Consider the following 68,165-nt stretch of genomic DNA (forward strand, 5'->3'; position numbering starts at 1 on the left):
GCATGTGGCCATGGAGATAAGCCTGGCCCATCTGAATGGAATTATCACCTTTGCTGCTAAGACACAGGGGGACAACATCAAGAGGGAACAGCTGGCACATTGGATGAGTGTCCTATTTCGTCTCTAACTAGCAGGTCTGGGAATGGGCTTCAGGAGACAGTGCCTGTGAAAAGCCTGCAGCTCCTTCCAGCTCCTGAGCCTGGGGCATCACCAGTGATCTGAGTCTTCAATCTCTCTGGTTCCTACACACAAGGAAGAGTTCTGTGACTCCAGTCGGGTCTTCCTGGGGAGACAACAGGACAGCAAACCCAAGCTCCTTCATGTAAGTGTCACAGACTGAGGCTGGATAGCATCTCCAGGTGAGGACAGAGGCACAGGGAAGGTGACAGCGAGCAGAGTCTACCTAAGGCCACATGTGTACATCTGCACACTTGAAAACGCATACATACACACATATACACATGCACAAACACAGCCCATAGAGCCTCTTCCTCTTCATTTCTGCCTTCTTTTCTACATCTCTCTTTGACATACGTTTTCTGGATCTTCTGATCCCCATACAAGGCAGCTCGTCCGGGATTTATCACATCCCTGAAGGTGCAAACCAAAGGCCTTGTGGAGAATGGGTCTCAGACCACCCTTCTATGAGCCCCATCAGTGACTAGGACTTAGCACCTGTGCAATCACAGAGCATAATTCACTCTCAGTCCACTGGAAAAAGCATACTTCCCAGAAATACTCTCAACCACCACACCATGTCAACACCACTAATTTACTCCTCTACTTCCATTTAAAGTTTGTCAAACTCATTCACATCCTTTATTTTTCTTCAGAGTTGATCCAGCAAGGAGTTTCCATTGTGGCTGAGCAGAAACGAATCTGACAAGCATCCATGAGGACTCAGGTTCGATCCCTGCCTTGCTAAGTAGGTCAAGGATTTGGTGTTGCCATGAGCTGTGGTGTAGGTGGCAGGCTCGGCTCAGACCCGGCATTGCTGTGACTGTGGCGTAGGCTGCCAGGTACAGGTCATATGCAACTTCTAGCCTGGGAACCTCCATACGCCACGGGAGCGGCCCTAAAAAGACAAAAAAAAAATTGATCCAGCAAATACCTACCTAAGATAGATAGACTTATGCCTATGAAACATTTAATAATTCAGGGGCTCTTATGATTATATGACCCAGTAAATCCGACTTGGTTTCCAGATGCCAACATAAATGCACTGCCACTGACGGTTCTGATAAGAATCAAAACCTTGACACTGCGATGCTGCTGTGTTGATGATGAGGATGAGGATGAGGATGATGGCTTTGTACACCAACAACTCACAATCTACAAGCCCAGGACGCAGGTGGTACCCAGGACCAAAAAAAACAAATCTTCTTTTAAAAAAAAAAAAAAAAAAGCAATAGGGAGTTCCCGTCATGGCGCAGTGGTTAACGAATCCGACTAGGAACCATGAGGTTGCGGGTTCGGTCCCTGCCCTTGCTCAGTGGGTTAACGATCCGGCGTTGCCGTGAGCTGTGGTGTAGGTTGCAGATGTGGCTCGGATCCAGCGTTGCTGTGGCTCTGGTATAGGCCGGTGGCTGCAGCTCCGATTGGACCCCTAGCCTGGGAACCTCCATATGCCGCGGGAGCGGCCCAAAGAAATAGCAAAAAGACAAAAAAAAAAGCAATAGTAATAACAGATCATATTTAATGAGTGCTATTTATCAATCTAAATATAACTCACCATTATCAAATTTAATCCTCATAACCACTTAATACAGTAAACATCATAATCGTATTTAAGCCAATAAAAAATGAAACTGACAAAGTTTATGACTTTCTCAATATCTGATCAAGAGTAAAAAGTGGGGAAATTCTGTCAGACTCCAGTGGCATCTTATATTTTCACTCACAACCCCAAACATACATGGCTACCACTGACTGATGACATTATCCCCCCACACCATCACACAGGTCATTTGAATTCCACATCTTAACTGCACATCATAATTCATGAAGAAACTGACGCAAGTTCCAGTCTTTGGTCTCTTCAACGATCCTATCAGCTAGGGGTATTATCTACATCTTATAGAGGAGAATGGCAAAGCTCAAAGAGACTAAAAATTCCCCTAATTGAAAAGGCACATGAGGAACAGAGCAGTAAAGCACATCACCCAGAGCCTTGTCACCACATCCTGTGTCCCACGTTCACATTTCATCACCTGCGACTAACAATGACAGTAACATCACTGCCCTTGCTAGAAAATAGACCAAATTCTTTGGACTCTGTCATATTGACAGTCTATCTTTTTTTTTCAGTCTATCTTTATTTAAGGAAGATTCTACTCTAATTTCTCTAATTTAGAAGGATATTAGAAACCGAACCAGCATCCCTGACTTCCTGCTCCTGGGCTTCTCTCCACACCCAGACCAGCAGCCTCTCCTGTTTGGGCTCTTCCTGGCCATGTACCTGGTCACTGTGCTGGGGAACATGTGCATCATCCTGGCCATTGGCTCTGACCCTCACCTCCACACCCCCATGTACTTCTTTCTGGCCATCCTGTCCTTCATTGACACCTGCTCCTCCTGCACCATTGTCCCCAAGGTGCTGGTCAACATCCAGACACAGCACCACACCATCTCCTACACTGGATGCCTCGTGCAGATGTACTTCTTCATGGCATTAACCCTGCTGGATGACTTCCTGCTGGCTCTGATGGCATATGACCCCTATGTGGCCATCTGCCTCCCTCTCCAGTACACCATGATCATGTGTCCCCAGTGGTGCCTACTGCTGGTCACCACATCCTGGCTCTGCACCCACCTCCTGGCCTTCTCACCCACTCTCCTCATGTCTCAGTTCTTCTTCTGTGCCTCCCATTCCATCCCACACTTCTTCTGTGATCTTCTCCCACTCCTCAAACTTGCCTGCTCAGACACCCACATCTTTCAGGTCATGATGTTTGCAGCAGGTGCACTCTCGGGTGGGTCCCTCTCACCTGTGTCCTGGTCTCTTATGTCTACATCATCCACATCGTCCTCAGGCTCCCCTCTCCTGGGGGAAAGCACAAAGTCTTCTCTACCTGTGGTGCTCACCTGACAGTCATCACTCTCTTCTACGGGACCCTCTTTCTGGTGTACTTCCAGCCCTCCTCCTCCTACTCTGCAGATACTGGAATGGTGGCCTCTGTGATATATACAGTGGTCACCCCCATGCTGAACCCCTTTATCTACAGCCTGAGGAACATGGACATGAAGGAGGCCTTGAGCAGATTCTTCAACTGGGGGAAAGGGGGCTTTCCCAGATTAGAAGCTCAGGGTCCAAGTAATGCCTTCTTCCTGGTTGTCTTCATTGTAACTTTGAAAACCTCGAATTCAAAGCAAGATGGTTCTCAGCATCCCAAGCAGGTTTTTAAAAGGGAGAATGCCTGACTTGGCAGGGCTGGGTTAAGATCAACTGACCAAGGAAAAATATACAGCCTGGACGAGGAGTAGCCGGCAACCTCTGAAGGATGACTTGATTACTGGGTACCAGTCACCAAGAAGATTCAAACCAGAGAGTGGGAATCCTCACAAGATGACATCAGACAGAATGTAGGTTCTTGGAGGAAGCCCAATAACAACTCAGTCTATAGTTAACCTGTCCATTCACTACAAGGAATGTTAACATATGCCCATTTGAGGGTCAAATGTCCAAGTTTCAGGGACCACCTCCAAGCCCAGCTTTAGAAACAACTCACTTACAGGGATTAAGCTACACAGAGGAATGGTGAACCAATAAGAAGCGCTATTTGCTGGGAATAAGTGAGAAAGAATAATTCTAGGAGAGGAAACTAGGCACAGATATAATGGGGGCTGATCCAAAATCACACAACTGTGATAGAACTAAGACTGTGGGGAGTAGTAGCAAAATGGGTGAAGGATCTTGCATTGCTGCAGCTGTGGCACAGGTCCCAACTATGGCATGGCTTCAATCCCTAGCCAGGGAACTTCCATGTACCACAGTGTAGCCCAAACAACAACGACTGTGACAGTGAGTGATTACAATGTATTGGGACAGATTTGTGGGGTCTGCTTTTGTTTTTTGGGGTTTTTTTAGTTTTTAAGTTTTGGCTTATTTCAAGTTTTTGTACATCAGAAAAATATACACTTCTTACAGTAAATTTGTAAAACACAAATAGGAAAAAGAAGAAAATGAAATACCATCTCTTCATTTAAAGACGACCACTGACAATATTATGCATCATTTCCCTCCTTTTTCTCATTGCTCTTTGTCCTTTACTTTGTTGAGAAAATACCGGATGTGCAATTATATAAGTATTTTGTTTAATCTTATTACAAGAATTTTCTCCGAGTTATTAAATGGGATTACACCAGAAAAAAGATCCATGACTTATACAATGTTTCACTATTATTGGTTAATTAGGACATGTTTAAGCTTTCACTATTACAAATAACAAGGCAATGAAAGACTCTGAAATGATTATTATATTCATAGTCTGTAAGTTTTAATATTTTCAAAAGTAGAAATTCTAAGTAGAACTTCCTAGAGGCCCCTTATCCACAGTGCCGGAATGTGCAAATGACTCTGCCCTTTTGTCTACGTCCTGTCTGAATTCTGATGTTCACATTTCCCTTTAAATGTAACTAATATGATAGCCAAAATGGTATCTCCTTGCTTCTGTTTTAATTGTTTTGATTATTGGTAAGGAGACTAGTTCCCTGGGTCTGATAAGAAATTTTTTTAAATTCTCTTATTGTTTATTCATGTCATCTACCCATTACCTTCTGGAAGTTTTATTGACATGTATGGGCCTGTTTATATTAAAGACATCATAGCCTTGTCTTCTTTGCCTTGGTAATGTTCCTAGTCAATTCTTTATTACTAAACTTTGTGATTTTTTTAATGTAAGGAAGTTTTTATTTCATTTTCAATTCAGGACATCGTTTTTGCAACCCCTTTTGCTAGAGCTGTAATAAAAAATCCTCCCCTTGCAGAATTCATACAGTCAAATTTTTAATTAACTTACTTAAAAATTACTGTAATTATTCCATTTTCTTATTAATTTTCTTACAAAAATTATTATTCTTATTTTATTTTCTTATTGTATTATTTTTAGTATAATCATGTATTAGTTTAGAATGAAATCAAATCATTAAAGTGGTTCTAACACAGAACAGCATTACCTCTGATATTAAAATAAAGAGGATACTATGAATAAATTTTAAATTTAGATTAAATAAGACAAATTTCTAAAAAAATATATAACCCATCAAAAAAATGAGTAAGAAATTAGACCTATAACTTTTGAGGAAATTGAATCAGTAGAGAAAAACCTATCCTCAAAGACAATTTCAGGCCTCAATGGCTGCAACAATGAATTTAGTTTTATAATCAGGCAAGAAAGAAATCATTTCTGGCTTGCAAAACTCCTTCAGGAAATAGAAATTAAAGGAGAACTCGCCAATCCCCATTTAGAGATAAGCACAACCTAGATACATAAAGTTATGTGAACACTGCAAAAGAGTACAGGAACAGACTGATCTCATTCATGAATTAAATGCACTGATTCAAAATAAAATATTAGTAAGACAATTAAAAACAACTCAGAAGAAAAGATGATGTTATTGCTACCAAGCTGAGTTTTCCCAGGAATGCAAAGTTGATTTCACTTTCAAAAATCAATCAAAGTGACAAAACAAAGGACAAAAATTATATGATGCAAGAATAATGTCTCAACAGATGCAAGAAAAAAAACATTTGATATAACTCAACATATGCTCATTAAAAAGGTCTGTTAGCAAATGGACATAGAAGAAAATTTTTTTCATCTGCAAAAAGGAGTCTTTTTTCAAACATACAGCATAGATAATATGTATGGTTTTATATTTAATTCTTTCTAATTCCATGAGGAACAAGATAAAGCACCACCTCTTACCACAACTATCCCACATTGTACTTGAGGCCACAGTAGGATAAGAAAAATAGATAAAAGAAATTCTCTAGGAAAAGAAACTGCATTTTATTCACAGCTGACAGTTTCATACTATTGCAATTCAAAGGAGTCTATACATGAACCATTCAAATTATTGTGTCTTGATGCAAACAAAAATAAGGGAAAAAAAAAAAAAAAGAAAGTCATCCCCACCATCACTTCACAACATACACAAAAGTCAATTCCAGGTAGACTAAAGAGCTAATTTTGAGAAGCCACCAGGGAACTCCAGCATGTTATTTTTTTTTTACTGAAACAATACATGACTTTTAGAATGATATTACATATTTAAGAGGCTCTGCCCCTTACACATCTCACTTTCTTCCAGCATTTCCTGGAACTTCCCTGATGGTGCAGTGGGTTAAGGATCCAGCTTTGCTGCAGCTGTGGTATAGGTTACAATAACAGCAGAGGTTCAATCCTGGCTGTGGCAAAAAAAAAAAAAAAGAGTTTCCTCCCCATTTCAGGTCTCGTAAGTATTCAAAGCAAGGATGCTGACTACAATAGGGCTCTCATTCTCTCATATATAGCATGTACATTTTCCCTCAGGGCCTTCCCACTATTATTTCCTCCTCTGTGGCACTTTACGGTAAGCCCACCTAGTTTAAGTGCCTTGTCATCTTCAAAAAGTACCCTCTCACACTAGCCCACTCTAGTCATCATACAGGATCTCTTTTTCTTGTGAGCTTCACTATCCCTTTAGCTCAGCTTCCTAGTCCTGCCCTTCTAAGATCAAGAATAACAATAACTCTTGCCACTTCCATTTAATATTGCACTAGAGGTTCCAACCAGCACATCTAAGTAAGAAAAGGAAATAGAAGGCATCTAGATTGTAAAGAACGAAAATTATCTCTACTTGCAAATGGAAGATGCTGTATATTTTTAAACTCTTAAGAAATCAACCCCCCAAAAAACCTAGTAGAAATAATAAATGGTCTGAATTCAATACAATCCCCATTAAAAATCTCAGCTATATTTGTTGCAGAAAATGACAAGCTGATCCTACAATTCACATGGAAATGCAATAGAACCAGAATAATCAATACATTCTTGAAAAAGACTAAAGTTGGTCAACTGACACTTCCCAATTTCAAAACTTACTGCAAACTAAGGAATTAAGTACTAATTCATGTGTAGACTTCACATGAAAAGATGCTCAACATTGCCAATTATCAGAGAAATACAAATCAGACTGTGATGAGATATCACCTCCCACCTGTCAGAATGGCCATCATCAAAAAGAATGTAAATAACAAATGTTGGCAAGGACGTGGAGAAAAGGAACCCTGGTACACCGTTAGTGGCACTGTAAATTGGTGCCGCCCCCAGTATGGAAAACAGTGTAGTAGTTTCTCCAAAAACTAAAATAGAACTAAAACTATGACCCAACAATTCCACTCTTGGGTGAATAACCCCCCCAAAAAAAGCAAAACACTAATTCAAAAAGATATATGCACCCCAATACTCATAGCAGCATTATTTACAATTGCCAAGATATGGAAGCAACCTAAGTGTCCATCAACAGATAAATGTGTATGTGTATAAATATATATACACACACACATATAAATACACATATTACACAATGGACTACTACTCAGCCATAAAGAAAATGAAATTGTGCCATTTGCAGCACTATGGATGGTATTGGAGAGATTATGCTAAGTGAAAAAGGTCAGAAAAAGACAACTAATATATGACATCACTTATATATGGAATCTTAAAAGTACAACAACCTAGTGAACATAACAAAAAAGAAGCAGACTCACAGATATAGAGAACAAATCAGTGGTCACCAGTGAGCAGAGGGAAGAGGGGAGGGGCAAGAAAACTTCAGAAGATTAAGAGGGACACACTATTAGGTATGAAATAAGACACATGGATATATTGTACAGCAGGGGGAATATGGCCAATATTTTATAATAACTATAAAGGGAGTATAACATTTAAAAATTATGAATCACTGGAGAGAGAGGATTAAGATGGCAGAATAGAAGGACGGGAGCTCAACTTCTCTCCTAAAAACAACAAAATTCACAACTAAAGGCTGAGGAATCCCCACCCGAATGGACCAGAAACCTTAAAAAAGATACCCTACTCCAGAAGAAAAAGAGGAGGCCACATCAAGATGTAGGAGTGCCGAGGTCCAGCCCCAGCAGCCAGGGAGTGCCGAAGGAGAGGATGGGCTACAAACGGCGCGGAAAGAATTGGATCCAACTCCTCAGCTGCATGCTGCAGATGACCCAATTTATTAAATGAAAAGCATCAGTTTTTATACCCTATCACAATCAGGTTTCGTGTAAGATTTGACATTAACATTTGATTTAAAGCCCTTTTTGTTCCCTCCACCTGAGATACAAAAAAAAAAGGTTAGTTAAAACATGTTCCTTTCAACTTTAGATTTTCCTTCAAGATTACAAACTTAAAGTTTCACACCGTATTTTTCTTAAAAGGTCAACAACAGTAGCTATTCTATTCTATATTAAGAACAAAGCTTTAATAAGTAATAAACTATGATACCTAACATTCTTTAACTAAAGGTGTATGTAGTTAACAAAACGCATGAAAGCCTTGGGCTCATGACATTCTTAAAACTATGATTTATTTGGCGCCAGCAAGCTAAGCATTTAACCTATTGTGCTGATTTACGTAAGTTCCAAACCACCAATTTCAATAGAAAGGAGTATTATACCCAAAAATTAGCAAATGCCCCCATAAGGGATAAAAGTTACAGGTGACACTGTTATTTGATAAAAAATATATCTATTATAGAAAATAGCAATTTATAGGCCAAACAACATTTTTTCCAGCCCCAAACTTCTTTTTAAGTAAAGGGACTGAAATCACAAGTTTCCCCTGTATACTCTTACAAAATAGGTGCCATAAATTGTTACTCCAAAACAAAGGCTTTTTCCATTACATTGTTTAAATAACTTCACTCTGTTTTGGTTCAAGTGTTTTACGTACCCAGGGCAAATATTTAGCAGTAAGAAAGCTGTGAATAGGAGATAGAAAAGGAAGGATAAACACAGAAAAATAGATTAACATATTTTTTAGGGGATATCATTTTTATTTTCCTGGAGCCGATGTCTTTCAAGGGATTGCTCTGCAATCCTTCTTTCTTCAGCTTGTCTGTAGCTCTGCTAACCAGACAAGCCTCACACATCCGCAATCCTTCTTCTTTCTTCAGCTTGTCTGTAGCTCTGCTAACCAGACAAGCCTCATGCAGGTGCTGACTGTGGCTTTGCTTTCTTTACTGGAGCAGCCTTATGGCTCTCAACATAGGAGGGGCGATTTCGTGATATACACAACCCCATACCTCCTGGATGGGAAGCTCCACAGACTGAAAACTAACTGGCTCACAGAGAGAGACTCACCTACAGGAGTGAGAGTTCTGAGCCCCACATCAAACCCTGACGTGCTGAGCTCCGGCCCTGGGAGAAAGAGCCCCTGGAGCATCTGGCATTGAAGGCCAATGGGGCTTGTGCGCAGGAGCTCCACAGGACTGGGGGGAAACGGAGACCCCATTCTTAAAAGGTGCACACAGACTTTCACGTGCACTAGATCCCAGGGCAGACCGAGGTCTCCATAGGAATCTGGGTCAAACCTGACTGCAGTTCTTGGAGGACATCCTGGGAAAGCAGGGGTGAATGTGGCTTGTTGTGAGGGAGAGACATTGAAGGCAAAGTTCTCCTGAATATTCAGCAACATGCCTTTCTCTAGAGGTGGCCATTTTGGGAAAATCTGGCCCCACCCATCAGTCAGCACTGAGAAGCCCCAGGGCAAACAACAACCCAACTGGGATCACAGCACCCCCCCTCAGTAAACAGGCTAATCAGCTGCCTCTAATCCCACCCAGAGACTAAGCCCCACCCACAAGAGGGATTAGAATCAGCTCCACATACCAGTGGGCAGGCATCAGCCGCTCCCATCAGGAAGCCTACAGCAAGCCCCCATACAGACTTCAGCCACAAGGGGGGCAGACATCAGAAATAAGAGAGGCTACAACCCCATTATCTGTAAAAAAGTCACCACACTAAAAACCTATAAAAATGAAGAGACAGAGAACTATAACTCAGAAGAGGGAATAAGGAGAAACCCCAGGAAATCAGCTAAGCAATGAGATTCTTAGCCTCCAGGAAAAAGACTTTAGATTGTTGTTGCTGAAGATGATGCAAGACATTGGAAATAAACTGGAGGCAAAGATGGATAACTTACAGGAAACACTGAGCAAAGAAATACAAGATATAAAACTTAAACAAGAAGAGATGCAAAACGCAATAACTGAAATAAAAAATTCACTAGAAGCAGCTAACAGCAGAATATAGGAGGCAGAAGAATGAATAAGTGAGGTGAAGGACAAATTAGTGGAAATTACAGATGCGGAACAGAAATGAGAAAAAGATTGAAAACAAATGAAGAGAGTCTCAGAGAACTCTGGGACAACATTAAACACACCAACATCCGTATTATAGGGGTGCCAGAAGGAGAAGAGAGAGAGAAGGGGACAGAAAAAATATTCCAAGAGATAATAGCCGAAAACTTCCCTCACATGGGGAAGGAACCACTCACTCAAATCCAGGAAGCACAACATAAAATAAACCCAAGGAGGAATACATGGAGATACATATTAATCAAACTGACCAAAATTAAAGACAAAGAGAAAATCTTGAAAGCAGCTAGGGAAAAGAAACAAGTAACATACAAGGGAACCCCAATAAGGTTATTGGCAGATTTCTCAGCAGAAACTCTGCAGGCCAGAAGGGACTGGCATGTTATACTTAACGTGAGGAAAGGAAAAACCTCCAACCAAGATTACTCTACCCAGCAAGGCTCTCAGTCAGATTAGAAGGAGAAATCAAAACCTTCACAGATAAGCAAAAGTTGAGAGAATTCAGCAACACTAAACCAGCCTTACAACAAATAACTAAAGGAACTAGGCAGAAAAGAAAAGAATACTAAAGGAACTAGGCAGAAAAGAAAAGGCAGCAACAGGAAACAAAAATTCCACAAATGACAAGGCTCACCAGTAAAGTTATACATACAGTAAAGATACGAAATCATCCATGCACAATTATACCACCAAAATCAGAAATCGTAAGAGGTGGGTACAAATGCAGGACACCGGAGATGAAGTTGAAATTAAGAGAACAACAACTTAAAACAATCTCATATACATATAGATTCTTATATCAAAACCTCAGAATAACTGCAAACCAAAAGTCTATAATTGATACACAAACAAGGAATCTCTGAAGAAGAAATATATCTCATAGTAAATAAGTGCATAATCCACCATGAAGGGGGTCATTTGACATCATTCTTGGAATGCTGAAGTCTTCTTAGAACTGATTCTGATTTCCTCTCCATCAAAGAATTTATGATAATTATAATTAAATAATGCAACTGTACAATTAAATAATATAGTTCTACAATTGTGTTATTAATAAACATTTCTCTCCATGGTACAATGTAAAGTCTATAATATCTTGTTTATCACATCATCTAGAATGGTGTAATGCCTTTATTGAAGAATCAATAAGATGTAACAAATTGTGAGGACATATTTATATAGTTACACTGTTTTTTAACCAATTTATGCATTTTATATTTTACTTATTTTCAGAGGGTGTATTATTTTTGTTATTCTTACCAGTTAAGTTATTTTTTATTATGCTATATAAAATACTTAATGGTATATAAGGCTTTCTTCTCTATAAATTTTAGTTGCATAGTATACACAATTTTAATATAATGCTAATTTTAAAGAAAAATTGAAATGTAATAGATAATACTAAATAGTAAAGGCAAAAGCCATACAAAATGGGATAAAGTATAGAATAAATTCCCTATTTATCTCAGCATATTTTTCATTCCACTTCTCCAGAGGGAGTCACTTAATCTGTTTCTTAAGATCCAATGATATAATAATCTGTATGAATGTAATTGTGTTTAAATATATGTATTTTATTTTGTAAAAAAAAATTGAGCACTATGTCAGGTAAATAAAATTAACTGGAAATCCAATTATACACAGATACGTTCAAGTGGAAAATAAAGAGGAAATGGCTCACAAAAAATAATCAAAAAAATAAAAATTAAAAAATTAAAAATTAAAATTATGAATCACTATATTGTACACCTGTAAGTTATATAATTGTCGTACAGAAACTATATTTCAATTAAAAGGGACAATGCCATATAGCATAATGCTAGACAAAGGAACACAACTGAGAGCCCACACATAAACCTTCACATTTATGGGCAATTTATTTTCAAGAAGACTTCCAGGGAAATTCAAGGGGGAAAGAATAGTGCTTTCAACAAACTGTGATGAGACAACTGAATAGCCAGACACAAAAGAATGAAGCTGGACCTTCACATCACACTACATTAAAAAATTAGCTCAGGAGTTCCCGTCGTGGCGCAGTGGAAAAGAATCTGACTAGGAACCATGAGGTTGTAGGTTCGATCCCTGGCCTCACTCAGTGGGTTAAGGATCTGGCATTGCCACGAGCTGTGGTGTAGGTCGCAGATGCAGCTTGGATCTGGCGTGGCTGTGGCGTAGGCTGGCAGTTATAGCTCCAATTAGACCCCTGGTCTGGGAACCTCCATATGCCACAGATGTGGACCTAAAATGACAAAACACACACACACACACACACAAAATAACTCAAAAGGATGATAGAGCTCAATGTAAGAGCTTAAACTACAAGACACTTAGAGAAAAGCATGGGAGTGAGTCTCTTGTGACCTTAGATTAGGCAATGGTTTCTTAGGTATGACACCAAACTGCTTGTCTGCACAAGAGGTAATAGAAAAACTGGGTCAACAGGAATTCAACAAAATAACCAATTTGGTACTTCAAAAGATACCATCAGGAGAATGAATAGACAACGCACTGAAAGGTAAAAAATATATGCAAACCACATAGTTGATAAGATATTTGTATAATAACAGATGAAGAATTCTTACACTTCAACAAAAAGACTATTAACCCAATTTTAAAATGTGCAAAGGATTTAAATAGACATTTTTCAATGACCCTTTCCACAGAAAAGAAAATCATGGACTTGGAAAATAGACTTGTGGTTGCCAAAGGGGAGGAGGAGGGAGTGGAATGGATTGGGAGCTTGGGGTTAATAGATACAAACTATTGCTTTTGGAATGGATTAGCAATGAGATCCTGCTGTGTAGCACTGGGAACTATGTCTAGTCACTTATGATGGAGCATGATGATGGGAGAAAAAAGAATGTATACATGTATGTGTAACTGGGTCACCATGCTGTACAGTAGGAAAAAAAAATTGTATTGGGGAAATAACAGGAAAAAATAGTTGAAAATAAAAAATAAAATTAAACTGGCCAATTAGCATGTAAACAATACTCAACATCATTAATTATTAGAGAATACAAATAAAAATCACAATGAGATACCACTTCATTTCCACTAGGATGGTTAATTTTTTTTAATTTTAATGGTCAATATCCAAATGTTAGCAAGGAATTAGAGTCAGGTGAACTCTTCTATACTGGTAATGAGAACTTAAAATAATGTAGCCAATTTGGAAAACATGGGCAGCTTATCAAAAAGTTCAAACATAGAGTTACCATAGCACCCAGCAATTCCATTCCTAGGCATATAACTAAGAAAACCTACGTCCACGTAAAAGCCTGTACATGAATGTTTATAGCAGCACTATTCATAATAACCACAGAGCAGAAACCACCTGAAAAAGCACACAATTGCTGAAAATTTTCTGTTAACTGTACTATCAGTTCAGGTCCACAATAAACAAATGCCAAAAACTAATTAGGGGAAAAATATTTTAGGGAAGATGCTTTTGAAAGGTAAAGAGGATAGGAAAGACACCCACACACAAGCCCCTCCATTCACAGAAAGTGTAATTCAGTTGCCGTGGAGGAGCGGGGGCAGAAAACCCATGTGTCTGTTCGCAAACTGGCCTCTGAAAAAAAAGCCAGCCACCATCCCCCTGCCCCGGAATGGTAGGAGGCAGTTTTCATAAGCAAGGGAACTTACCTACAAGGCTTGTCTTGGTAGCCGAAAGCTACTCTCCACCCCCGCTGGCCAGGATCTTGAAAGCTTTTACAGAGGCCCTCAGTGGGTTCAGATACACATGTTGTCCAGAGAGTCTCAGCAACACACTGTTCCTTCAAGGCTGCCTCCTCAAAAATGGCTCCCAGCCTGGGAACCAAGGGCAGAGGGTACATTTCAAGGAAACAGGCAGGATCAAGGCGCCTCCAATCAGCCAAGTCCAACTTGCAGGTCAATCAGCAGTCACTTCTTCTCTGTCCTCTCTGTGTCCTCTCCAGATGTACCTGAACAGGACCCTAGGGGGTCTTCCTGGGAAACTCGCCCCCCCCTCCACTGCTCCACCCTGAGTCCTCAGCCTGCTGCTGGTTTGTAGACAAACGTTAGCCTTCTAGGGCTTCCCCGAGTTCCAAAGAATACATTTAATCAGAGCCGTGAGAAAAATACAGAAAGAAAGGGAAACGATCAAGCCAGACAAAAAAAGAATAACTTAGCCACGAAACAAAATCAAGGACTTTTAGTTCTTCCTCAAGGGCTAAAGGTAATATTCTGAGCCGTATCCTTTGAGTTGTTTGGCAGACACTGAAAGCCCTACCAGGTGGGAAAAATTAACTGCTTGCTAACCACAAGCACATGGACTGATTGGAACCCCAAGTTTAATGATGTTGACTCCTGACTACCTCACTACCAACCAATCAGAGGAATGTCTGCCAGCTGGTCCTGCACCTGCAACCCTCGACCTCACTTTGTCTTTAAAAACCTTTCCCTGAAAGCCATTGAGATTTTTGACCATTAGCCATCTTGAAGCCTTGCAACAAATGCTGCCCTTTCCTTCACTGCAACCCAGAGTAAGGAGAGGCTTTACTGCCCACAGGTGAACAGACCGAAATTTGGCTTGGTGACACCAACACTCTGGTGACCAGCTGCTATGATCTCACATGTCTCCCTCTTCTTCAATGTGCCCTGAATGGCCAGCAAGGGTGTGGCTGACTTGGAGGTGGCTCATTTGGTGGTTATCTGGCTGCATCTGGAGGCAGGTATTGCAGCAACAGTGTAGGCTCCTGCAAGAAAAAAACACAGTTTAGGATAATGATTTCCAAAATAAGTAACAAATTTTTCCACCACAAGCCCATGATCTGAATCACTTATTAAGTCCCCTAAGCTGGGGACTCAGGATAGTCACTTGTGCCCTCATGTGATTTAATAAAATGATACATTCATAGACTCATCAGGTATGAACACACAACACTCTGGATAATGGCACAAGCGCCTCCTTGCAAGGCAGTGATAATGCTGTCCAGGCCATCCTTTTTGGGGGGAGCCACAGGCCAGGAATATGCCACAGCAGTGACAAAGCCAGTTGCTTAACCTAATGAACCACCAAGGAACTTCCCCTGTCAGCAGTTTGGTGGGTTGTCTGTATACTGTGATTTACATAAAAAGAATACGCATGCCCAATGTTATTGTGTGTGCCCCAGGCCAGGTTTTTGGATCAGTACTGGTTATAGCAAATGAATCAACAGTGGTCTTAAAGAGAAAGACAGATACCATATGATATCACTTATATGTGGAACCTGAAGTATGACATAAATGAACTTGTCTACAAAACAGAAAAACAGACTGACAGACATAGAGAACAGACTTTTGGCTGCCAAGGGGGAAGTGGGTGGAGGATAGATTCATTGGGAGTTTGGGATTAGCAGATGCAAACAATTATACATAAAATAGATAAATAACAATGTCCTACTGTATAGCACAGGGAACTATGTTCAATATCCTCTGATAAACTAATGGAAAAGAATATGAAATAGAATGTGTATAACTGAATCACTTTGCTGTACAGTAGGAATGAACACAACATCGGAGTTCCCACTGTAGCTCAGCAGGTAATGAAACCGACTAGTATCCATAAGGATTCAGGTTTGATCCCTGGCCTTGCTCAATGGGTTAAGGATCCGGCATTGCTGTGGCTGTGGTATAGGCTGGCAGTTATAGCTCAGATAAGAGCCCTGGCCTGGGAACTTCCATATGCCACATATGCCATGGGCGCAGTCCTAAAATGACAAAAAAAAGGGGAAAAAAAAAAGAAAGAGACTGGGCGTTCCAGGCAAGAGGGAAATGTGAAGTGTTAGGAGACCCACAGGAAGAATATGTGTTGTGAAAAAGGTCATAAAGCATAAGAAAAATATGGAGTCCCAAGAATGGATTGCAGTCTGGGGTGGGGGCAGGGAGAATGGGTGGGGAAAAGGAGCCCAGGGGACCCCTCTAAACAAGCAACATGACTGTCCTCCCCACACGGAGCTTGGGGACCCACTCAGCCACACTTTTTCAACCTCCCCAAGCTACAAAGCATGTGTCATCCTGGGCATTCCCCTGCCACCAGCTGTCATGGAGTCCCCAAAGGCTGTGGAGAAGGAGTCTCCATGGAGTTCAGGATAGCGGGGGTGGATGGGAGAGGAGTCAGCAGGCAAATAGAGACCCTTCCCCCAGGGGCCAAGGAGAACACAAATCCCCCGGTTCCTATGTCTGGGGTGGGGCATATCTCTGCCACCTCCCCCTGCCATCACCCCACAGCTGGACTGAAGCTGCTCTGTGGGAAGAATGCCTCACCCACCTCCACCTTCTAGGTATGTCCTACCAACCAACAAACCCTGCACCATCACAGTGACAGCAGCCTGAGACATATCAAATGTCTGTGTGCTGAGGAGGAATGAGCTAAGAACAGGGGCTCCTTAGGAAATGGGGAGGCTACATCCTGATAAATACCAGGAGTTCAGCCTCGCTACACTGAAAAGCATGCATGAGTACAGTGGGGCCTGGGAAGAGAAGAGGAGTCAAAGCAAAGTCATCAGCAGAGAGAAAGGAGCTAGCAGATAGGAGCTGAGAACCCTCCAGCAAGCTAGAATCTTAAGATGTCAGAGCCAGGAGAGTTCCCATTGTGGCTTGGTAGGTTAAGAACCCACCATAGGGTTCATGAGGATGTGGGTTTGATCCCTGGCCTCACTCAGTGGTTAAGGATCCAGCTTGCCATGAGCTGCAGTGTAGATCACAGATGCAGCTCAGATCTGGTGTTACTGTGGCTGTGGTGCAGGCCAGCAGCTACAGCTCTGATTCAACCCCTAGCCTGGGAACTTCCATATGCCACAGGTGCAAACTTAAAAAGAAAGAGGAAAAAAATACATCAGAACCTGAAATGCTGTCCAATATAACCTAGGCTCTCGATTCACCAAGCGTGGTACCCAAACCAGCAGCATCAGCATCTCCTGAGAGTTTGTTAGAAATGCAGAATTTCAGGCCCAGCCCTGTCCTTCTGAGGCAGAATGTGCATTTATCAAGTTGCCTAGGTACATTAAAGATGGAGAAGCTCTGACACTCAGGGGTCCCAAATCAAGCTACATATCAGAATCACCTGGAATATTTTCTCACAAGTACAAATTTCTGAGCCCTGCTCTAGATGAAGTGAATCAGAATTTCTGACCACTGTGCAGAGCCATACAGTTTTTCACAAAGATCCACCAGTAATTCCAGTGACAGAGGTCCACAGAGTAGACCAGAAACCCCTGATCTGGCCCAATCTGCTTCATCTGAAGATGAGAGGACTGAGGCAAGACAGTGGCAACACTAATTTGGAAATCTTTTAAGAGATCTAATTAGGGTCTCTGCCTAGAGACAAAGAAAATTGGATTTGGAGCCAGATCTGCGTTCAAGCCCCAACTCCATACCTTCAGAGCTGTGTATCTTATCTCCTTCCTTCTATGGAATTCCATCTTCTTTCCTTCAAGGAATGAAATGAATGTCCCTGAATATCAGGATTACTCCCCATGGGCAGTAAGGCAACAGAGAGAAATTAATAGAGAATTCACTCTGTGTTTTCTGAACATACACACACTCCATAGTAACTGCTTAACTAAAGTTTTGGGATCCTTGGACCCCAAAATTTCAAAGCAATTTCAAAGCCTTGAAGTCTCATGGTCCCCATTTTACAGATGAAGAAGTGGAGCTGTGCTCAAAGCTACCCTGCTCCTCACTTTGTGATGGTAAGTAGGGTTTGCTTCCATGGGCTTTGCTACCAGCTGGATTCTGGATGCAGAACTTCAGCCGGCAAGTTGATTTCATTCATGGAGAAGTGTGGTTTGGTGGAGCTGGAGGTCACAGCTTTCAACCCCCAGACACTGTCTGACCTCTAGCAGTGATCCCCACTAAGGAGCAGGGGAAGACCCCTAAAATTCTTTTTTTCTAAAATTCTGGGAGCTCCTGTTGTGGCTCAGTGGTTAACAAATCCCACTAGGAACCATGAGGTTGCAGGTTCGATCCCTGCCCTTGCTCAGTGGGGTAAGGATCTGGCATTAATGTGAGCTGTGGTGTGGGTTGCAGACGCGGCTCAGATCCCGAGTTGCTGTGGCTCTGGTGTAGGCCAGTGGCTACAGCTCTGATTTGACCCTTAGCCTGGGAACCTCCATATGCCGTGGGAGCAGCCCAAGAAATGGCAAAAATAAATAAATAAATAAATAAAATAAAATTCTATATCATGAAGAGTAGGGGAAAGAATTAGGCATGGTCCCAAATGTCCAGTTAGTTGAGGGGAACATCACTTAGGTAATTATAAAATGATGCAGTAAGGTTATAATAGAGAGAGCCCAGTGAGTGGGGTTCCAGAATGAGAGGTTGGGTGGTTGGATGTACAGATAAAGTCTCCTGGGGAAAGATGATGACCCCTGAGCTGAGTCTTAAAAGATAAGAAGGGAGTTCTTTGGTAGCCTAGCAGTTAAGGATTCTGTGTTGTCAGTGCTGTGGCTCAAGGTACTACTGTGGCATGGTTCTCCTGGACAGGGAACTTCTGCATTCCACAGATGGGCCAAAAAAAAAAGGAAAAACAGAGAAGAAGGATCCACTATGAAAATGGAGATGAGGCAAAGCTGATAAAATCCTTTGAGATGTCCCGAGGCCCTTTAAACTGGGACCCCATCTCTGGTTGGAGCAACCAGCAGTACATCTGATGTACAAAGAAAACCATATATTATTTTATGCTTTCTCTTCAATCTATATATTTTTCCACAAATTTAGGTTTTTATCTAAATATGTTTATGAGATTTCTCCACATTGATACACAGACAACAGATCCACATTTAACTCCCATGAGGCTACAGACAAACATTAAGGTTTGGCTAGTGTTTTGCCATTACAGACAGTCCAAGACTGCAGGCACCGTTGTGCATGTCTCCAGTTGTGTACATGAGGGAGAGTTTTCAAAACACCAAGAAGTGGAGTTACTAGATATTATGGACTGAATATGTCCCCACCCCCCAAAATTCATATGTTGAAGCCCTAACCCCCAGTGTAATTGTACCTGGAAAAGGGGCCATTGGGAGGTAATTAGGGTTAGATACAGTCAGAAGGGTGGGGTCCTCATGGCGGAATTAGTGGGGTCTTTAGAAGAAGAGTCTAGACAACCTGCTCTCTGTCTCTCTCCACCACATGAGATAAAGCAAGAAGGCAGCCATGAGCAAGTCTGAAACTGGGCCCTTGCCAGAATCCAACCATGCCGACACCCTGATCTGGGATTCCCCAGCCTCCAGAACTGCAAGAAATAAATGTTGCTTAAGCCTCCCAGTCTACGGTACTTTCTGAAAGCAGCCCAAGCAGTCTAAGACATAGGGTATGCATGGTTGTGGATAGTTCATTGCCAAATTGTCCTCCAAATTGCTTAGTTTATATTTTACCAGCACGACCTTATGAACATGTGATATAATCAATTTTTGGTCTATTTTTAGAGCTGCACCCACAGCGTATGGAAGTTCCCAGGCTAGGGGTCGAATCACAGCTACAGCGGACAACCTACACCACAGCCACAGCAATGCCGGGTCCAAGCTATGCCTGTGACTTACACCACAGCTCAAGGCAAGACCAGATCCTTAACACACTGAGCAACACCAAGGATCAAACCTAAGTCCTCATGGATACGTCGGGTTTGTTACCCCTGAACCACGATGGGAACTCGATATAATCAAATTTTTTATCCAAATTGTGCTCTGAAGGAAGCTCTTCATCATCCTCTCCAGCCACAGGTAAGGTCCCAAACATTTAAACTAGTCTGTTTGTTTGTTTGTTTGTCCACAATCACGCCATGTGGAAGTTCCCAGGCCTGGAATCCAACCTGTGCCACAATGGTGACCTGGGCCACAGCAGTGACAACACCAGGTTCTTAACCCGCTGAGCCACCAAGAAATTCCTAAGCTCCTCTTAAAGGAAGCAGAAAGAGCATTTACTCAATTCCAGGTGCTGCACATTGCTTGCCTCCAACAGAAATATTACACCTCCTACTTGACAATGAGAGAAAACAGTCTGCAGAAGGTAAAGTGACCTGCCCTAAGTTACACAACAGAAAGTGGTGGAACCCAGACTTAAAGCCAAGTCTGCATGCTATTAATGTTCACATTCTTTTCAGTTTCATATATTCAACTAATATTCATTGAGTAGTGATTACATACCAGACCCTGGAGGGACAAAAATGAATCACAAAGTCATACTTAGCACATACAAGGACTCAATAAACGTTTGTTGAATGAATATTGAACCAAAGCGCTCAAAGCCCACAGGCAAGACAGTCACATAAGCAATATCTGCAATAGAATGAGGAAACACTGTGATAGACATAAGCTCCAGTGCAGCCAGCACACAGAAGGGAGAAGTTTACTTTCCTCTGAGTCATTTGAAGGAAGGCTTTACTTCCGAGATAGTTTTTGTCAAACACAAAAAGAGGAAATGGGTTCTAGGCAAAAGAAACAAGCAAAAAGGCACAGGAGTGTGAAGAAACGTTATATTTTCTGGAAAGTACAGTACCTCTGGTTGCCATAAAGGTGCTTTCTTCCAGAATCAAGGCAAGACATCTAGCTCAATTCATTCAATTAACTGATCCTTCATTAAAAGCCTGCTGTGTGTCAGGCTTTGTGGGAGATGCTTTACATGCATTATCTCATCACATCCTTGCAGGTTTTTTCTCATTATACACATAAGAAAACTGAGGATGGAGAGAAGAAGAGTCCAGTCCTGGAATACTTTCAAATCTATTCTTTCCCCTCCTGGCCACCTCCCCCAGATGCCAGCCACTGCTGCACTATCCCTTCCCAGCTGTCACTCCAATGGAAAGATGTCCTCCCAGCCAAATTCAAGACCCGTAGCTAATTATTTTTCCTATCAGGAGACTCTGCCCATTTCATTGCCTCTTTTCCTCCTTGGGAAACTGGAGAGGAGAAGGCACATAGAATCATGAGCTTTGGGAGTTCCCCTTGTGGCTCAGCAGTTTAAGGACCCAACATAGTCTCCGTGAGAATGCAGGTTTGATTCCTGGCCTCGCTCTTTGCATTAAGGATCCAGCATTGCCACAGCTGAGGCGTAGGTCACAGTTGCAGTTTGGATCTGGTGTTGCCATGGCTGTGGCATAGGCCTCAGCTGCAGCTCATAGTCACCTCTAGCTAGGGAACTTCCATATGCCACAGGTGGGCTGCAAAAAGTTAAGAAAAGAAAAAAAAGGGAGTTCCTGTCGTGGTGCGGTGGTTAACGAATCTGACTAGGAACCATGAGGTTGCGGGTTCCATCCCTGCCCTTGCTCAGTGGGTAAACGATCCGGCATTGCCGTGAGCTGTGGTGTAGGTTGCAGATGTGGCTCGGATCCCGCGTTGCTGTGGCTCTGGCGTAGGCCGGCAGCTACAGCTCCAATTAGACCCCTAGCCTGGGAACCTCCATATGCCACAGGAGCGGCCCAAGAAATGGCAAAAAAACAAAAAGAAGAAAAAAAAGAATCATGAGGTTTTCAATCCTTGGCTAGACACTAACTACTACCCTAGTCATCATTCATTCATTTAGCAAATTCAAGCAGATGTGAGTTTAGTTCCAGACAAAGCAGTATAGCAATAAAGTGACTCACACAAATGTTTCGGCTTCCCAGTGCATATAAAAGTTACCTTTATACTATACTGCAGTCTATTAAGTATGCAAGAGTTACATGCCTAAAAAAAGCAATGTATGTGCCTTAACTTTAAAATATTTCATTGCTGGAGCTCCCATCATGGCACAGCAGAAAAGAATCCGACTAGGAACCATGAGGTTTCAGGTTCAATCCCTGGCCTCTATCAGTGGGTTAAGGATCTGGTGTTGCGGTGAGCTGTGATGTAGGTCACAGACACACGGCCCAGATCTGATGTGGCTGTGGCATAGGCCGGCAGCTGTAGCTCCAGTTCAACCCCTAGCCTGGGAACCTCCCTATGTCGAGGATGTGGCCCTAAAAAGCAAAAAAATAAAATAAATAAATAAAATATTTCATTGCTAAAAAAAAAAAACACTAACCATCATCTAAGCCGTCAGGGGACCAAAGAAGGTGGTTCATCAGAGATCACCAATCACAAATCACCAATAACAAAGATAATAATAAAGAAAAAGTGTGAAATAGTGTGAGAATTACTGAAATGTTACACGGAGACTCAAAGTAAGCAAATGTTGTTGGAACAATGGTGCCACACCAGTGGGGACCCATATAGCACAGGGAACTCTACCCAATATTCTGTGATAATCTATATGGGAAAAGAATCTGAAAAGGAATGGGTTTGTGTATATGTGTAACTGAATCATTTTGTTGTGTAGCAGAAATCAAATATACTTCAATAAAACTTTTTTAATTAATTAACTAGAAGAAAAGAAAAATGGTGCCGCAAATTTAATTTGTAAAAAAAAAAAAGCATCTGTAAAGCATGATAAAGCAAAATTCAATAAAGCAAAGTGCAATAAAACAATTGAGCACTTACTATGTCCCAGGCTGTGTTCTCAGGACTGTGACATGAAATTGACTGAGACAGGCAAGATTTCCTCCCTCATGAAGGTTAAATGGCAGTGACTTCTCAGCATTAGAAACAAAAGTTCTGAGAGGTGATATGGCTTGTCCAAGGTCACACAGCAATTTTGTTACCAGGTAGGACTAACACCCAAGTCCTGACACCAGTACAAAGGCTTTCTCCTCCATGAAGGTCATGACATTTCCCTTACCTCCCTCTGTTTTGTCTTTCCTCATTTTCTGTTCAGCAGGATGAGGCCAGAGAACTTCACCTGGACCAGGGGCGCCCCTGCTGAATTCATCCTTCTGGGCGTCACAGATCGCTGGGACCTGCGCGTCACCCTCTTCCTGGTCTTCCTGCCCATCTACCTGGTGAGCCTGCTGGGAAACGTGGGCATGATGCTGCTGATCTGCATGGATGCCCAGCTCCACACACCCATGTACTTCTTCCTGGCCAACCTCTCCCTGCTGGACGCCTGCTATTCCTCAGCCATCGCCCCCAAGATGCTGGTGGACCTGCTGCTGCCCCTCGCCACCATCCCCTATGCAGCCTGTGCCCTCCAGATGTTTGTGTTTGCAGGGCTGGCGGATGCTGAGTGTTGCCTGTTGGCAGCCATGGCCTATGACCGCTACGTGGCCATTGGAAACCCTCTTCTCTACACCACAGCCATGTCCCCGCGTCTCTGCCTGGCCTTGCTGGGAGCATCAGGCTTGGGCGGGGCAGTGAGTGCCGGGATCCACACAACCTTCACCTTCCGCCTGAGCTTCTGCGGCTCCCGGGAGGTGAACAGCTTCTTCTGCGATATCCCTCCACTGCTGGCCATCTGCTGCAATGACACCAGTCTCAATGAACTCCTGCTCTTTGCTATCTGTGGCTTCATCCAGACAGCCACGGTGTTGGCTATCGCTGTGTCCTATGGGCTCATTGTCCGTGCTGTGATGCACATGCGCTCGGTCCAGGGCCGCTGGAGAGCAGCCTCTACCTGTGGCTCCCACCTCACAGCCGTGGCCATGCTGTACGGGACACTTACTTTCATGTACTTGCGTCCCAGCTCCAGCTACGCCCTGGACAGCGACAAGATGGCATCTGTGTTCTACACTCTTGTCATCCCAGCCCTCAACCCACTTATCTACAGCCTCCGCAACAAAGAGGTCAAGGAGGCGCTCAAAAGGACCCGGAGCCGGTGCTGCTGTCCACGGCGGGTGCATGGGTGAGGAGTCCCAGCAGGCAGGTTAGGACTGACCCTGAAGAAATGAGAACGCCCTTTCTGGCCCCTGTCACTGTGCAAATTTTTTTGAGCTGAAGCTAGTTATTAACAGTGGTTTCAGGAGTTCCCGTCGTGGCGCAGTGGTTAACGAATCCGACTGGGAACCATGAGGTTGCGGGTTCGGTCCTTGCCCTCGCTCAGTGGGTTAACGATCCGGCGTTGCCGTGAGCTGTGGTGTAGGTTGCAGACGCGGCTCGGATCCCGCGTTGCTGTGGCTCTGTTGTAGGCCGGAGGCTACAGCTCTGATCGGACCCCCTAGCCTGGGAACCTCCATATGCCATGGGAGCGGCCCAAAGAAATAGCAAAAAGACAAAAAAAAAAAGAAATATTAGAAATATGGCAGTGGTAGAGGGCAGGACTAATTAAGATTAGAAAAATGTTTCATTTTTATTGCTAGCTTAAATTTGAATTAGAGTTTAGTTTGTGTTAGAGCTCTGTTAGATTTAAATTGGTATGTGGATAATGTTTGTGGTAAGTTTAAGCCACAGTCTAAACAGAAATTGGCACAACATTGTAAATCAACTTTAAAAAAAAAAAAAAAAGATCACAGTCTAGTTATTATCAGTTGACCTAGGCTTAGAACTAGATGAGAATTAGGCAGAAGAAGAGTTTTTGGGTATCAAATCAGCATTTGGGGGTCACTTTAAGACTTATGTAGGGTTGGATAATGGTTAATGTTTTTTAAAGCTTAAGAGTAGAAGCTAATTATTTGTGGATTTAAGTTTTTACTGAGTTCAGAGTTCCTGTCATGACTCACAGGAAACAAATCTGACTAATATCCATGAGGATGAAGGTTTGATCCCTGGCCTCGCACAGTGGGTTAAGGATCCGGCGTTGCCATGAGCTGCGGTGTAGGTCACAGACATGGCTCAGATCTGGCGTTGCTGTGGCTGTGGCATAGGCCAGTGGCTAGGGCTCCAATTCAACCCCTAGCCTGAGAATCTCCATATGCCATGGGTGCGGCCCTAAAAAGACCAAAAAAAAAAGTTTCACTAAGTTAAGAGCTTGCTCAGATTAGAATGTATTCAGGTAGGGGAGACTGCTCTGTGTTAAAATGACAACATCCAGAGGCAGATCTGGGTTTAAGAGAGGAAATGCCATAAACCTCTTGGGCAACGATAACTAACCACAGTGCTCCAAGCCTCGGGTCCTGCCGGACCCTTCTGATCCAGTCCTCTTGGGATGTTATCCACCCAGAGTTGACAATTTCGACAGGTATTCTTTGTCTCCCTGACTCAGTAACACATGGGCAATGCCTTCTGCCTGGGAAGTCCCTTCATGCAAGAGCAGAACAGAAGTGGACCCCAGGGGGTGTGGTAGGTGCTTCCAAGAGAGGTGGAGCATGGCCAGAGTAGTTCCCTCTGATTTGGGCTGAGATGAGATCAGGAGTAACAAAGTATGGGACTCCAACAATGCTTCCCTGTCACCCCCTAATTGGCTCCCCTTGGAGTTTCTTCTTGGGGCCCCAGGCAGGGGCTGGCCTCACCACTCCAACTTCCTTTCAAGGAGAAATCAGCCTCTGGGTACTTAGATGGCAGGGAAATGGAAGGCTTGCCTGGCTGCCTGGGGGGGTAGGTAATGCCCTTGTTGCGAGGACCAGGTCCCTCCGTAGTAACTCTGTCTTTCCGGAGATCTCAGACTAATGGAGAAAGGAATGTGGACTATGTTGCCTCCTCAAGTCTTGCAAAACCCTTCCTCAGTCCCATGCAAACAAGGGTGGTTGGTCACCCTATTTCCTGCTGAGCATAGAGGGTACAATATCCCAAACTCAGCACATTTTATCAATGGCTTAAATAAATTGAAGCCCCTTCTCCCATCACAAGCTTTTATAATCCTTTCCCAGTTCCTCCCTCCTGTCAGCGTGACAACTCACATGCCCTGCCAGTGGTTGGAGACAGTTCCAGAGGAGTTGGCATCTGTGGGACTAAGACTGGGAGGCTTGCCCCCAGTTCGATGACGTTGAATACTCAACGATGTTTACACTCAGGGACTTTCTCTGTGGTCTCCCCTTCTGTTTATGGGTTCTTGGGCTCTCATGACATACACTTTCTACCAAGATCAAGGGAACGTTTCCAGAGGCACCTGGCTCCTCCTCTCATCTTGGCCCTACGGGGTGTCCATGGGTCCTTCCACATATTAAGCATCCGTGGAGCAACCATAATCACATAAATCCTGCGCATCAGCTGGAGGGAGTTTCAGGCTGCTAGGCTGAGCCTGCTCGATAGATAGGAAAACAAACACAAGTGAAGAGGAGGCATCAGAAGACAATAACAGAGCCCAATCTGGAGGGTTAAGGAAGAGAGACAGTCAGATCCTCGTTCCCCATGTGAGAGGCCCAGGAGAGCCCCCCAATGTCTGATCCAATATTCCCCGTATAAATCTCCTTCAACCCGATCTGCCAAGGCAAGCAATTAGGACCAAAGCAGGTGTGGGGTGAGGAAGACTGGGAGTTTGATTTGGGGCATTTATTGCACAAAATGTGTTAGGCCCTGCAGAATGGATGGGAATTGAAGGCAAGAGGCATTCCATGGCGGGGGGTGGGGGAGGATGAGCAAACACAAGGGCACAGAGGTAAAATGACCTCGGCGTACGCAGGAGGCTCTAAGGAGAGTGGCTTGACTGGCTGGTGATGGATGTGTTGGGAAAGAGGTGGAGGGAGGTTGGAAGATGGAAGATCTGGGGATGGAGGCACACCCTATGGGCTGGATATCAGGTAGGGGAACTTGGATTTATTTGATAGGTAATAGAGTCATTGACATTTCATATGTTCAAAATCAGCCTTCATAGCTGTTCTGACGCTGAGTCACACAAAGCCACTCCTACCTGGAATGCTACACACACACAGAAACAGAGTCCCCTATTAGAAACCACCAACGCAGACCCCGTCCCCTATCAGAAACTTTCATGCACAAAGTGACACACACTCTCAGGCTGTCATTACCATCCACAGACAGACACAGCTACACACTCAGACACACACTCAAGCTCAAGGACACGTTTTGTTTGACAGAGACATGATCACTCTCCCCACAACCAGCATACATCACAGTCCTACACACACATGCATACACACACAGTCACACACACGCACACACACTCACACAGGCATACCTATTGTGACAGTCCCCAGAGGCCCAATCCCTCCTACACTCCTACACTTCCTACAAGAAGCCTTGGCAACAGCAGAGGGCACGAGACCATTGGTTCCAGAAGCCCCTGCTAAAAACCCCAGGCTTGGGGCCCAGGAGTCAGCTCTTGCCTTCACAAGATGGGGACCGGGGAGCAACAGCTTCTGTGTGCATAGGGCTCACGAGTGTCCCCTGAGTTGGAGGTGGCACCAGCCATTCCTATCCCCATCCAATTGGGCCCCAGAGAGGAAGATAACAAGCCCCCAGCAGAGCTGTCTCCTGCCCCAGGGAAGACGGCCAGGGGAGGGGGTGTTGTCTCTGGGGGAACCTCCTTGCTCCCAAGGCCCCAAGCCGCGTAAGTGTAGCCAATATCTCCCTCCCCAGACCCTCTGTTGATGGGCTCCCCTATGTCTGCTGCTGTTCCCTCCTGCGATGTGGAGAAGCCAGAGGGAACATACACCTGGGGCAAGGGGCCAAGCTGGAGAGTGTGCAGATCTGTCTTCTTAAACGTCGCTGCGGACCCGAGTTGCATGTGTGAGTGTGAGAGCAGGTGCCATTTGTGTGGGTCACCATCACTGCCTGATGGTGTCGTTGCTGGGGGCAGGGGAAGCAGTGTGTATATAAGTGTGCCCCCCTAGAGTGGCACATCCCTGTTGTGACCCAGCAACAGCCTGTGGGATTGTAGCCATGTGTGTGAAGTTGCAAGGCCGTGGGTCCCCAGGGCTGTGGAAGAAAATGTGATCTATGACCAGTGAGGGCATCGGGTGTGGCTGGATGGGCATGGAGGAGCACTGGTGAAGGGCTTGCAAGGAAAGTGTGTGAATGTGCCTCACCGGTCCCAGTAGCTGTGCCAGAATGCTGCGAGCCTCCACAAACAGGAGTCTGCGAATGGGCATCACCTCCTGGCCTCAGTGCTATTTTGTAATTGCATTTGACCGTCTGTTTATGTGTATGACGATCTGAGTCTCTGGGTCTTGTGCTTATGCTCGTCTGCTTACTTAGATGTGGATGCATGTGCGCTGGGTCCAAGTTTCGGTATCGGGTTGATCATGCCTGCGTATTTGCAGAGCACAGCTCCAGGCTGCACGGATGCGCTTGTCATTACAGATGTATGTTTCTGCAAACAGCTCATTGTATTCTTGAATGTTTTTTTAGACCAATTTAAACACGTGTCAAGAAGTTCCCATTGTGGCTCAGCAGGTTACAAACCTGACTAGTATCCATGAGGATGCAGGTTCCACCCCTAGCCTTACTCAGGGGGTTAAGTATGCGGTGTTGCTGTGAGCTGCGCTGTAGGTCACAAACTCAGCTCAGATCCCGCACTGCTGTGGCTGTGGTATAGGCTGGCAGCTGCAGTCCCCTAGCCTGGGAACTTCTGTATGCCGCAGGTGCAGCTCTAAAAAGCAAAATAATTAGTAGATAAATAAACACAAGTCAGAATAGGTCCAGTTTATGAAAAAGCCATTTCACAAGCAAGCTTCTCTCCTCACTCCATCCTCCCACTCACCCTGATCCTCTTACCTTCCCAGATGGTGGGACTTGATTGGGAATTTGAAAAAATATATATATATATTCTATAGGGAGCCAAAACCGGAAGATTCTTCCTGCCTGATGAAGGAGAAAAAGAAAGACACAAGAATAGGGAGGGTCTTTATTGTATTTTATTTTAATAAGGAAGGAGTGAAAAGAAATGAAGAGGTCATTCCCCTGCACAGATGGCCTCAGAAAGCATTGAGAACTTTGTCTAGATACTCATGTTGCAACAGAAGAAAGGCTGGGGGAAAAATGTAATTGTAATGTATACATGTAAGGATAACCTGACCCCCTTGCTGTACAGTGGGAAAATAAAAAAAAAAATAGTTCTTTGGTGAAAGTCACCTTTTGAAAATTAAATTTTCCTAAGGCTGAAAAAAAAAAAAAAGCCTTCAGGAAACCTGTCATAAAACCCCTCTCCTTTTAAGATCCCCTCCTGGAGAATCATCCAAGATTTCTGCAACGAGATTCAGACAGGAAAAAACAGAGGCATTGAGACATTCACTCTGTCTTTAAGAGTTAAGTCTCTGCATCTGGCATGTGTATCCATCTGTCTGCATGAGTTTCCCACAAAGGATCATGCATTTGCCTAATGCTGTGTCTGTTTTCATGGAAAAGAGTTTTCCAAGGATGTGAGAAGTCATCCAGGTTCTTTGGTTCTTTTCTTTTTTTGCAAGTCTGAACATTTCTCTATTCTGTTCTTACATTTGGTTTACAATAGAATTCTAAGTTCAAAATCTTTTCCTTTAGAATTTGATGATCTTGCTTGACTGAGTCTCATTGTCTGCCCCTGAGGACACATGGAGGGAGGCAGTCTGGTTATCTGAATATCGCCAGGTCTTTACACCCCTGCCCCTGGGAGAGATGGGTTCTTCTCTTGATCCTCAATGTTCTAAAACGTCATGCTAGCAGCTGGGTGCTGTAGATTGACATTCATTTCAATATATGTGTGTCCTTCATATTTGGAAGTTTTATTTCTTTGACAAATTCCTTGCTTCTATCTTGGGTTTTTTGTTCGTTTGTTTGTTGCCACTCTTACTTTGCTGAAATAAATGCCCATTGGTCCAATCTCTCCCTGATTTCCATCCTCTCTGTTTGATCTTTTCTTTCACATCTTCCTCCTTCTGTGGTCCACATTATTTTTGTCCTATTTTTGATTAACGCCCCAAAGGATCCAAGTTGAAAGCAGCCTTGAAGGTCATCTCGTTCGGCTCCCTTACTTTACAGAGGGGGCACCTAAGCAGAGGAAGAGGATCCAGGGAGGGGAAAATGACTTGCCCATCAGTTACCCCTGTGTGTAGCCACAGGGCTGCCTGACTCCAAACCCAGGATTTCCCTCCTGGCCAGAAAGCCTTGAGCGACTTAGTCACCCTTCACCCTTTCCCTTTGACACCGGGGGAGATGGCTCATCAGTAGAAAGGAGCCTCTAGGGTTCCAGGTGAGGGAGCAGCCCAGCCATGGATCCTGCCAATGAGTCTTCAGAAGGAACCCCATTCATCCTCCTGGGATTAACAGCAGATCCTAGACAGCGGCAGCCTCTTTTAGTGCTATTCTTGGTCCTATATACAGCGGGCATCCTGGGTAATGGGCTCATTGTGGCCGCCATCCAAGTCAGTCCAGCTCTTCATGCACCCATGTACTTCCTGCTGGCTCACCTGTCCTTTGCTGACCTCTGCTTTACCTCTGTCACTGTACCCAAGATGCTGGCCAACTTGATAGCCCATGACCGCTCCATCTCCCTGGCTGGCTGCCTGACCCAGATGTACTTCTTCTTTGCTGTGGGTGTAACAGACAGCTGTCTCCTGGCTGCCATGGCCTATGACCGCTACATGGCCATCCGGCACCCCCTCCACTATGCCACGAAGATGTCCCGAGCCGTGTGCACAGCCCTGGTGGGGACCGCATGGCTGGTGTCCCACGCCCACTCCCTCCTGCATATCCTGCTCATGGCTCGCCTGTCCTTTTGCGCCTCCCACAGAGTGCCCCACTTCTTCTGTGACCACCAGCCTCTCTTGAGGCTGTCATGCTCCGACACCCGCCACATCCAGCTGCTCATCTTCACCGAGGGCGCCGCAGTGGTGGTCACTCCCTTCCTGCTCATCCTCGCCTCCTATGGGGCCATTGCGGCTGCGGTGCTCCGGCTGCCCTCAGCCTCTGGGAGGCTCCGGGCTGTGTCCACCTGCGGCTCCCACCTGGCCGTGGTGGGCCTCTTCTATGGGACGGTCATCGCGGTCTACTTCCAGCCCACGGCCCGGTATGAGGCGGAGCGCGGCAGAGTGGCCACCGTCATGTACACCGTCATCACCCCCATGCTCAACCCTGTCATCTACAGCCTCCGGAATCGGGACGTGCAGGGGGCGCTCCGAGCGCTTTTCACTGGGCGGCGGAGGATCTCAGCCGGCGACACCTGAGGCCTGGGCCCCCACCAAGGACAGACTGCATCCCCCACGGTGACAACTGTGAATACACTCACGGGCTCTGTGCTTTTCCCCAAAACATAATAACAGTGATCCCTTTTTGAGCCCTGTAAAGCAGATCCTTGCCTGATCTGACTTAATTCCACAACAACCAGGGAAGCAGATTTTATGATCCAGTTGTTTTTGTGTTTTGGTTTGGGTTTTTTGGCTGCATGCAGCATGTGCATGTTCCCAGACCAGGGATCAAACCCGCACCACCGCAGTGATAACGCTGGATCCTTGACTTGCTGAGCCACCAGGGAACTTCCACTATAAAACTATGAGTTGTTTTATAGACGAGGAAACTGGGGCTCAAAGAGAAGGCTTGACGTTCCCAAGTTTACACCATTCTTAGGTGGCAAAACCTGGGCTCTTTCGGCCACAGTCATGCCCAGGCATTTGGGGAGCATTCTACCATTTTCTGGGGTGTGGGACATAAAACTGTCTGGGATGTTGTGCCACCCAGTCTGGCTTTGGGGGGACTGGCACTTTGTTCTCCATAACATCACCATGTTTTCTTAAAAAAACAAAAACAAAAAACTGACTTCTCAACTGTCGTGGACAGGGACAGAAATTCACATACCCATGTGTCCAGGACAAACCCCATGCAGTGAACCCAGCTGAGCACATGGCAGGCACTCTGGGCATCTGCAATGAATAAATGATGTCTGTTTTTCTTACCCTTTATTCTTGTACTTGTTTGCTATGATGCTACCTGTTCAACTACCCCTGCCGTTCTGCAGATATATGCCAATAAATTGAATTAAATGAAGCAAAGCAGGAAAGGACAGGGCATCAGGGCAAATGGAAGAGGGTTTTTTTTCTTTTATAAGTTTTGTCATGTGCCAGCACTTCACTTATTTTTGACCCCCAGAAAACATGAGCATTCTTTGTTTTAATTGAAGTATAGTTGATTTACAATGTTAATATCTGCTGTACAGCAAAGTGATTCAGTTATACATCCATATATGCTCTTTTTTTTTTGTCTTTTTTTGTTGTTGTTGTTGTTGTTGTTGCTATTTCTTGGGCCGCTCCCGCGGCATATGGAGGTTCCCAGGCTAGAGGTTGAATCGGAGCTGTAGTCACTGGCCTACAGCAACGCGGGATCCGAGCCACATCTGCAACCTACACCACAGCTCACGGCAACGCCGGATCGTCAACCCACTGAGCAAGGGCAGGGACCGAACCCGCAACCTCATGGTTCCTAGTCGGATTCGTTAACCACTGCGCCATGACGGGAACTCCCATATATGCTCTTTTTTTAATATTCTTTTCCACTATGGTTTATGACAGGACATTGTATATAGTCTTCTGTGCTATTCAGTAGCACCCTGTGGTTAGCATGCGTTTTTTGCTGTTGTTTTTTGTTTTGTTTTGTTTTGTTTTGTTTGTCTGGTTTTGTGTTTGGGGGTTGTCATTGTTATTGCTGTGTTCACTGTGCCTGTAGCATGCGGAAGTTCCTGGGCCAGGGATGGAACCCTTACCGTGGCAGTGACAAAGCCGGATCCCTAACCGCTAAGCCACCAGGGAACTCCAGCGTGGGTATTCTTTTTGCCATTTTGTGAACGAGGAAATTGAGTCTCAAAGATGGTGAGGTAGGTGGTAGCAGAGCAGGCTCTTCTGCTACTCAGGTCCCTCAGATGTATTTTAACCGGGCCCCACAGAATGCAGACTCCAGGTCTGGGGGCCTCTGTGGAATAATCAGCAGGAAAAAATTCCAGATCAGGAGCAGGTGCACAGTCTCAGGTGAGGATGCATTTGGGGGTCTGAAAGACCCTTCATGGTGTGCCCCCAGGTTTAACAAACAGGTGTATGAGGTGAGAGCTTTTACATCCATCTCTCCAAGAAATCACCCCCCCTGCTTCCCCTCCCAACTCCCCTTTCCAGCAGGGGGTGGGGGAGAGAGGGCCGTGTCGATCCTAGAACTAGCCTTTCCAGCGTCCACTAAGAGTCTGCCATCACCTGGTCCTAGAACTGCCATACTGCACTGTCTATAACTGAAAGGAAACTTACAGGTCTTTAGACCAAAAGCTTGAGCAACAAAACAAAATGAAAAATCCACAACTCTTTTTTTTTTTTTTTCAATGAAATCTTACCCAGAAACACAATATCTAAAATGAAGGAGAGGAGTTCCCCCTGTGGCACCGTGTGTTAAGAATCCGACTGCAGTGGCTCGGTTTCCCCTCAGAGGTAAGGGCTCAATCCCTGACCCAGTGCAGTGGGTTAAAGGATCTGGCTTAAGTCAGATCCTGCAGCTCCCAGTCCCTGGCCTGGGAACTTCCAGATGCCATGAGGGTGGCCATAAAAAGAAATAATAAAAATAAGGTAAAACGAAGGGGAGAGGGCAGCACAGTGCAGGCGGCGTAAGTGTCAAAAGCCTGGAGCCCATCTTCTCGGCCTCCCCGAGCCTTCTTCCTCACTCTTCAGAGGATCTCCTGACCTAATCCAACCCCTTCATTTGATAAATTAGGAAACAGAGGCCTGGAATGGTTAAGGGACCTTCCCGGTCACACAGTCAAGTGGCCGCCTACAGGCTTCCTTGCTGAGAGCACCAGCACCGCGAGCTTGGCTCTGCAACCACGTGAGCCCACCCCTTCCTGGCCCACCTTCCTCCTACCCCATGCCCAGGGTACCCGCTTGGGTTGGGATGCCACATCCTTGCTATCTATCAATAGCTTGTCCCTTGTCCCGCAACCTGCCTCCTCCCTCTGCCTTCTCTAAAGCTGCACAGACCCACTGGACGTGACGCTTGTCACCCTTTCCACACCTGTGCCATGTAGTGTGTGTCATCTGTTGGCCATCAGGAATGCACTTTAATTCTCTCTGTGCCTCTGGAAGCGGGCCCAGAAAATATGCGTGTGCTCTGCTGTCACCTTCTTTGTCCTCAGGTGTCCTTGCAAGTAATGTTTCTGCGTAAGGGGAGAGGGCTCAGGGGACCATCCGCGCATCTTTCTCCTGGGCCATCAGTCTTGACCTGGTCACCCCGCTCCGATGTAGCCCTGCAAAGAGGCCACATCCCTGGAGGAGTGGTCCCCACCGCTCACACTGTAGCACAGCCCAGCTTCTGCCCTTGGCCTCTGACCAAGGCTCGCTGTCTCCACCCCAGCTCACCTTCAACAGGATGCCCATGACCAGCATCACAAGCTCTCTCAGGTCTCTCAGTGGCCCAGTGAGAAAGCCCCATTCTGAATGCAGGGAAACTGAGGCCGGGAGAAGCAAGGAGGCTTGTCCTGCTTTGCTCCACCAGCCAACTAAAGACTCAGTTCCCCCGACTCTCCGGCTCACGCCCTTTGTACCACTCCACCAAGCATCACTCAGTTCAAGTGAACAGAGACTTACTGACCATCTTCTACGTGCCAGGCGCTGGGCTAGATGATGCCGGACCGCGTCCAGACCCCTGGGTAGACAGACAAGAGAGGGGAATGGTGGGCACACAAAGGGTGTCAGTCACAAGGCCTGTGGGGCCCAGGCCCTGTTCCCACCCCACCCCCACCTAGATCTGGCCTCATGTTTTATGTCAGGAAGCCCTAGATGATGATATTGACCTGGAGACAAAAAGTTGAATCCTTCCGCCTTCCCCAGTCCAGAAAGGCCACTAGGGAGCTGGAGAATTTTTCCCTACATCTTTTTTTGGGGGGGGGGGGGGGGCTGTGCCCAAAGCATGCAGAAGTTCCCCCGGCCACAGATAGAACCCATGCCACAACAATGACACTGGATCCTTAATCTACTGTGCCTACAGGGAACTCCTCCCTGCATCCTTTTCACATGAACAGTTTTCAACACCTTAAGCCAAACAAGCATATGCAAATGACAGAGCCACCTTGAAGTGGTTTCCTGGGAAAAGATGACACTTAGGTCAGCCAGGCTGCTTTAGCTCCAGGGAGTTTGCAGCCTCCTCTTTGAAAGGACTTTGCACTGCCCAAGGAAATCTGCTTCTCCTCCTCCACCGCATTCCCTGGCTTGGTCCTGAAATGACTTCTGACCATTTCAGAATCAATCAAACCCACCCTCATCGATATTACCTATCTTTTCCATTTATTCAAGTAATACGTAGTGCCGGGAAACTCCTCATCTGGAAAAAACAAACAATGGCATTTCAAGAAAAGAATTGGGGGTCTGCCTCTCCAGCCTCATTTCTCGTGCCATCTTTCTGCTGCATAAAGTAAGGTTACAGCAGCTGGAGAGATCTTAGTACTGAAAGAGGTTCTGATCATAAATGGTAAGTTGATTACTCCTTCTAAGGGGACAAAAAAATGGCTCTCACCCAAGTCTTTCATGCAAAGGCTGCCACAGGGAAAATGCAGCCATTAGACATGAAAGATAAAGACCTAAAGACTCAGAGTTTCCATCATGGCACAGCGGAAATGAATCTGACTAGGAACCATGAGGTTACGGGTTCGATCCCTGGCCTTGCTCAGTGGGTTAAGGATCTGGCATTGGCGTGAGCTGTGGCGTAGGTTGCAGACACGGCTTGGATCCTGCATTGCTGTGGCTGTGGTGTAGGCCGGGGGCTGCAGCTTCGATTCAACCCCTAGCCTGGGAACCTCCATATACCATGCGTGTGGGCCTAAAAAGACAAAAGACAAAAAAAAAAGAAAAAGAAAAAAACACCTAAAGTCTTCTTCTCCATGTGAAAATGACTGCTTTGAAACACTAGGAATGGATCACTCTTCCAAGAGGTGGTCTATCAGCAAGCAGTTTAGCTCACACTGAACCAGGGATATTTTCCCAGCTCTACTCACGTCTCTTTCATCCTGTTTTCTCCATTCCTCTTATCTTTACGTGCCTATCCTGTTTTCTCTTTTTTGTTGCTGATGTTTCTACTCCTCCCCTTCCCTTCCCTTCTCCCCGCCACCCCCTAACTTTATCGCGCACAAGGACAACTGACAGTCCTTGCTTTCACATACACGGTATCCATGCAGATTATGATCAAAGCCAGGAGAGAGATACTATGGAAGCATCAAGGAAGGAGCAATGACTCGAGACTGAGAGTCACTTGGGAGGGAGAGAAGAGGAGTCTGATATGTTACCTTAATGGCCTCAGGTCACCCATCCTTGAATCCTTGGCCACACGAGTTTGCCCTCTATCTGTGACTCTGGGTTCAGCCATCCAACTTGTGCTGACCAATAAGATTTTAGGAGGCATGAAAGAAAGCTATGACAGTGGGTTTGTTCTCTTGTGTTTCTTTCCTTGCCATGAGAAGGACATGCCCAGCTGGCCCACTGGTCCCATTTGGAGGATAAAAGGTCCATGGAGCAGAGCTGCTCCAGTCAATGTGACCCAAACAAGATCAGCGTTAGGAGCAGAGCCCCCCAGGTGACCTGCAGATACAAGAGCAAGCCCAGGCTGTTCCACTGATACAGGAGTGAAAATATTAAGCCACGGATTTGGGGGTGATGGGCTGCTCAGCAACAGCCAGCTGATGAAGCTCCCATAGCCACTTTTTTTTTTAAGGCTGCACCTGTGGCATATGGAATTTTCCAGGCTAGGTGTTGAATTGGAGCTGTAGCCGCAGGCCTACACCATGGCCGCAGCAACGCTGGATCTGCATCTGTGACCTACATCTAAGCTCATAGCAATGCGGATCTTTAGCCCAATGAGCTGAGTCAGGGAACAAACCCACGACCTCATGGATACTAGTCGGGTTCGATACCACTTAGCCACAATGGGAACTCATCCCGTAACCCAATTCTGACCCTTTCCTTTGTCTCCAACGGAACACGTCCTGGCCCCTTCAACATCCTGAGAACTGAACTACCAATGCAACCTGCTTTCTCCCTTCGCTTTTGGGGAGTTACATTCCTCTTCTGAGCCTGTTCCTGCCCTCAAGACTCTGCCAAGGCTTCTTTGAGGGGATGAATCATGTCTTTCCATTGCACAAGGAACACCCAGCAGTAACAGCCATGTTGCTCCCCCGACCCCCACTTTCAGATCTCATAAGCAAATCCATTTTCCTCTTCGCAGAGAGTCAGGTTCATCTCCTGGTTGTCTTCTTGGGGGACTTCGTAATCACTCCACGCTTGGGTTCAACCTGCACAGAAACATTTCCAGCTCTTCCCTTGTAGGAGGGGAAATTGAAACTGGCAAAGGCTGGGAGGAGGAAATGAGCGAAATGGATCAAATAAGCCTGTTCGGTCAGTAGCCAGGCCCCACGCTGACACAGGCACCTCCATCCCACCCCTGAGGAATCCTCTCCAGAGACCACAGAGCAACTGACAGCTGGCAAAACCAGGACCAGGACTGTTACCGCACACATCACGAAATCAAGTAACCACAGACCTCGGAAATAACAACAACAAGATAGGAAGTTGACTGAACATAGGCCAGATTCAGTGCCGGTGGCTTTTCGTCATCATATCATTTAATCCTCATAAAAATCCAGTGCCACACACATTACTATGCCCATTTTACAGATGAGGAAATTTGCCGCTCAGGGAGGTTTGTCCAAGGCTCCAAACTAGAAAGTGGTGGAATCTGTATTTGAGCACAGATCTGCCTCTGGGCTGGCACGAGGAAGAATAAAACTCTCCCCTCACCCCCCTTCTTTTCCAAACCTTCTGACTATGCATCAGGATCATACAGCAGGCTTATTAAAATGCATATTCTTTTTTTTTTCCATTTTTTTTAGGGCCGCACCTGCAGCATATGGACGTTCCCAGGCTAAGGATCCAATCGGAGCTGCAGCTACCAGCCTACCCCACAGCTACAGCAACGTCACATCTGAGCTACATCTGCCATCTGCACTGCAGCTTGTGGCAATGCTGGATCCTTAACCCACTGAGTAAGGCCTGGGATCGAACCCGCATCCTCATGGACACTATGTCAGGTTCTTAACCCACTGAGACACAACAGGAACTCCTTAAAATGCATATTATGTTCTCCCCCCCAAATATTCTAAACCAATAGGTCTTGGGTAAGGGCTAGGATTGTATTTTGTTTGTTTGTTTTTTGTTTTTTCCATCATAGTTGATTTACAGTGTTCTGTCAATTTCTACTGTACAGCAAAGTGAGCCAGTCATATATATGTATTTTTTTCTTTTTGCTCATATTATCCTCTACAGGTTCTATCACAAGTGACTGAATATACTCCCCTGTGCTATACAGCAGGATTCCTTACCCCAGGACTGCATTTTGAATAAACACCCCCAGGTGACTTTAATGCTGGTCTGCAGGGCACACCAACAGAATCTCTGACCTAAATCATGTAAAACTCAAGATCACCAAAAGGGAGATGGCATCCTTGCCTTTAAAAAGTCTGAGCTGGAGTTCCCGTCGTGGCGCAGTGGTTAACGAATCCGACTAGGAACCATGAGGTTGCAGGTTCGGTCCCTGCCCTTGCTCAGTGGGTTGACGATCCGGCGTTGCCGTGAGCTGTGGTGTAGGTTGCAGACGCGGCTCGGATCCCGCGTTGCTGTGGCTCTGGCGTAGGCCCGTGGCTACAGCTCTGATTCGACCCCTAGCCTGGGAACCTCCATATGCCGCGGGAGCGGCCCAAAGAAATAGCAAAAAGACAATAATAATAATAATAATAATAAATAAATAAATAAATAAATAAAAAAGTCTGAGCTGGTTGAGAAGTGTTCAGAGGTGACGTGATGGCTGTAGGAAATATACGGCCCTAGGGGAAATGGGCAGTTGTCGTGAACACTGGAAAGGTGACATTGCTGCGATGCTTTTTTTTATTATTATTTTTTTATTTTTAGGGCCGCACCCACAGATATGGAGGTTCCCAGGCTAGGGGTCCAGTCGGAGCTCCAGCTGCCGGCCTACACCACAGCCAGAGCAACACCAGATCCTTAACCCACTGAGTGAGGCCAGGGATCGAACGCGCAACTTCATGGTTCCTAGTCGGATTCGTTTTCCTCTGCCGCCATGACGGGAACTCCCCTCTCCTGTCTATTGAAATATAGAAATTACTAGGCTGAGCTACTTAGTTAGCATGAGCTACTTACTTACTTAGCCTGAGCTAGTCTAAAAAAATACCACAGCCTGGGGGGCTTAAACAGTGGACATTTATTTTTCACTGTTCTGAAGGCTGAAAATCTAAATTCAAGGTGCCAGCAGGTTCTTGCTGAGAGCCCACTTCTTGGCTTTCAGGCTTCTAAGTGTACCCTCACCTGGAGGAGAGAGAAAGCCCCTGTATCTCTTCCTCTTGGTAAAAATCCCATCATGGGGGCTCCGCCTTCATGACCTCATCTAACTACTTCCCAAAGGCCTCACCATCACACTAAGAGTTAGAACATCAATATATGAATTTGGGAAAGACATTCAGTCCACAACAAGCAGCTCTGTCTTTTCTCCATCAACTCAGAATGCTCAGAGGCCATGGCATCTACAAGAAAGCTCCTGGTCCATAAGCCCTCTGACCCCGCCCCTTGCTCCTCCAGCCCCCTCTAAACCCTCCTCCCCCAAGGCAGGGCATGGCCCAGGGATCGAACCCGCAACTTCATGGTTCCTAGTCGGATTGTTTCTGCTGTGCCACAATGGGAACTCCCCTCTCCTTGCTCATTGCTGAGAAGGAAATGAGCATTGAAATCAGGAAATGTGCAAAGGGAAAGAGGACTGGGTGGGTTGCAAATGATTTCAGGTGGGTGAGCATCAGTTGGAGGAACAAGATGATGACAGAGGCCTGAGACCTTTGTGTGGAGGGAGAGCTCCCTGGAAAGCACGAATCAGAGTAGCTGTAATTTAGGAATTCCACTGACAGAGCGCCAAAACAACAGAAGTTTGCTTTCTCGCAGTTCTGGAACCCAGAAGCCCAAGATCGAGGTGCCGCCAGGTTTGGTTTCTGGTGAGAGCTCTCTTCCTGGCTCGTAGTGGCCACCTTCTCTCTGTGCCCTTATGTGGCCTGTTCTCTGTGGGTGTACAGAGTGAGCAGGCAAGCTCTGGCATCTTTCTCTCTTCCTGTAAGGACACCAGTCCTCTCAGACTAAGGCCCCACCCTTGTGCCCTCATTTAATCTTAATTACCTCCTGAAAGGCCCTGTCTCCAACTATGTGGTCACACTCGGGGGGAGGGGGTGGTTAGAGTTTCAACATGTGAATTTTGGGTGGATTTCTGTCTGTTACACTTCTGTCTGTAACACAGCCATAGGACAGGCACCCCTCATCTCTTTCCAGAAGTCTTTTGGGGTGAACATTATCAGCACCTGTTCATAGGAAGAGCCACCAAGCAACACCAAGATCCTGACTCCCAAACTCCAAGTTCTGGGTTTAAGTCCTGACTTCACTATTTGCTAGATGATTGACCCTGGGCAAATTGCTTTACTGCAAAATGAGGCTAATAATATCTCTCTGGGGTTGTTAGGAGAATCATCTAAGAAAATACATAGAAAGTGCTTAGAACAGTGACCTGGCACAAAGTAAGTCAAGATGCGTGTTGGTCACTCTCACTGCTACAGGCAGGGGACACAGAGACAAGAAGTCATCAGGGTTGCCGAGTTCCCTTGTGGTGCAGCAAGTTAAGCATCTGGAGTTGTCATGGCTGCAGCTCGAGTTGCTGCTGTGGGTGCAGGTTCAATCCCTGGCCCGGGAGATTCCACATGCTGCAAAGTCTGTGGACACAAAGGCTGTGCTCTGAACTGAGGTACTTGGGACTCTGGACATGGGACTGGTGGGAACCCACTGTCTTCCTCTTCTTTTCCTGGGCGACCGTAATATGGAAAGTTCAGTGTATGTGTGTATGTTGTATTCATGAAACAATATTTGCTTTCTTTGTTCCTCATTAATAAAGCCTGTGAATGTAATACTTTCTGGTTCTCCTTCTGAAAAACGGATTCTCTGAAATGATCACCCTCAGGCCCCAAATCCGAAGTTTCTGTCTCTGCTATTTTTTAGGGCAGCAAAGTTATCCATACCCTCTCCTCTGCTGCCACCATGTGGTCATATTGGGTCATAGCCAGCATTTCCATAGGTTTTGGCAGAGCTTGGAGGGTTAAAGTGAACTTGTTATCGGGGTCTCAGAGAGCACAGCATCTCTGATGAAAGATACATAACCCGTTTGGAAAAGCTATAGAGCTGATAGTTTTCTACCCTATTCTGGTGAATTCCAGCTTACTCCAGCCTTGGGGAGTTTCCCCCACTTAAGCAGCAAACATTCACTTATGTCAACCTGATGGGACAGAGTCCCTGTGCCCAAAGACTTCATAGTCTGATGTATAAACAAATATGACTGAACTTTGGCAACCACACGTGCGGAAGAGGGGGTTGCCCCACAGGAAAGGGAGACAAGGAAGGTCACTGAAGTTATCAGCACTTTCACATCTCACAATTTAGGAAAAACTTTATATTTTTCATTAAATTAAATCAAATTCAAAATGATAGCATGATGAAATGGTAAATTCTTTAAAATTCATTGATTCCTAACATTTGAGAGTCCAAAGTGCCTTAAAAATCATCTAGTTCAGGAGTTCCTTTCGTGGATCAATGGTTAACGAATCCAACTAAGAACCATGAGGTTGTTGGTTTGATCCCTGGCCTCGCTCAGTCGGTTAAGGATCCGGCATTGCCGTGAGCTGTGATATAGGTCACAGAGGCAGCTCGGATCCCGCATTGCTGTGGCTGTGGTGTAGGCCAGTGGCTACGGCTCTGATTAGACCCCTAGCCTGGGAACCTCCATATGCCGCAGGTGCGGCCCTAGAAAAGACCAAAAAAAAAAAAATCATCTAGTTCAGAATTCCTGCTGTGTCACAATGGGATTGGTGCTGTCTTGGCAGCACCAGGATGCAGGTTCAATCCCCAGCCCAGCACAGTGGATTAAAGGATCTGGCCTTGCCACAGCTGCTGCTAGATCACAACTGAAGCCTGGATCTGATCGCTGGTCCAGGAATTCCATATGCTGTGGGTGGCCAAAAAAGAAAAAAAAAAAACTGTATACAAATCATCTAATTCAACCTCTCATCTTATAAGTGGGGAAACAGAGGCCCAGGGAGAGGAAGAGACTAATCCTAGGGCATGCATCTGGTTACAGAGAGGGCTAGAGTTCATGTCCATTGTATTCCCAACCATTGCCACTCACAGCTGGACGCAGGTGGCAGTATGGTCTGGCGTATAAAGGGGCTTTGGGAGGAAGGACTTTGTGGAGTTATGGAGGAAAAAGGGACATTTTGTGGGGAGGGGTACGTTGGGGTCATGGCCACAGTCCAGATAGGAGAGGTTCTGAAGTGAAACACAGTCAGATGCAGGAGACCCAGCTCCAGCCAGCTTCACTCCTTCTTCTCTCTTTTTTAAAGTCCTCTCCCTCTTTTTCCTCCTCCAATCTATTCTTTCCATTGCCTTTTTCCTAATCGATCTATTTTATTGGCATTTGATCATTTTGCTTTCCCACCAAAAACTGACATGCATCATGGAAATAGTACAGATTTTGGAATACGCTGACCTGATTTTAAACCCTGCCCTGCCCACTAGCGGCACAGCTTGGAAGTTACTGAACTCTGCTAAGTCGATTTCTTCATCTTCAACTTACTGCTTCCCACTTTGAAAGGATGTGGCATTCGGTGAGCTAATTAAATACTCATTGATTCTTACCAAGTACCAGGCACAGTTGTGGGCACTGGGGACAAAAAAAACAACAACAACAAAAAAAAAACAGCACTTATTTGAAGGCTGTGTTCCAAGTATTTCTTGTGAATTGACTCCTGTTACTCATCCTCACTTCTCAGATGAGGAAACTGAGGTATAGAGGAGTTCAATATCTTGCCCACAAAGATGTAAATGTCAGCTTACTCCCAGAGTCATGCCTATACACCGGGGGCAAAATAAAGTCCATGCCTTCATGGGCCATTCATTCCAGAGGAAAGTGAACTCGGGAAAACTACTGGGACAGTTTGTAATAGGCCAATATTCTATTCGTTTCTCTTTCCTTCCCCTAATTCCCCAAAAAGAAGGTACAAGTAAAATGAAGAGGAAGGGAAGAGAGCCAAGCACTCTCCTGCTTCAACTCCTTCCCTCCCTTAAGCAAATAAAAAAGGAAACCAGCAGCAGGGAGCCCTGGTTTGGTGACAGCTGCTGTCACTCACCTTAATGCATAGGTCCTGACTCTCAAACCTGATCCAGCCTGGGAATCAAGTGGGCTTGTGAAAAGTATGGCAGGCTACCTCAAGAATTTTTTTTTTTGCCTTTTTTTTTAGGGCCACACCCGTGGCATATGGAAGTTCCCAGGCTAGGGGTGGAATCGGAGCTGTAGCCACCGGCCTACACCACGGCCACAGCAACACAGGATCCGAGCCGCATCTGCAACCTACACCACAGCTCACGGCAACGGCGGATCCTTAACGCACTGAGCAAGGCCAGGAATGGAACCCGAAACCTCATGGTTCCTGGTCAGGTTCACTGACGGCTGAGCCATGATGGGAACACCCTCGCCCAGAATTTCTGATGTGGTAGGTCTGGGGTGAAGCCTGAAGAGTTGCATTTCTAAGAAGTTCCCCAGTGAAGCTGATCTGCTGTTTTGGGATCATACGTGGAGAACCCCTGGACAACCATGAAGTATTGTTGTTCCCATTGCCAAGGTGAGGAAACCAAGTTTCAGAAAGGCTGGGTGCCTCGCTGGACGCTCCACCACTGGTGAGAAACAGAGTCTGTTCTGACTCCAAAGCCTGTGCTGTTTGCACAACCCCTGAGTCAGGGATTTAACAACCCAGGGTTTCCCCATTCCATGTCTGTTCACTTTATCCTATTTTTGAAAAGCAAAGTCAAGTTCTGGGATATCATAATGTATTTTCATTTCTAAAGAGAACAGGAGTCAGATGGTAAAAAGCTTTTAAAATGTTTCTATCCAGTACCCAGGAATTCCTCTTCTAGAAATCCACACTAAGACAATGATCCAAAATACAGTGTTTCGGCAAAAAGCTAGGAATCTAAATATCCAGTATTAAGTATGGCATATCCAAGTAATGGAATTACAAATAATTTATTTAGAATTCTTATAACAGTCAAAGCGTTTATGATACATTAAGTCAAACACAACAAAATTCAATAAGCTCTCAATGTTATTAACGAAAAAACTGGAAGGAAATAAACAAGAACGTTAACAACTGTCTCTGCTTCTAATAATTTTCTATACTTTCCACACACTTTCTACAATGAGATTTTATAATTTAAAAAAAAAAAAAAACATGCACTTTCTTTTTATTGATTAACTACAAGAGATACTATAGTTAGTCAATTCCTAAAGAGCCAGGAAAAGCCAAACTGTGAATTTCAAAGCTAACATTTAATTCCACATTACATTTTCCCTGACCCTGCCAGGTACATGTTTTAAAGTAAAAAACAAGAGGAAAAAAACTCAAAAGACAATCATTATTATAAACACAGAGAAAGAAGACCAGAAAGATACCTATAAAAATGATAACAGGGATTATTTTTGGTTGGTAGAATTATAAGGCTTTTTAAGTCTCTTTTTAGTTTACCAATTTCTGTTGCATTTTCTACAATGAACACTGAATACTTTTGTGATAAAAAGTCTTTGCTGTTTTCCTTTTCGAGAGACAACCGCCGAGCATATTACAGCACGTCTATACAACAGAATAAACAGCCATTTAAAAATGTTGCATTTAATAACATGGAAAAGAGTTTGACATATTAGCTGACCATACGATAAAACAGTATGGTCAAAATTGATCCCACGGTTTGTTCAACAACAAGCAAACAAAACGTCTGTGCATATAAAGAAAACACCTTGGACGGAAAGACTCCCAAAATATGGATAGTGTTTTATCCTAGTGGTAGGATTAGAGATTATTCTAACGTTATTTTTGCTTCTATATTTTGGTAAATTTTCCTATATCAGATATTAGTTATGCTTCCAACATGTAGAATTTTTTAAAAAGCTACATTAAACAAACAAAAAGCTTTGCTAAGTAAAAGAGAAACAGAAAAGGATGAGCAGGAATCTCTTATTGAGAGATCTTCCTCTGAAAAGCTCCATCCCAGCTCCATCCCAGTTCTAATTTTTCAGTCAAGCTGGTCTTCCAGCATCAAGAGGCCAGTCCACCCCAATTCTTCCTCTTACTACAGACTTAATAATGCTTAAGTGGGACATCAATTCCTGTGGCAAAGTTTCCCTCTCCCTTTATTTTCTTTTTTTGGCAGCACCTGTGGCATATGGAAGTTCCCAGGCCAGGGATGAATCTGAACCACAGCTGAGACCCACCCCAAAGTGGCAACGCCAGATCCTTAAGCCATTGTGCCACAGCAGGAGCTCTTGATGGTACAAACACATGTGGTCTGGAACCTTTAAACAAGACCCTTGGAGAGAACAGGTCCAGGCCGCGGGGCGGCAGGGGGTGGGGGGGAATAATTTAACTGCCGTCTGAGAGTATGAGTCTGATTAAAGTAAATATAATCTACAATCATTTGATGAAGGAAATACAGTATTTATGTTGCAAATAATACACTAACTATAGAATTATACTCCCGGACCTGGTGGAGACCTCTGAGAGCATATGAAGACAGTTTCCAGGGGATGGATTTTAGGATGCTGTGTAAATATTCACTGGAAACAATAACAGAGATGTCATGCTAGAGAATCTTAAGTAAATAGTTCAAAAGCCTGGCGTCTTGTTTTTACAACCTTAAGTCACGTTATTGCTAGCCGCGAGGTGATTCAGCATTCTGATTTAATCTGAGCATTTCCTGACTTTGCATATCCTAAGAGGGACTACAAAGAACAGCTGAAAAGCCAGAAGACACAGAAAAGAGCCAAAATCAACACAGAGACGTGCATCTTGGAGCCCAAACAATGAGGGATCTGTGCAACTAGACCAGCCACTCAATCTATTTCCAAATCGCTATCCTCGCTGTGGCAGGAGGCCGAGGTGCGCACCGACGTTAGCAACAAGACTTCCTTTTCTGGGAGCAATCCAAATTCCTGCAGGAATGCCTCCAGGTCCACGGCAAAGAAATCTTCCCCCAGCTGGTCGGTGACACGAACGAAATTGCCAATCAGCTCGCCGCCCTTGTAGATCAGCAGGGCAGGCAGGGCGTTCCTGGTGAAGCGGCTGCTGGCCCCGATCACCGAGCTCTTCACCCGGCAGAACTTGACGGCCGGGTACTCGGCAGCCAGGCAGATCATGCACCCGTTCATGGCCTCGGTCCCCGGGATGCCGTCCTCGTATATATGGACCATGATGAGGGTGCCCTTCGGCTCTTTGTCGATCATGTCCAGAAAGCCTTCTCCACTGGGGATCTCAAAAACCTGCTTGAACTGCGGCCCTTTGTGGAGCTGCTGCCGCATCTCTTCCATCCTCTGCTTCCGGTACTGCTGCAGAAACTCCTCGTCGTCTTGGTCCTCGTTCAGCATGGCAAAGTCCTTCAGAGTCATCTGGAGGGGGACCAGCAAGCAAGCATAAGACACATCAATCACACATTTACTCGAGTCACAGAAGACTCGTGATGCGCGTTGCTGTGTGATGCAATATCTCACTGAAGTCTTCCAGTGGCCCAGCCGGGAAGGGACTTCTATTACTCCCATTTTACAAATGAGGTTCCTAAGACTTGAGATTATTTACACAAGCTCACATGGGTATCAAGGGTAAGACCAGGAGCCAAACAAAATTTTTTAAAAGCCCAGGCATTTGAGTTCCCTGGCGGCTTAGTGGGTTAAGAATCTGGCATTGTCGCTGCTGTGGCTTTGGTCACTGCTATGAAATGGGTTCCATTCCTGGCCCAGGAACTTCCAAATGCCTCAGGTGCAGCAAAAAACAAACAACAACAACAAAAACAGGCTTTCAACTACTGCATCATACGATCTCTCCATCCAAAGTAGCAGCATTGGATATTACCTCATGGGCTTTTGTCTTTTGGTCAGTATTGACAATGGAATAATTATTTTATCCACTGTTTGTTTTTGTCAAAAAGACTACAGGACATTAAGGAACTCTAACACTCATAATCCCTGCCCTGCATAATCCCTCTCTCCCTGCACAACAAAACATACAGTCACACACACTCTAAAAATGTATTCTTTTATTACTAATCACATGCTGAAATCACTCCTGCTTTATAACAGCAGCTGTGGGTGCACCAATTAAGCTATAACCTGCTTTTGCCACTCAGCGTGATTACATCATAAATTATTCTTGTTTCCAAATATTTTTTATAAAATTATACACAGCATCCCACCTACTAGAGCAACGACAATAAAAACAAAAATAAACAAAAGGGACTTAATTAAACTTAAGTTTCTGCACAGCAAAGGAAACTCTAAACAAAACGAAAAGACAACCCATAGAATGGGAGAAAATATTTGCAAATGAAGTGACTGACAAGGGATTAATCTCCAAAATTTATAAACACCTCCTACAGGGAGTTCCCCTTGTGGCGCAGCAGAAACGAATCCAACTAGGAACCATGAGGTTGCAGGTTTGATCCCTGGCCTCGCTCAGTGGGTTAAGGATCTAGTGTTACCATGAGCTGTGATGTAGGTCGAAGACACGGCTCAGATCTGGAATTGCTATGGCTCTGGCGTAGACCAGCAGCAACAGCGCCAATTCGACCCCTAGTCTGGGAAACTCCATATGCCGCAGGTGTGGCCCTAAAAAGACAAGAGACGGGAAAAATAAATATATAAATAAATAAACATCTCCTACAGCTCAATACCCAAAAAACAAACAACCCCATCAAAAAATACACAGAAGATCTAAACAGACAGTTCTCCAAAGAAGACATACAGACAGCCGAGACACACATGAAGAGATGTTCAACATCACTCATTATTAGAGGAATGCAAATCAAAACCACGATGAGGTATCACCTTACACTGGCCAGAATGGCCATCATCAAAGAGTCTACAAACAAGAAGTGCTGGAGAGAGTGTCGAGAAAAAAAGAACCCTATTACACTGTTGGTGAGAATCTAAATTGGTGCAACCACTGTGGAAAACAGTATGGAGATTCCTCAGAAAACTAAACATAGAATTACTATTTGATCCAGCAATCCCACTCCTGGGCATCTATCCAGAGAAAATCATGACTCAAAAAGACCCATGTATGCCAATGTTCATTGCAGCACTAAGTACAATAGCCAAGGCAGGGAAACAACCTAAATGTCCATTGACAGAGGAGTGGATCAAGAAGATGTGGTACATACACACAAAGGAATATTACTCTGGCATTAAAAGGAAAGAAATAACAGCATTTGCAGCAACATAGGGATGGACAGAGAAATTATCATGCTAAGTGAAGTCAGTCAGACAGTGAGACACCAACTTCATATGCTATCACTTACATGTGGAATCAAAAAAAAAAGGACACAAGGAACTTCTTTGCAGAACAGATACTGAATCACAGACTTTGGAAAATGTAAGTGAGACAGGTTGGAGGGCGAGCGGATGCACTGGGGGTTTGGGATGGAAATGCTGTAAAACTGGGTTGTGATGATCACTATACCACTATAAATGTAATAAAATTCATTGAGCAATTAAAAAAAAATTATACACAGCGTGCCCTATTTTGCTTAACCACTTCCCTACTTGCGGCGTTCAGGCAGTCTGAAGTTCCGTCCTGTGACAACAACCGGGCAGGACAGGAACGGTCTCTCTCAAGGCTGCCCCCCGGGAACACGTGATGCGTGGCTTCATCAGGTCTCCACCTCAGTGTGAGGAAATGCCGTGAGCAGTGGGCACATTGCCCTGAAGCTGCTTCCCTCTCCTGCCCCGGGGCAGCAGAACATCCTGCTCCTGCAAGCAGCCCAGCTCCGCCTATCCTGGCACAGATGAGAGGAGAGGCTGGAGGCTGGGTGGCCACCCCAGACCAGGACACGTGTTGTTACTGCATCACAGCCAGTGCCAGTCTCTATCTCTGACCTGAAAGCATCCTTCTGGTCAAGACAGACTCCTCACTTAATCCTCTTAGCTGCTCCCTGACCCCGGCAGATATTTCCACCCAAGAGCTCCTTTGGGCCACAGCCAAATAATGGCAGTCACTTCCAGACATTTATTCATGGGTCAGAGGGCATGGAGGCGGGGGGGCAGAATAAAGGGTCCTTGTGGTACTGGGAAGGTAAGAGAGAGTCAGGGACCTAGTTCTAAACATCTTCCAGCATGTCTGCTTGCTTCTGTTCTATTGCTCAGCTAGAATAAATTCTCATGAATAGGCTTCCGATGAAACAGAGCAACATGATGGCACAAACAGGAAAATCTGGGTTAGAAACCCACTTCCTATTAGCATTTACTGGTGGCGTTGTCCAGAGTGAGACCCCTACCATCTTTCAGCTTTGGTTTTACCATCTGTAAAATGAGGATAATACCTCCAACCCCAGAGATTTATTTCTGGCCTAAAGTAAGACCTGGATATAGGGCAGGAAAATCACATTTCCTGAGCACTTTTTTTTTTTTTCCCCATTTTTGGCCACCCCGAGGTGTATGGAGTTCAGATCCAAGCCATTGTCATGCCCTAAGCCACATCTGAGGCAATGCCGGATCCTTAACCCACTGTGCCAGCCCAGGAAATCAAACCCTCATCCCAGCGCTCCCAAGACACCACCGATCTCAATGTGCAACAGCAGAAACTCACTTTTGATGGGCCAGGCACTGTGAGGGGCACTGTGCCCACAGCCCTGTGAGGTAGGAGCCTGACCTCATTTCACCAGGAACACACCAGACTCTCAAGGGAAGAGACACCCCCTCAGTCACCAGTGGCAGAGCTGAGAGTCCACGTGGGCCTGAGCTATGACTCTATCCTTCCCTGCACTGCACAGCTTCTTGGAGGCCAAATCAAACCTCCTCCACCTCTGGAATCACCAACCCAGTTCCAGCAGCCAGGGTAGGCTCCAAGCAAAGCCTGGGTGCTTCTAATTACCTTCCCACTGATCTTCTCCTGGAGGTCCTTCTGCTTCTGCTGCTCCTCCTCCTCGTCCAGATGGGACCTGCAGCTCATGGACAGCTTCTTGATCAGTCTCTCCATCTCCCGGCACTGCTCCTCCCGCTGCTCTGTCTCCAGCTGCTTGTAGCGCCGCCAGTCATGGATCACGCCTTTCGGACCTGAGTTGGGGGTGAACGGGGAGGTGACCAAGGGGAATCAGCAAGGAATCTGGGGCCAGCACACATCTGTCTAAAGCCTGCCCTGTCAACAGCACAGTCAGGCTCACAGAGGCTGGGCAGTCTACATAGAAGCATGTCCACGGGCCATGCAGTTGCGTTCAATAAATCAAAGTTCATCTACTCAAAGGAAAATAAAGCAACTCTTCAAAAAAAGGAGGTAGCTACGTGGTCCCTGACATGACAATTGTTCACACACATTAGGTCAAAAAAAAAAAAAAAAGAGCAAAATGCAGAACAATATCATGGTATGATTTTCAAACTTTTAGAAAAAGAACGTATGTACCTGTATAAATATTTACAGATAATTTGTATATGGGCATCTACATTTGTATTTCCATAGAAAAAGGGCCTGGAAAATAGGTAAATTGTTAACAGTGGTTGTCTCTAGGCAGTGAGATATAAGGGAACTGGTGAGAGAGAGCTTTTTACTTTTTTCTTTTGACATCCATATTATCTGACTTCTTTTTTTTTTCCTTTAACTTTGTGGCTGCACCCATGACATATGGAACTCCCTGGCCAGAGACTGAAGCTGAGCCGTAACACTGGATCCTTTAACCCACTGAGCCAGGCAGGGGATCAAACCCGCAGATTAACCCACTGCACCACCATGGGAACTCCTAATCTGACTGGTTGTCCTGTTATTCCAACTAACCCCGAACCTCCCTCCCCCTGTGCTATGCAGCCCTGTCCCCTGGCTGCGTGATTGTAACATCTCCTGTGGGAGCCTGGCCATGTGACTTGCTGTGGCCAATGGATCCTGAGCAAAAAATTCCTGCGCCACGACCTGCTTCTAACAGCCCTCTCTCTCTGCCCCAAACAGCATGTCCCAAACAGGGGTTGTCCCGGGTTGCTCCTTCAGCCTCATTCCTAGAATGACAGTTCACATGAAGCAGAAGCAGAGCTGCTGCTGACCCATACGGGCAGTATGCAACATGCTGTCACAAGCCACTGAGACTTGAAGGTCATCTGTTACCACAGGGGGGAAAAAATCTGCCTGAAGATAACTTCAACAATGCTACCAAGAAACACTAAGAAAGACATGAATAAATGGACAAGGAACACCAAATATTCCTGGCTAGGAAGACCCAGCATCACAAGGGTACCAATTACCCCTAAATGAATCATATATTTCATGCACTTCCAAGGAAAATACATGACTACGCACGTGTGCATGCTCCTAAATTTGTTCTGGAAAAATAAGAAAGCAAAAGGGGGAGTTCCCGTCGTGGCGCAGTGGTTAACGAATCCGACTAGGAGCCATGAGGTTGCGGGTTCGGTCCCTGCCCTTGCTCAGTGGGTTAAGGATCCCTGGCCTTGCTCAGTGAGCTGTGGTGTAGGTTGCAGACGCGGCTCGGATCGCCCGTTGCTGTGGTTCTGGCTTAGGCCGGCGGCTACAGTTCCAATTCGACCCCTAGCCTGGGAACCTCCATATGCTGCAGAAACGGCCCAAAGAAATAGCAAAAAAAAAAAAAAAAAAAAAAAAAAAAGAAAGAAAGCAAAAGGTAAGAAAATAATAACATAAAAGAGAATGGATATATGTATAACTAAATCACTGATGTAAAAATGAAACAACACTGTAAATCAATTATGGTCCAATAAAATTTAAAAAAAAGAAAAGAATGACACAGAAGAATATTATATGGAACCAGACCAAACAGATACTAAAACATAACACAATAATTCAAAACAGCGTGATTCAGGACAGTAAAAGACAAACCAGGAGTTCCTGCTGTGCTGTCTTGGGAGTGCTGGGACACAGGTAGGTTCAATTCCTGGCTCTGGCACAGTGGGTTAAGGACCCAGCATTGCTGCAGCTGCAGCTCAGGTCGAAACTCTGGCTCGATGTGAACCCTGGCCTGGGAACTCCATACGCCATGGGGCGGGGGCGCAAAAAAAAAAAAAAAAACCGCAAATCAATGAAAGAGAATACAAAGTACAGCTGAAGACACAAATATAAACAGAAATTCAGGAGTTCCCCTCATGGCTCAGCAGTAAAGAACTTGACTAATGTTCGATCCCTGGCCTTGCTTAGTGAGTTAAGGATCCAGCGTTGCCGTGAGCTCTGATGTAGATCAAAGACGTGGATTGGATCCCGCGTTGCTGTAGCTGTAGACTCACAGCTGTGGCTCTGATTCAATCCCTAGCCTGGAAACTTCCATATGCCTCAGGTGCAGCCCTAAAAAGACAAAAAAAAATTTTTTAACAAAATAAAATAATAAAAATAAATAGAAATTCAGTACATGTTAAAACTGACATATTGTAACAATGGAGAAAAGATGGTTTATTCAATAACTGATGTTAAAACAAATGGGTAGCAAAACAAAAAACATTAAGTTGGAGCCCTGCCATATACATAGCACCAAAATGAGTTCCAGATGAATCAATAGTTAAAAGTTAAAAAAAAATTCATAAAAAAAATTTTAAAAAGACATGGAAGCATCTTTTTAAAATCCTGGAATGGGAGTTCCTGTTGTGGCTCAGTGGGTTAAGAACTCGACATAGTGTCCATGAGGATGTGGGTTCAATCCCTGATCTTGCTCAGTGGGTGGAGGATCTGGCATTGCCATGGCTGCGGTGTAGGCTGGCAGCTGCAGCTCTGATTCAACTCCTAGCCCAGGAACTTCCATACCCCTCAGATGTAGTCGTAAATAGAAAAGAAATACAAAATAAAATCCTGGAGTGAAGAAAGGCCTTTTAAGTAAGAAATAAAACTAAGAAACTATAAAATAGTGCTTTCAGAGTTCCTGCTGTGGCGCAATGGAAACGAATCTGACTGGGAACCATGAGGTTGCCGGAGATCCCTGGCCGCGCTTGGTGGGTTAAGGATCCAGCGTTCCCATGAGCTGTGGTGTAGGTCGCAGATGCGGCTTGGACCCTGCATTGCTGTGGCTGTGGTTTAGGCCGGCCGCTATAGCTCCAATTGGACCCCTAGCCTGGGAACCTCCATATGCAGCCCCCCAAAGCAAAATTAATTAATTAATTAATTAATCAATGCTTTCAAGCACATAGCAATAAAAAAAGATTTTCTGCCAGGGCATAACAAAAGCCAAAGATAAACAACAAACCAGTAGAAATATCTGCAACCTATAACCACATGTCAATTTTCTTAATACACACCTCCCTAAAAAGAAAAAGACCAACTACCCAATTTCAAATATGAGCAAAGGATATGAAAATACCTTTCAAAATTATAAAAAGCAGCTCAACAACACACTTAAAAATACAGAAAATAAAACTAAACTAAATGAGTTGCCATTTGTCATCCATCAGGACAGCAAAGATCAAAAAGTTTGATAACGTAATAGGGGGTCGACTAAATGGGGAAATATCATACTGCTGCTTCAACTATAAACCAGGGAGTTCCTCTTGTGGTTCAGTGGATAACGAACCCGACTAGTATCTACAATAATGTGGGTCCGATCTCTGGCCTCACTCAGTGGGCTAAGGATCTGGCATTGCCGTGAGCTGTGGTGTAGGTCGCAGAAGAGGCTCAGATTCCACACTGCTGTGACTGTGGTGTAGGCCAGCAACTGTAGCTCTGTTTCGACCCCTAGCCTGGGAAATCTCATATGGCACAAGTGCAGCTCTAAAAAGCAAAGAAAATTTAAAAAATAAAATAAAAAACTATAAACCAGTCCTGCCTCAACGGACAACAATTTGGAAACAATAAAATGTGAAAGTATAAATATGCCAATATACTCATGCCCATGAGTTATGTGATATAAAACACCTATTAGTTTGAGAAGCTGGATTCAAACATAGGCCAGTCTGTTTGAATCACCAGCATGGTGCTATACACACATATTCGTATTGAGAAGTGAAATGACTAGAAGCATGCATGGTGAAACAGTAACACTGGGTTATCTCTGGAAGCAGGACTGGAATTAGAAATGATGGTGAGATTTCTGATATAATATTTAATGGACAGTTTTTAAACCTATTGTTCCCAGGGAGCAGGGATTTCCGGTACCTGTGTTGACCGAGATGCCTTCACCTGCCAGCTCAGCATCTGCAGGCATGGAACTGCCAGCCAGGGCACCCCTGCCCCTTTCCTTGTCCTCATGGTCGCTGTCCTCATCCTCACTGCTGCTGTAATAGTACTGCAGCTTCTCCCCCAGCAACTTATCATCCAGGGTCGTCATGGTGCCTGGGAGAGGGCAACACAGCAGGTTCTTGACTGGCTTGAATCAGACAGATGTGAATGTGAAGAGCTGGGGATCACCTGTGCTCAGACTGTACTATTTACAGGACCCTGAATGCGACAGTTTTCCTAAGAAGGGTCTCAACAAATCCATACCATGACCCTGTGTGATAGGGTTTATCATGCTCTTTCTGTCCGAGGTAAAACTTAAGCTCAGATGAGCAAAGTTTCTCTGCCAACCTTTACAGCAAATGGTGGGCGGGGCTGGGAGCAGACCCCAGGGATTCTTGACTCCAAGAGACTGAAGGTCTAAGTCACTGTCTTCCGCACAGTATACCCTGAAGTAGTGTGGAGGCTTGGATGAACTTACGGACTGACTGAAGATTTTATCTACAGATACTTTTCGGTTTGCCTATCAAGTAAGACTGCTGGATATTGAAAAACTGGGTAAGAATCCTTAGGGAAAACTTCCAAAAAGGACCAAGAGTGTGATGCTTAGTTACTGTTTGCCTAAGTCAATCACTGTTTGCTTTCTACCTCCCAGTCAGCGCACTGATGGTTTGAAGGGACGGACTCTGAAACCCTACCAACTCTGGTTAAGAGAAGGGCCCACGACAAGATTTTAATAATTCCCAAATGTTTACAGGACAATAGTTAGCGCCAAGCTTCTGCATCAGAAGAAGCCCGGAACATTCTGGAGGAAAGGTATAGCTTAGTCCCTCACAGGCGTGCTTGTCGATCCCTCAAGGAGGGGTTGGAGCTTCAATACGCCTTCCCTTAAGCATCGTAACTCTATGCTTCCTTGACTAAAGACATACCCAAGCCTATTAGACTCCGTCACAAAATGACTCTCCCACTGGACGGAGAGCTCTTGAAAGCAGAGACCTCCAATGCCCGGCACGAGAACTCCGCACAATTTGCTAAGTTCATATAGAACAGAGCCTGGATCGGTGGGGGAATCCGAGGACCCAGGCAGTTAGACGGGGAGAAGGGTGCAGGGGCAGGGCTAATTGGGAAAAAGCGCAGGTACAAGGCTGGAAGTGAGGGTAGATAAATAAGAGGAGGGGACGGCAAACCTAACTTAAAGAGGCGGAGGGGCCAAGGCAGTGCAAGGTGGGCAGGCAGGGACTGGGAGGGATGTGCGCTCCGTGAGGGCGGGGCCGCGGACTTGTAGGTGGCAAGGGCTGGGCCATTCCCACCCCGTGGAGGAGGCTGGCTTTCAGGGGAGTGGTCGAGGTAGGGGCCAGCGGAAGAGCAGAAGAGTAGTGAAGGAGGCGGGCCAGTGAAAGAGATCGCAGAGGAGGTGCAGCGAGTGGGGAGTCGTCGAAGGGCGGGGCCAGCAGGAGGGGCGACGGAGAGGCGCGGAACCTTTGACGAAGCCCAGAGGAGGTGGGGGCCAGCGGAGGAGGCGGGGCAGGGAAGTCGAAGAGACAGGGGGTCGAGGAGGCGCGCCCACTAAGGCCGTCTTATCCGGACTCGCCAATCACCCGTATTCCATCACCTCCCACAGGTATTCCATGCCTGCCGCTTGTTCCCGGCTGACCTCAGTGCAGTTACCCGGACTAGCTCAGTCCGGATCCCTTCAGTCTGGCAACTCCTGGCACTTCGGAAAGGAGGGTTCTCTCGGTTGCAGGAAGAAAAGCAGGTCGGAGCCTAGAGCACTAAGAGAAAAGCCGCCGGAGTCCCGACTGCACCGGCCCAATGAGGCGGGCTTCCTGCGTCAGCGCCGACACTCGCTGCCCAATTAGAAGACGCCTATCCCGGCGGTCGAGGAAGAAGCTACGGGTCCTGCTTTGGGACAAACATCTCGGTAATAATAATGCGCTTCTATTTGCTTTGTTCTAACTTGAACGAAAGGCCACACTAAATATGCCCAGCTTTGAGCAATAAAAACACTTTCGTTACCTTTGAAGTTTCCGAAGGCATTCCACGTATAGTTTTTATTGATTCACATCATGTCTAATAAGATAGAAGACACATTCGGATGTTAATTTGCCCAAGAACATACAGCCCCTTTGGAGTGAAAAAAGAAGAAAAAAGCCAAGTCCGTGACAACTAAACGCAAAACAAAATCCTGGATTATATCCTGGAACAGAAAAAGGACGTAAATGAGACAACTGATGAAATTTAAATAAGGTGTATCAAGTAATTATAGTATTATATCAATAGTTTTGATCATTGTACTATGGTTACATAAGATGTTAATTTTGGGGGATTATGAGTGAAGAGCATAGGGGAACCATACTACTTTTGCAACTTTTTGGAAACCTAAAATGATTTCAGATTCTTAGCCCCAATTTTTGTTTTGTTTTGTTTTGATTCTGAGCCTTTATTGAGGCATCCAGTACAGAACAGGAAGTAGCTTATAGAAAGCTTTGTGTATTGAATCATTCGAAATATACTGAAGCAACACATTTTAAAATAGGTAAGTTTTATCTCGCTAAAATCTGAGGGAGAGATTCTTTTTTTTTTTTTTTTTTGGTCTCTCTAGGGCCGCATCTGTGGCATATGGAGGTTCCCAGGTAGGGGTCTAATCAGAACAACAGCAGCCGGCCTGTGCCACAGCCACAACAACGCCAGATCCCAGCGAGCCTGCAACATACACCACAGCTCAGGGCAACACCAGATCCTTAACCCACTGAGCAAGGCCAGGGATCGAACCCACAACCTCATGGTTCCTAGTCGAATTCGTTTATGCTGCACCACATGGGAACTCCAAGGGAGAGATTCTTATTTGTGGTTCTACACCACATGCAATTGTCTACAAATTTGTATATGTGCATATTTTTCTGAGAAACTGTTCAGATTATCAAGCATCTGAATCCCCATTCCCAAATTTTAAGAACAATTTTCTTTTTTAAGAATAAGCCTCTACTTTTTTTTATGATGACAATTTATTTATTATTTATTTTTGTCTTTTGTCGTCTGTCTTTTGAGGGCCGCACCCACGGCATATGGAGATTCCCAGGAAAGGGGTCTAACCGGAGCTGTAGCCACCGGCCTAGGCCAGAGCCACAGCAACGCCAGATCAGAGCTGTGTCTGCAACCTACACCACAGCTCACAGCAACACCAGATCCTTAATCCACTCAGCGAGGCCAGGGATTGAACCCACAACCTCATGGTTCCTAGTCGGATTCATTTCTGCTGTACCACGATGGGAACTCCAAGAACAATTTATATAAAGAGGTCCTGTGGTAACTTTTTGGATTTTTGTTTGCAGAGTGAATAATGTTACCTTAGTCAGAATAATGTTACCAACTTGAATATGCTTGTGATTCGCTTTAAGTGACAAGCCAGCACCCAGCAGCAGTGCCACTGCATGGGAGAGTCTTTGAGTATTCATTAAATGAATCCTAGATGAATACTTTGCTTTTTTTACTCACATCTCCATGAAGCAGAAGTCTTCTTCATGCATGGTGTCTCCTTTCCTTCAAAATTCACTTTTAATTTAAAGCTGCACTCTTCAAGGTGGCCCTTAGTGCTGCCCTGGGCAGGCTACTTCCCCACTCACCAAGCCAAACAGTTCACAGCTATTTTCTCTCAAATCTTCAACACTTTCTCCCTTCCCCTGGCTTATGACCTTGATTCTTATTTCACTTTAAAGTAGAAGCAATCAGGGGTTTCCCTTGTGGCGGAGCAGGTTAAGGATCCAGCATTGTCACTGCAGGAGCTCGGGTCACTTCTGTGGCACAGGTTCAATATCTGGCCTGGGAACTTGCACATACCTCATCTGCAGCCAAAAAAACCCACAAAAACCAAAAAACAAGAAGCAATCAAAAGACACTGGCACTGGAGTTCCCGTTGTAGCTTAGCGGAAACGAATCTGACTAGCATCCATGAGGATGAAGTTTCCATCCCTGACCTCACTCAGTGGGCTAAGGATCTGGCGTTGCCTTGAGCTGTGGTGTAGGTCACAGATACGGCTGGGATCCCTAGTTGCTGTGGCTGTGGCATAGGCCGGCAGCTACAGCTCCAATTCGACCCCAGGGTGCAGCCCTAAAAGGACACTTGCACACTCAAAATGTACCAACAACTCCCTGCATCCATGCCTGGTAAATGAATCACCAGTGTGTGGACCCCGCTCCTCTAGCCTGTAAAGGAATGTGCTCCTGCAGTTACCACCTCTCTTTTCCCCTGCATATTCAGGCTTTCTACAGCCAACATGTTTCCTTAGTTTTCATCTCTAAAAGGAAATCCTCTCAGCATTTTCCACTGTTCAGATTGTTAAAAGTCACAACAATCGAATCGGGGCTGTAGCCGCCAGCCTACGCCAGAGCCACAGCAACGCGGGATCCGAGCTGCATCTGTGACCTACATCACAGCTCACGGCAATGGCAGATTCATAACCCACTGAGCAAGGCCAGGGATCGAACCCGCATCCTCGATGCTAGTCGGGTTTGTTAACCACTAAGCCAAGACAAGAATACCTGGGGAATACCTGGCTGGTGAGAGTATACAGATTGATACTTATGGATGGCAGTTGAGAAATATCTATCAGTATTGCAAAAACTTACGCCTTTAACCCAGTAATTCCATTCCTGGAAGTTTATCCCATAGATATACTTGCATGAATATATTGGGTTTTTTTAACCAAAAAAGGAATGCGGAAAACATTATGTATTAGTTTTCTGCCTTTTGCATTAAAAATAGGAACAAATATTATTTTCTTATATATGCATAAAGAACAGCATGGAAGAATAAACAAGAAGCAAACAAATATTTACTTTCCAGGGGCAGACAGGAGTCGGGAGTAAGAGGGAGACTTTTTATATATAATATTTTATGTGTTATTTTTTCATTTTTCTTTTTTTTTTTTTTGCTTTTTTAGGGGTGCACCCGTGGCATATGGATGTTCCCAGGCTAGGGGTCAAATTGGAGCTGTGGCCGAAGCTCAGGCAACACCCTATCCTGAACTCACTGAGCGAAGCCAGGGATTGAACCTGTGTCTTCATGGATGCTAGTCAGATTCATTTCCACTGAGCCACTACAGGAACTCCTATGTGGAATTTTTAATCATCTGAAAATATTATCTATCCTGTTCCAAAGTTTAACTCGGGGAGTCCTTGTCTTGGCTTAGTGGTTAACAAACCCGACTAGCATCCATGAGGATGCGGGTTCGATCCCTGGCCTTGCTCAGTGGGTTATGAATCTGCCATTGCCGTGAGCTGTGATGTAGGTCACAGATGCAGCTCGGATCCTGCGTTGCTGTGGCTCTGGCGTAGGCTGGCGGCTACAGCCCAAATTCTACCCCTAGCCTGGGAACCTCCACATGCTGCTGGTACGGCCCTAGAAAAGACAAAAAAAAAAAAATCAACTTAAAATTTCCCCCCCACCATACCACTCCAGCTCCATCTCATTTCTCTCATCTCATCTCCTTTACAACCAGATCCATTAGATCTGCTCTATTCCCCCATCGTCTTACTTCCGTTAGGCTTTTGTTCTCACCAGTCCACTGAATTCACACTTGTGAAGGTAACCAAGTGACTTCTAACCTGCCAGATCCACAGTTAAGTCTCAGTTCTGCTCTAATTGAACCACTCAGCAGCATTTGACAGTTAATCAACTGGAAACCCTTTCTTCTCTTGGTTTTCAGGATACCTTCTCCTAGTTTCTCTAGCTTTGCCAAATGCCCTCATTTACAGCTCTGCTTCTGACCTCTAAATAACAGAATGCCCGAGGTTCACCCTTTTGACACCTTTGTGTATATCCATTCTACATATACTCCTCTCAAAGAATGACATGGAGGCAATTAATTATGTGCCAGCAGGTTTACTCATATGAAGGAGAGGATCAGTAGGTAATTGTCAGCAGTCCTGAGCCATGACGGGGACTCCAATTTGGGAATATTCTTGGCTGTTAATTCTTCAAATATTGCTGGTGCTCTGTTCTCCCTTTTCCTTCTGGTATTCCAGTGACATTTGTGTTTAAGCCATTTGCTCTTGCCTCAAAATTTCTTCAATGCTCAGTTCTAGGTGTATTTTTTTCCCACTCTTTTTCTCCTTGTTTCCATTTGGGTAATTTCTATTGACTAATTTTCAACTTCATTCATTTTTTTTCTTGGCTGCATCAAGTCTACTAGTGAGTCTGTTAGTGGCATTCTTCTCTACTACCGAAACTTTCACTTAATAGCATTTTTATTTTAATCTTCCTCATGGTCACCACCTCTCTGCTAAAATCATCCATCAGATCTGGCATGTTATCTAAGTAGAGAAAAAGACTGAAAATGGGCAGAGATTCCCCCAATTTTTGCAGCCTCCAAGAGCTTTACTCTGCCCTGCTAGACTGTACTTGGTCTTCATCAAGTCATCAACTGGATTCTTAACTCTTCTAACTGGTTGCATCTGACCCAGGTAGGAAGCACTCAAGTCCTCTCTTACTACAGGTGAGTGTCTCTTAGATCTTTGGCCAGTTGTTTGCTTTGCAACCTCAACTCTCTGATAATGCAGCTGGCATCATTACACCCTCAAGAGAAATTCCACACCCTGATCTCCTGTGCTGTGAATGTGATGAGATAACCCATTCTTGAGTATATTACCTTCCTTGAGATTTTGCAGATTAATTAAGGTTACCAATCAGTTGACCTTATGATAAGGAGATTATCCTTAATTGTTTGGAATGGCCAAATGTAATCATATAAGCCCTTTAAAAGCAGGTAACTTTTTCTTGGCTGGTGGCAGAAAAAAGATTTGCAGCATGACAGGGACTCTTCAGTTTGTTACTGGTTTGGAGATAAAAGGGAGCCATGTGAGAAGGAATGTGGTCGGCCTCTTGAAACAGAGAACATTACACTGATAGCCAGCAAGAAAATTCAGATTTCGGACCTACTATCACAAGGAACTGAATTCAGGCAAAAATCTGAATGAGCTTGGACATGGATTCTTCACTAGAGCTTCCAGAAAGTAATGTAATCCTGCCAAAATCTTGTTTTCTGCCCTAATCAGACAACCCAGCTAAGCTGTGCTATGCCCAGCCTTCTGAACTAGAGAAATTGTGAAATGATCTTTTTTTCTTCAGCCCCTAAATTTATGGCAATTGTTTTGTGGCAGCAAAAGATGAGTTCAAGGGAAAAAATCGTGAATTTGAAGTTAGCTTCATTCTTTTTCATTGTAAAGGTAGGAGCAGTGCACTTTCTGGCTTTCTGCACTCCAGGAAAGAAACTCAAAGTCCATACCCCAGTTCTTCTATTTTGACTTGGAAAGCCCTGGGTGGAAGGTACCTACTTTTGGAAACTGTTTAGTAGTCATGGGGTCAGATAGTGAGTGGAACTGGATATGAAGATTGGAGGAATTTAAGCATATTTATTCTAGGAAGTGTGTACTCATGGGCATATGTTTTAGACCTTAAGAATTTGTGTGTGTGTGTGTGTGTGTGTGTGTGTGTGTGTGTGTGTGTGTGTGTGTGTGGTTAATAATACCTGAAATCGTCCTTTCTAGTATAGGTCTTGTTTGTTGGTTGCTTTTTAGGGCCACACCCGCGGCATATAGAATTTCCCAGGCTAGGGGTCATTTTGGAGCTACAGCTACTAGCCTACACCGCAGCCTCACCAACTCGGGATCCCAGCCGCATCTGTGACCTACACCATAGCTCAAGGCAACGCCGGATCCCTGACACACTGAGGGAGGCCAGGGATGGAACCCGCATCCTCATGGATACTAGTTGGGTTCGTTTCCACTGAGCCACAATGAGAACTCCTGGTATAGTTTTAAGACTGATTTTCCTTGATGTCTCTTAATATATTCATTTTCCAAGTTGTTTATTACAGAGAAATTATCGAGTGGTATCCTTGCTGGGAATATAGTTTGCATCTATCAGGAGTAGGACTGTGTACATGAGTTAGTTAACAGTATTCATTACAACTATTCAATTTATCTTACCAGAATTTGGGGATGATGTTGATAATAAAGTTTTCTTTTAATGACAGCGCCATGTGTAATTTATAGTTTTTGAAGTATTTTACCTGTACTGTAAAGTTTTTGTTTGTTTATCCATACAGAGTATTGAAGATATTCGCTAAGGGAAAATAAAAATCCATAAGCTGTTTCGTGACAGTTAAAGCATTTTCTTTTTTTTTTTTTCTTTTTTTTGGCCGCACCTGAGGCACATGGAAGTTACCAGGGCCAGAGATTGAATCCAAGCCACGGCTTCGACCCAAGCCACTAAGTCAGATCCTTAACTCACTCTGCCACAGTGGGAACTCCAGCATTTGCCTTTTATTAAGAGAAAATCCTGATCCAACCAGAAGATGTATAAACTATTATTAAACATATTTTGAGTTTTGAAATAACCGAATGAAATTTATATAGAAATGCTTAAATGCCTTGAGGCTGGGTTCCAAGTTACAGTTTTTCCAGATTATGATGATTAGAGATAAAGCGAAATTTGGTCCTCCACTTTTTCCAGATAAAATTTGTCCCCTTATTTTTGTAAATTTAGAGCACATTAATCCCTATCACTTGGATTATTTTTGTGATATAAGTATTAGAGGTCTAGAGATGGTTTGGGATGACATCAACCAGTATGAGGATTGTTTGAAGTACCCAGTCTCTTTTCCTCCCGTCCTTCTCTCATTCCTCTCTTTCTCTCTCCTGATGTGGGGCCAATTTCTGGCAACTCATACATCCTTCTTATTTAGAAATTAAACCTTTGCTTTTTGTATTAATGAATATAAAACAAGTAAGGGCTACTTCTTTGTACAGTAGAAACTTTAAGTTTTAAAAGTGGTATCTTTAGTGTGGGCTTCAATTTTGTACATATTAAATAGCTTTAGACATTGGATTGTTACAAAGCAATTAAACTTTTAAAAGTGTTGATTAAAGTATGAGAAAACCAGAAAACCTCTTTGCTGTTGTAGCTTTAGTGACAATATTTTAGGTAACAATATTTTTCTTTAAATAGCCCAAGCACTTAAAACTTAAGGAGCAAAATTTCTTTCCCTTTTTAAGAAATATGTGAGTTACTCTTATTTACATACACTTTTTTTTTTTTTTTTTTTGCTTTTTAGGGCCATATGCAAGTCCCCAGGCTAGAGGTCAAATCAGAGCTACAGCTGCCAGCCTGCACCACAGCCACAGCAACATGGGAACATGGTATCCAAGCCACATCTGCGACCTATACCACAGCTCACGGCAACATGGGATCCTTAACCCACTGAGCAAGGCCAGGGATCGAACCCGAATCCTCATGGATACTAGTTGGATTCGTTTCCACTGAACCACACTGGGAACTCCCCTGATTGACTTTGAAATGTTAAACCAACCTTATAGTCCTGAGACAAACCTTATTTGGACATGCTGTACTATACTTTATAAATTAAGTATATATATACATACATACCTGGATTTACTAACATTTTAAGGATTTTTGCATCCATGTTCACAGAGATATTGAGCTGTAACTTTTTTTGTAAGCTTATTGTCAGGTTTTGTTGCCAGGTTATCTTGGTCTAATAAAACTAGTCCGGAAGACACCTCCTCCTCCATTTTCTGAAGGAGCTTCTGCCAAAATTGATGTTACTTCATCCTTAAATGTTAATAGAATTCACCTGTGAAGCCAACTGGACCTGGCATTTTCTCTTTTTTTTTTGTCTTTTTGCCTTTTTTAGGGCGGCTCCCATGGCGTATGGAGGTTCCCAGGCTAGGTGCCTAATCTGAGCCTGTAGCCCCCCAGCCTATGCCACAGCAACTCAGGATACGAGCTACATCTGCAACCTACACCACAGCTCATGGCCACACCAGATCCTTAACCCACTGAGCAAGGCCAGGGATCAAACCTGCAACCTCATGGTTCCTAGTCGGATTCATTAACCACTGAGCCACGACGGGAACTCCTGGGCCTGGCGCTTTCTGTGTAGGAAGTTTTTCCTAATGAATTCCATTTGTTTAGTAGATATAAGGCTACGGCAGGCAGCTTCTGCAATGGTTCCTGGGCCAATAAATAATTTATTGCCTCTTAGCTCACAATTCATCCATTTTGCTTTGCAACAATGGACATATTCCTTTAAGCATCTCTCCTTTAAGTCAGCACAATGCTAAGCTTTCTCAGTAGAGGGCACTGGAGGAGGAGGGGCTGTGGTCAGTGGTGTGGCTACAAGGATACCCAGTGGAGCTCTCCCCCAGCCATGGGCCCAGCACAAGTGGTTTCTTGAGAATCTTACAACCTCCATTTGGCCTAGCAGTAATTTTCCCATGGTCCTTTCAACATGGAAATTGGCACCCCAAAGGCCACGTGCCTGCCCTGGCAGCCAAAGGTTTTCTGTCTGCAGTGGTGTCAGTTCCCTTGACAGGCTCCTGTGCAGCTCACCTGTGGTCCAGAGACTTGCTTTCTGCTTGCCAGCAAGGAGTCCCAGCCTGGGCAAACCGGCAAACTTCTCTGCTGCCCAGCAGGCTGAACTTCACCTTCTCCAAAGAAGTCTGAACCCCAGTCTTGGTAAGAGGCTCCTTTTCAAGTTTGTCCTTTCTTAGGTACTCTTCCTAAGCCAAAAGGTACCATATGGAATTTCCTTTTATCTACAGTCCCTCATCTACTCTAAATTTTAATAATTTTTATATCAAACATCTCCTCCATGGTTTTTATCTCCTGATGAGGGATAAAGAAGTTCCTAGGTCCAGTGCACACTCAGAAGAAGGGGGTCACACAGGACATGAATAAAAGGAAGCAGAGGTCTTCGGGAGCTGTATCAGTCTTTAAGTGTGGTCTTGACCTAGTGACTTGCTTCTAAGGAATGATGACAAAACTGATGGGCTATTACTGCCAAGATTAGGTTATAAAAGAGTGTGACTTCTTCATAGTGCTCTCCCTCACTGTCTCAGTGTCCCTCTGTCCATCTCTCTTGTGCAGGCATACAGGCAGCCTCACCCCCACCCTGCTCAGTCCCAGGCTCTTCCTGCTTGCATGAGCCAAGCTACGATATTGACTGTGAGCCACCCTACAGAGAGGCTCAAGTGACAGAGACCTAAGGGCAACCTGCAGCCAACGAAAACCTGAGATCTTCATCCCAACAGTTGAGGAGAATCTGAATCCTGCCAACAATAAGGGGAGTGAGCTTGGGAGCAGACCCTTCGCCAGAGAGCCAGAGCCAGCTAACACCTAGACTGCAAGCCTCAACTGTGAGAGACCCAGAGTAGAGGATTTATTCAAGTTACATGCAGATTCCTGACCTACACAAACTGTGAAATAATTCCTGTAGTCCTGTTAAGTCACTAAATTGGAGGATACTTTGTTATGTGATAATAGGTGACTAATACAAGATATATATATAATATATATATATATATTATATATATATATATTTTTTTTGTGTGTGTGTGTGTCTTTTAAGGGCCACACTTGCGGCATATGGAGGTTCCTGGGCTAGGAGTCAAATCGGAGTTGTGGCTGCTGGTGTACACCAGAGCCATAGCCATGCTAGATCCGAGCCGCGTATGCAGCCTACACCATAGCTCACAGCAATGCCAGATCCTTAACCCACTGAGCGAGGCCAGGGATTGAACCTGTATCCCTCATGGGTGCTAGTCAGATTCGTTTCCACTGAGCCACGATGGAACTCCACAAGAAATATTCCAATTTTCCTTTCATCCCATATCTGTTTTGGTAAACTGTATTTTGAAGAAATTTGTCCAGTTTGAAGATAAGACCAGAGAGTCTAATTTATTCGTTTCCTTCAGAGGCAGACCAAATACACCAATCTATTTGCTCAAAAAGTACTTCAGAAACAAAAACTTAATGTCCACACAAAAACATGTATACAAATGTTCATAGCAGCTTTATTTGTAAGAGTCAAAAAAAATCTAAACAACCCAAATGTCCTTCAACGGTGAGTGTCTAAACAAAATGTGGTACATCCACACCATGGTATTATTACTCAGCAATAAAAAGGAACAAGCTATTAATACATGCAACAACTTGGATGGATCTCAAGGAAGTTATGCTGAGTGAAAAAAGCCAATCTGAAAAAGTTACATTCTGTATCCATTTCATTTATGTAACATTCTCAAAATGACAAAAATTATAGAGATGGAGAAGAGATCAGTGGTTGCCAGGGACTAGGGACGGGAGGATGAGGGTAAGGGAGAGGAATGGATATTAATATATTGGGGGTAACATGAGAGATTCCTGAGGTGATGGAACAATTGTGTTCTTTTTTTTTTCCAGTCCGGTTATCTTGAGAGCAGTGGTGGTGCCACAAATCTACATGTGAAAAAACTGAACTACACACACACACACACATACACACACACAGAGATGAATGCATATAAAAATTGGTCAAATCTGAGTAAGTTCTGTAGATTTGTAACTAAGGTCAATTTCCCAGTTTTGATGTTAGAGTTGCAAGATGCTACCATTGGGGAAACTGTGTAAAGGTACATGTCTTCTCTATTATTTTTGGCAAATTCCTGTGAATCGATAATTATTTCGGATACAAGGGTAAAAAAAATATTTCAGTTGATCTCATCCAGTCTCTTGGACTAAAACATGTATTTCAAACAGTACTGCTTCATGGCTTGCACCCCTGTTACTCTCCATCCAGCTCTCACTGAGGCTGACTTTCGAGTAAAGACTTGAAAGTGAGGGATCTAGTGATGAAGATGTCTGACAGGGGTGGGGGAAGCCTGCGCCGTTGGAGAACAGCAGGGGTAGAGGCACCACGATGGGAACACATCAGGCGGGCTTGCTGAAGAACTTAGTGGCCAGTGCGGCTAGAGCGCAGTGTGCAAAGTAGCAAAGACAAGACTTTGGCTTTCACTCTGAGTGAGATGAGAAGCATCTTGGAGGGTTTTGAGCACAAGAATGAAATGATCAGACGGACTTTTTTCAAAATCACTCTGGCTTCAGTACATGGCAATTATAAAGGAAACAATCTTCCTGGGATTTCACTTCCTTCAGTCAGTTTCCTCTCCTTTGCCTGGATCAACTCTCCATGCTTCTTCCTCTCCTGCTTCCTGATCTCAATGATCACTCCACGGCTCATACAAGATCATTCGTTTCACAAATATTGGTCTGTTTTCAGCAACAAAGTCTGGGATTCTAAACCAAATTTAATCCACTATAATGTGTAGGTATCTAATATGCTTCCTTTACAACAAATCCTGTCAATTGCTCTTATTTTTCCAAATCCATCTCTTTTCCTCCATCCTCACTGTGGCCATGCTCTAAACACTTCTTACCTAGATTGATGACCTGGCCTCCCTGCTGGTCTGTCACCAACTTCACCTCACTCTACTGCCAAAGCGATCCTCTAAAACCCCAAACTGATCAGATCATCTAACTTCCAAGACTCCCTAACAGTCTTTTCTTGGGGACCAACCCCAAAGTTCCTGGGCCAGGGGATCAAACGCACACCACAGCAATGACAATGCCAGATCCTTATCCACTAGGCCAGAAAACTCCCCGAACAGTCTCTTTAGTATAATATTCAATGTCCTTCATAGAGGTCCCTACCTGCCTCTTCTGGTCATGTGACCTTGGGCAAATTCTCTCAGGTCTCTGCCTGTTTTCTCATCTGTAGAATGGTGATAACAGTGGTTCTTGATGATAATATACCTATTCGACTTGGCTCTGTGTCTAGAACATAGTACGCGCTCTAAGAGCAGGTTAAGCTATTCCTCAAACACTCTTTCCACTGTAACACAGCTAAAATAGGTTCCAGCATTACCATCACCACCTTTGGACAGTACAACGAGACTCGAATCAGAATTCTGACTCTGTTGTTACTTTCTAGCTATGGGGTCTTGGACAAGTT

The 68,165-nt window shown here is 44.7% G+C and overlaps 4 protein-coding genes across 4 annotated transcripts in view; 3 read left to right on the forward strand and 1 right to left on the reverse strand.

Moving 5' to 3' along the window:
• The window catches only part of LOC125120952 (olfactory receptor 1N1-like), a 13,739-nt gene extending 10,319 nt beyond the window's left edge, over positions 1-3,420 (forward strand). Inside the window, 2 exon segments of the mRNA XM_047769294.1 lie at positions 2,354-2,972; positions 2,975-3,420. Of these exon segments, the coding sequence (XP_047625250.1) occupies positions 2,354-2,972; positions 2,975-3,420 (1,065 nt within the window).
• A 19,639-nt stretch (positions 3,421-23,059) lies between these two features.
• LOC125121406 (olfactory receptor 5C1) lies at positions 23,060-24,117 on the forward strand. The gene has a single exon (XM_047769632.1). It carries the CDS (start codon positions 23,114-23,116, stop codon positions 24,074-24,076), a length of 963 nt encoding a protein of 320 aa, XP_047625588.1. The 5' UTR covers positions 23,060-23,113; the 3' UTR covers positions 24,077-24,117.
• Positions 24,118-30,226: 6,109 nt separating this feature from the next.
• On the forward strand, positions 30,227-31,233 carry LOC125121407 (olfactory receptor 1K1). The gene has a single exon (XM_047769633.1). It carries the CDS (start codon positions 30,248-30,250, stop codon positions 31,199-31,201), a length of 954 nt encoding a protein of 317 aa, XP_047625589.1. The 5' UTR covers positions 30,227-30,247; the 3' UTR covers positions 31,202-31,233.
• Positions 31,234-44,140: 12,907 nt separating this feature from the next.
• On the reverse strand, positions 44,141-56,107 carry PDCL (phosducin like). Its single transcript, XM_047768338.1, has 4 exons — positions 55,970-56,107; positions 54,256-54,432; positions 50,044-50,225; positions 44,141-46,568 (listed from the first exon to the last, which is right to left on the reverse strand). The coding sequence occupies exons 2-4, from the start codon at positions 54,425-54,427 to the stop codon at positions 46,017-46,019; spliced, it is 906 nt and encodes a 301-aa protein (XP_047624294.1). The 5' UTR covers positions 54,428-54,432; positions 55,970-56,107; the 3' UTR covers positions 44,141-46,016.
• Between the last annotated feature and the right edge of the window lie 12,058 nt (positions 56,108-68,165).

Source organism: Phacochoerus africanus, chromosome 2, assembly GCF_016906955.1.
Source record: "Phacochoerus africanus isolate WHEZ1 chromosome 2, ROS_Pafr_v1, whole genome shotgun sequence".
Taxonomy (NCBI): domain Eukaryota; kingdom Metazoa; phylum Chordata; class Mammalia; order Artiodactyla; family Suidae; genus Phacochoerus; species Phacochoerus africanus.

Bases quoted from the DNA above. Each gene is read 5' to 3' on its own strand.
- LOC125121406 (XM_047769632.1), top strand. From the start codon at position 23,114: ATGAGGCCAGAGAACTTCACCTGGACCAGGGGCGCCCCTGCTGAATTC.
- LOC125121407 (XM_047769633.1), top strand. From the start codon at position 30,248: ATGGATCCTGCCAATGAGTCTTCAGAAGGAACCCCATTCATCCTCCTG.
- PDCL (XM_047768338.1), bottom strand. From the start codon at position 54,427: ATGACGACCCTGGATGATAAGTTGCTGGGGGAGAAGCTGCAGTACTAT. The intron at 50,226-54,255 runs GTACCGGAAATC...CCCCCAACTCAG, and splicing joins AGGCATCTCGGTCAACACAG to GTCCGAAAGGCGTGATCCAT. The intron at 46,569-50,043 runs GTAATTAGAAGC...GTCCCCCTCCAG, and splicing joins AGGAGAAGATCAGTGGGAAG to ATGACTCTGAAGGACTTTGC.